Raw genomic sequence first — 72,089 nt, 5'->3', positions numbered from 1 at the left:
ACAAGCAGTTCCAATAGCAGTTCCAACAAGCAACAGGAACCTCCAAACGTCTTCTTATAAGAGAGCTGATGAAATTGCAATGAACAGGAACCCAAAACGTCTTCTACAACATTCGGCTAAGGCTGCCCAAAACGTGTTCTACAACATTCGGCTAAAGCTTGCAGCAGATGAAAAGCTAGAAGACAAAAATGCCCTGAAGTGAGCAGATGAAATTTTAAGGACAAAAATGCCCAATGAACAGGACCCAAAACGTCTTCTTCACTTGAAAGCGGCACCACTGTAGAACATTTCTAATGCATATGCTTCTTATGTATATGTAAGGACAATTCTAATGACCTCCAAATTATTATGTTTACCATAATTCTTGATTTTTTTTCATGATTGTTAGGTCTATGACCTTAAATGATGAAAACATCATTTAATTCAATAATTCAGTTGAATTTATTTTTGATCTTTCCCAAAAGTGTAATTTTAATTTTAATTCAGATTCAGAAGTTTAATTGGAGTTTAATTGGAGTTTTAATTCTCCATTCTTAATTTAACTCCATCTTTTGATTGGAGTTGAATTTTAATTTTAATTCAGAAATCTAATATTTCTATATCTATGAGTTGCGATTATTATGTCTACAATAATTTTTCATTTTTTTTATGATTATTAGGTCTATCATCATATAATTCAATAATTTAGTTGAAGTTTATTTTTAATTTTTTCCAAAAGTTTAATTTAATTTTCATTCAACAGTTTAATTGGAGTTTAATTCTTTAAAAAATTAATATTTTTAATTGAATAATTTGGGAACATCCATTATCATTTAATTTAACTCAAGTTAATTTCAAGAGGAGATATATTTTTTTCTTCCCAATCCACACAACTATACATACAATCAATGTGGGGTCCACGGTCCACAAGCAAGAAAGCAAAAATCTCCAACGTATATAGTTTGTTTGGATTGTAAATTATTTGAAATAGTTTTACTGTAGCACTTTTTTGTGATGTGATGTATGTGAGATAAAAAGGTAATTGAGAAGGTAAAAAGCTGTATTGGAAATTGTAATCGTGATGTAAGCAAATATATTTAGGGAAATAACCCACTATCCAAACAAACCTATTAGGTGAAACGTGAATATGTGAAACGTGAAGGAGCCTGATGGCCCTGAACCACAATGAGAAGCAGAATGTTGCAGTGGAATGTTAAAGTGGGCTCCACAGTCCAAAAGCAGTAAACCAAGAGTGCAACGTACAAAGCACAACCATCACAAAGTGCACTCCAACGTACAACATCCTCAAGCATGGACTTCACGGACAAAAATGCCCCTGAAGTGAGCAGATGAAATTTTATGGACAAAAATGCCCAATGAACAGGACCCAAAACGTCTTCTTATAAGATATAAAGACTAGGTAATGACTTCCCACGCAAGGCGTGGGAACTTTAGACCTGTTAATAAGATTTCATTTGTTATTGTAATATTTTTTAATGGCTGATACGATGCTATAATTCAAAAGAATAAAGTCATTGGAGTATTATACAAGAATTGTTTGGTAATCGCTCAAAAGAAAGAGCCAAGTATACCATTTACATATACAGCAGCATGGCTGATTCAAAATTTATTGCTGAAGCCACTGCAGTGCTACATAAAAGTTGTCTGATATATTCAAACAGGAGAGCCTGAACATCAAATTGAGACAGAACAGATTTATCACCATTTTTCATGTGCACAACAAATTCCAGAAGTTCTTCTGATGCCCATTCAGTCTTGCCTGGTGAAGAAATGTCTTCACCGCCTCCTCTGACAACCGCACCAGCAGATTCCTCTTCATTAGCAACAGATCTTAATCTCACCATAAAATCCACTAAAAGAGACACCAAATAGCCCCACCATATCATGAGCAAAGTTTAATCAAAAGATTCACAATTTTACAGCAAGACAATTTTTAAGACCTAAACCAAACAATCCAATTTTGCTTGGAAAACCAGACATGAAAAGCAAAAGCAAACATTAATCTGTTAAAGATGCAATAGTGCCAAAACAGAATTGATGTTGAAGGGTTAAAGGAATAAAATTAGTGTTGTTCAAATAATTACATTCTAGAGGGAAAAAGAGGTTTATTAGCCAGAACCTTTGGCAACCCAATTCACATTCTCTCCTTGAATGGTAATAGCTGGTATTATGGGCTTTAAAAGAACCAAATAATCATTAGATGCATATGGTGAAAACTCATTGTAGACACCAAATTTTTAGTGTATTTTTTATTTACTATTATTTTTATTTTTCATGTTAGTTTTTATTTTACTTTTAGTCTTTTATTTTTATTTTAAGTCATTTTAACATAGAATTTTTTGAAAAAAAAAGAGAAGGAAAAGAAGAAAAATTATTAGCATTTTGTTTTTATCTTTTATCCCTAGTTTTGTTCATTTTATCTGATTTTATTTAAATTGTTATTTTTCTTTATTTATTTGGTTCATTATCATTAATTAAGTTATTTAAAAAAAAAAAGGGGCCGCACTTGCATGCGGCATGAAATCATTCTCACGGGAGCTTGTTTCTGGTTGGCTTGGCTCCCAACTGATCGGATGGTCCTAGGATGCCCAGCAAACCTCCACTCTCATCCTCACCTTTGAGGTGAGGGTTTGAGAGTGGGTGTTTGGTATAAATAGAAAAAGAAACGCATCTTTTGAAAGGGGGAGAGAAAGAAAAACAGAAATCAGAGGGAGGTTTTTGGATGACGGCTGGGGGTTAAACAAGAAACCAGAGAACTGGGTTGGGGGCTGAGAGTTTTAGGACGGCTAAAGAAAGATCTGGCAGGACGGCGGGGCTGAGATAGAAAAAGAAAGAAGCGAGAGAGCTAAAGAGGAGGAACCTGTTGGCGGCTGGGAAAGAACCAAAGGAGCGAAAAAAAAAACCAGAAAAATAGAGGGGAAGCTCTCGGTTGAGGGCTAAGGAGGAAAAACCAGAAACAAGGAAAAGCATCGGGCAAAGAAAAAGAGAAACTAAGAGCTACGGGTAAGGTGGAAAAAGGCTGGACAATAGTGGAGGAGCTGAGGGACAAACGCCGCCACCCACCACAGATCTCCTCTCTTCCTCACGCTACCTGCCCAAGCCACCTCCAGTCTGTACCTGCCGCTGCTGCTGTCCGCCGTCGCCACATTGCGTGCAAACCCCATCGCAGCCACCGACAACCACCACCCTTCTTCTCCTGCGTAACCAGCAAGTGGCCAACGGCTTGCCCAAGAGCCGGAGCCGCCACCACCACTGGCACCAACCGTCATCGTTTGCAGATTTTCACTAAACAAGAGCTCTGTAAGTCATTTTTCTCTTTTTCCTTCAAGTGCAAACACTAGTAATCCCAACCCCAAGCATGTTTCTGTGGATCGGTTATTGCCATTTTTGTGTGATTGTCCACGATGGTTGAACACATATGCTTTATGTGCTGATTGAGGTTGTTGAGGCCAAAGCATCAGACTTTGTCGAAAGTTTCTGCCAAGACGATTGCGTTCCTGTTTTTTACTTGTTTGGATATTGATTTTTTGTATTGTGTTGTTCCGACTCTGAGCTTGATGATTGGTGAAATCCGTGAGTTAAGTTGTCAGATAATCAGTTTTTTTTTCCTTTCTTTCTGTTGTTTTGTGCATTGTTCGTGAGTTGGAGCTTAAAAGAAAACATCTTTTGCGGCAGAAAATTATTACAGACAGCCTTTCCTTCCTTTTTGGTTGCCGGTGTTTGTCTGTTTGGAGTGTTTGATCTGCTTGCCCTTTGAATGTGATGCCGTGTGCGTGTTGGGAACATAGGAGCAAAGGCCAATCAGTTTTCTTTGTCTCCCTTTCTTGGAAAGTTTGAATAGTCGAAGTTTAGCAAGTTTTCAGGCCATTTGATTGCATTTTGTGTTCAAAGGTTCATTAGATCTCCCCTCTCCCCTTTGTTTTAAGTCCTCGCATTCAATACTTGAGTGAGTTGGGATTTTGTTTCGGCTAAATGAAGATAAGCTTGCAAATGGTTGGCGGGTTAATGAAATATTTTAGCGAACCAGAAAAGTTTCAAAGCATAGGAAAAATTGCAGAAATCCTTTTTCTTCGTAGCTTGCATGGAGTTGGCATGAAAACCCTTCATTCTGGTTTTAACATTCCCTTGTATGCATGATATGCTTGATAGGAACTAGAGGTTGGGTTTGTGGTTTGAGATGGTTGTATGAATCTGCTTTGCTGAAATTGCGAAACCTTGTGCATGAAATATGCAGCAGAACCTTGCCGAGAGCTTCATCAGTTTGCTGAAGTTTTGTTGTAAAATGTTTTCCTACGTTAACTTGCATGGAGTGTGCATGAAAAACTTTCAAAAATTACTTTTTGGCCCCCCCAGTCTCCCCTTGTTCCACTATGACCCAACCAATTGATTAATCTCCTCAATTTGGTCATTGGTAGTTTTAATTTTACAACTTCATTGATTGTTTGCTTCAATTGACTACTATGCTTTGTTTCAATTGCACTTAAGTCATGACTTTAGGGGCTTTATGATCAAGTGAGCTTTGTATTTGTGCATTTCTTTTAATTTTTCTCAATTAAAGTGGTACCTTGACCCTTTTTTTATTTTGAAGCTATTTTTCCTTCATTTGCTTACCATTGCGAGGGAGGTACATTCTATCCTTTATTTTTGACTTTATTTGACCCTACGTGCGTATACGTGTCTTATGTGTACAATTGCATGACTTTAAGTGTTTATTTCATTTTCACTTTATTTATTTCTTTAGTTGCGTAGTTTTTGCTTCAATTTTAGTTCAATTTTATCATTTGGGAGGCACTCGAATGCCAAAATTGTAATAGTTAGGGATTTAATTATTTTATTCCTTCTTATTCCCCCTTTTTAGATTGTAGTAGGCCTTCCCCCCTAAAAATGTAATAGTTAGGGCCTTAATTGCCTTGTGTGTTTTGCATGTCTATGTGTTATGTGTTTAATCGCTTTCTTAGGTTTTGGCATCTAGATATGCATGCTTATGTGTTAAGTGAATTACGTGCTCACATGTCTACTTGCTTTAATTATGTACATTACTTATATATGTATATGATGGATGCAAATGCACGTAACCGTGGCTAGTCCAATGCTAGTCATGGTTGTCCTCTCGAGCTCTTACAAGTCCAATGCTTGTGAGAGAGCGTAGATGTGGGCTAGTCCAACGCTAGACCCGATAGGGCCCCTTCTCGCTAGTACATACTCGCATGCCTTCACTACATCTCTATTCATTCTTTCCTTTTCGTTTTTTCATTTTTTGCATGACCCTTCACTCCCTTTCCTTACACATTTAGGATTACATTTTCATTTAGATTAGCTCATTTGCTTGTATAGGTTAGGGAGTCACCCCTTGGATATGGGATATGGACGAGTTTGGCTTTCTAGCCTTAGCACGCTTGTATTCCCTCTATTAAAAGGGAAAATTGAGTCATGACCATTAGTCCTCCGTACCCTTCTTGCTTGCATTCCTCTAGGGTTCATGCATTTCATTTATCCACTATCACATGCACTTTTACTTCATATTCTATCCTTTTTTCCACATTTTCACTTCACACAACTTTAATTTTGCACGTTTTCACTCTGCCACTTACACTTTATATACTATCACGTGCACACACGCACTTCACACTATCACTTTACTCACCTTACTTTGCACATCCATTTGCACACTTCCACTTACACACTATTGTTTTTTATTACTTTTTCACTTCACACAAACTCAAATTTTCACATTGCATATATTCATTCCACTCATTTTACGTCATTAGCATTATTTGTGACCTCTCCAAAGAGTCATTATTGGGCATCACAATTAATGTGAATGGCACCATTCAAGCTTTGAAGAGAAATTTTGCCCCCCGATGTCCCCCTAGGTCTAGGTTTTGCATTCATATAGTGCATCCAAATGCAATAAATTTTAGGGTTAAAATAAGAAAACCTTTGACTAAATCGCGCAACTAGCCTTGGCTAGGTTGAGAGGGTGCCTTGGACTCCGTCCTTGCCTTCCCTCTCTTCAAATGTGACTCCCGAACCTTTTTCTTTGATTTACGTAGACTTGGAGTCGTTTAAAAAGGATTTTTTCTATTTTTCTTTAAAAATTCATTTTTTAGGTGACTTGATACACCTTAATTCAATACCAAGTGACGACTCCGATTTTTGTTTCAAAAACCCTTTTTAAAACTATATTTTGGGTCAAATCGTCGCATTTTCAAGTCCCATTTAGACCCATGTTTTTTCATTTTCTTTGTAAATCAAGATTCATTTTTCAAATAAAATTTCACCTTTTTAAACCATTTATTTTATTTTTACAAAAAATGGGGCGCGACACTCATAAAGAAGTCAAAGAAAGCATTAGTCCAAGCACGCCCACAAAGATAACAAAAAGACAGAATCTATTAAAATATGAACAAACCAGCAAACTTATCAAGAGAAAAGTTAAAATAACTATTACAACCAATATACAACGAAAACCAATCAGAATGAGTATGACCAAGGCCTAATTGAATATAAATTACTGTACTTGGTACTTACAGCACCAAAATTAAAGGTAATTCTACCTATCAAGAAAGGAAAGAGAGAGAGAGAGAGAGAGTACATTGTTAGTGTCTTTGTCATTGCTTTCAATTAGCTTGAATCCTCATGCATGTCTCACAAAAGCCTTTATTTCCTCGAACACATAGGAAAACAACATCTTTCACACATCCTTTGCACAAGGCAAAAGGACAGGTAAGACGCATGTAATAGGCATTCTTTTGACAAGTGCTACAAATATGCCAACCTGAAATACAACAAAAGGACAAGAATGCGTGTCAAAGGCAATCAAAACCTGTATTAATATAACACAACAACGTCAAATTGAATATGTCTAACCAAAACGCCTATTCCAACATTCTAGTTCAATGAAAATGGCCCTCTGTACCCACATAGGACAAAATCTATGGAAAATGATAGCTCTTAATTACATCCCAGAAACGAAAGAGCAAGCAGAGATCAGTCAACCATATTTTATGAAACCATATTTTATGAAAAACTTCAGCATAGAAGAACGATTAAATAAAAGCATGAAGTGGAGGGCTCAATTTTCCCGGAGTATACGTTAGCAAGTAATCACCCTTTATCAAACTACATGTATAGTAAATAATGTCAATTGTAAGAGCTTGCTGATATATCAACTTCATCAAGAATAATGTTCAAATGTCATGTCTCGTATGATATACAAACCCCAACCCTTTTAACATGACCAGTCAAGTCATTTCTGCAATTTCCTGAGGTTCTCTTTCCTATTCTTGATATTCCAAAAGTGTGCTTCAGTTGGTGCAAAGAAACTATCACGCAAGTGAGGTAAGAAGAGGTATTCAAACCCTGCAACAATTAAAGGTTAGTCTCATTGGACATGTCAATAAGTCACATTATTCAGTTTTCAGAGTATCTTAGGTTGTCCGCATGTTAAATTAGTCTCTCGAGAGTGAGTACAATAAGCGAATAAAGCTTTCAAAACTACTTAAGAACAGATAAATTTCACAAAGTAGGTAGCAAAAATCACATATAAACAACTAAAGAGAACAGCACTGCACTTATGCATCTGAACCCTCCAAAACAAATTTTAAGGTTAAGTGTGAATATTCTTGCATCCCCGCATCTAACCATGCTCGCAGAAGAGACAGATGCACTTACCACAATTCCATTTGCCCTTTGCATGGAAGAATGCCTCATCTCGATTAACACAAGAAGGATGATATGCCTTGGGACAACCCCTGAAAAAATAATGAATCAGTATCATTTACAAAGAAGGCACATAAGTAGATACAATAAGCATGTGGATCATATTCAACACATTAGTTAATAAATTTTTTCAACCCTCACATTCACAAAATTTTCAGGTGCTGCCATTTGCTTCTTTTCATCCATCTCCGCATTGGCTAGAAGACTTTCCTCCTCCACTACCCCACTCTTACTATCTTCCATTTTTTTAAGTCATCCATTGCTGCGCTGCCTACAATACCTGTCTCCTTACTAATACTTATCTCTTTATCCACCTCTTCTTTAGCTGAATTTGGAGGTTCATTGTCATCCAATTGTAAACCATGTGAACCCATAATATTTTCACCTTCAGTTACCTCAACAGCCGAAGTGAATATCTCCATGTCCACCTTAATCTCGGTTTTCACAATCTCATCTACCATTACTTCTTTACCGTCAGGTAACTCCTCTTTCTCCTCTCCTGTCACCACTGCAGAAGATTCCAAGGGTATCACCACCTTTTCTGCATCTTTCTCAACTGTGACTGATTCATTATCGCTGTGTTAGATGCATCCTTCCCTGCATCACCCACAGTTGTGTTCTCCACTTCAAATTGCCCCGTCTCAACCACTTCTTTGACCTCTTCAGCCTCTCCAACAGCAGCCACAGACTTGACACCTAGTATAGAGGCATCCTTCCCTTCATCACCAACAGTTGCCTCCTCCACTTGAATGTCCCCTGTCTGATCACCTTTTTGGCCTCGTCAACTGCAGCCACCGACTGAGCACCTACAACGGAGACATTCTTCTCCTCATCACCTACAGCTGCCTCCTCTACTACTAAGTTCCCTGGCTCAACCACTTCTTTGGGTCAAGCTTAGAAACATACGGAAACAACTCAAAGTCCTAGGGAAATTAGAAGCATGCTTGTAGACAGAAATTTAGAAAATGATAAGAACTGCCAAGAAAAATAAATTGTAAGAATACAGTCCAATCTCAATTATTTTGCTGAGATACATGGGCGAAAAAACTAATCACATGGGGATTTCAGGATGATCTTCTGTGTTGAAGCTTCTTTTTGTTCGACCGAAAGAGCAGCAAACTTCTCTCTCTCTCTTTTTTATTTCTCTCATTTTTTTCTCACGGATTTTGAGATGATCATTATGAGCATATAACTCAGAGAAATTCACGGTGTTTGTATGATAATGGAGTAGATTTTTATTCTAGATATAACTATGTAGCAAAGGGAATAGAAGTCCATTGCATGAAATAACCAAATAACAGTCTACTGGTAGCAAAAATACAAAAGGCGTTTGGAAGAACTTTAAAATAACAAACACGTTAAAGCAGCCAGTAAAACAATACCTCCATTGATCGTCAAGGCACAGAGCACTGAATCAAACTTCGTCGAAGGCTAAATAATAGATCTCATGTCAGTAAACACAGATTTTTTGATCAATAAACAAATGAATGGAACAGAACATTGGAATGATATCAGATGAGAGTAAAGAAAAAATTATCGAAGAAATAATCATATTAGGGTACCTGGTGTGTGAGCTACTTAGTTCGCAACAATTGACAGGAAGATTTACATGCAATCTGGGAGATCGAGCATATAACAGAGCTTGCATGGAGACCATGTATGTCTTACAAGTCAATCAAAAGAATGAGAAATTACAAACGTAACCAAGCTGTAAGATGGCCTGGTCCACAAGAGAAGCATCTTGGAGGACAATTTGGTAAACAAGAAAATTTAATGGCCGACAGCTAATTAAATCTGGCTATCAATTCTGAGCACAAAGTCCCTTGTGTGGTCACATCGCAGTGCGAATGCTGAGGAGATAGATATCAAGGCTTGCAGCGTAAATTCCAAAAAGCAGTTCACTCCAGATGATGCATATCTGTTGAGATAATCAAAATTATCTACGTACTTATCGATACACATATATTTTATATATAATATCTATATATACAAGATCTCTGTTATAAAAATTTTTTTATATGTAATACTCATTATTATATAGTTATATAAAAAATGTGAAGAAAAGACTATATACAGAATTTCAGAAGAATAAACATCTTTACAAAAATAATAAGCAAATTTATATATCTAGATATATATCTTTCCTTATAAAAATATGAAGAAAGGACTATATACAAAAAATTTTTAAAAAAGCACATGATTGATCTCTTTAATAAAAAAGAAACAAATTTATATATACGTAGATATACACACACATATATATAGCTTAAATTACAAATTTATAGCTTAGATTACACTGATTAGCACAAACGAACTCTACATAATTTTTAACTGTATATTCTAATTAAATTATATGACTTAATTATGCTGTTTGTAACCTTGAAATTGTGCAGTTGGCTGGAAATATCTTTTGCAAACGCATGAGGGATGAACACAAAATTCTAATTCCTAATTAAAATTTAATTAAATCAGAACGAAGAATTATACACGTAGCAATATAGCATACATAACGAAACTTATTAGGAGTCGAGGGTATTATACAAATAATGAATTCCGTGAGCAATTTCATAAATGTCGGACCCCACAGCGGCAGCGGCACAAAACACAATCCAAATTAGGTCCATTTCGGGTTCGATTCCGTGGTTGTAGTCCCAGTGGGAGAGCCACGTCCAGGGATCGAGTCCCCGGATTTACCTAGTCGGTAATGTTGGGCAGCCTCTCCCGATCACGCAGTGTGATTAGTTGGGTCGTACGGTAACCAATTCACGGACTCAGATACCCACTGCGTTGACAAAAAAAAAAATAGGTCCATTCCACTGTCCACTTGAAAGTACAAGAACTTTAAAGAGGGGAGAAGCACTCGAAAGTACAAACCCATGGAAGCAGAGTTGCACTTGAAAGCGGCGCCACTGTAGAAACACAAAGTGCTGCTTATGTATATGCAACAAGGACATTTCTAATGACTTCCAAATTATTATGTTTACCATAATTCTTGATTTTTTTTCATGATTGTTAGGTCTATGACCTTAAATGATGAAAACATCATTTAATTCAATAATTTAGTTGAATTTATTTTTGATCTTTCCCAAAAGTGTAATTTTAATTTTAATTCAGATTCAGAAGTTTAATTGGAGTTTTAATTCTCCATTCTTGATTTAACTCCATCTTTTGATTGGAGTTGAATTTTAATTTTAATTCAGAAATCTAATATTTCTAAATCTATGAGTTGCGATTATTATGTCTACAATAATTCTTCATTTTTTTTTTATGATTGTTAGGTCTATCATCATATAATTCAATAATTTAGTTGAAGTTTATTTTTAATTTTTTCCAAAAGTTTAATTTAATTTTCATTCAACAGTTTAATTGGAGTTTAATTCTTTAAAAAAATTAATATTTTTAATTGAATAATTTGGGAACATCCGTTATCTTTTAATTTAACTCAAGTTAATTTCAAGAGGAGATATATTTGTTTCTTCCCAATCCACACAACTATACATACAATCAATGTGTGGTCCACGGTCCACAAGCAAGAAAGCAGAAATCTCCAACGTATATCTTACATATATAAAGTGTCAATAGGCCTGTGAACAATGCCTGTGGACCGGTTATGCCGTGATTTGTGTGAGTTTGAGGCGCGTTTTGGTCTTTTGCTGATGGGTGGCATTGGTTTTTCTAGAATTTTATGATTCTTGGTTGCATGATTTCTTGGTTGCATGATATTGGGGCAGCTTGGCGACACGTTGATGCAGACAAGGCTTGGTCTCTTGCCATGCAGGCTCCGGTTCTGCTTGGTTTTTTGGAAGTTAATAATTTCTGCTGGTTAGTGGGCGGTGGGCGGTCAGTAGTTTTCTTTCTTCTCTTTTAGCTATCTTCTTCTTCTTAGTTTTCTTTGGCAGCTTCAGAAATGACTTGAAAAATTTTCTTTTGCTTTTGAAGTGATTCACTGTTTAGTTGGCTTTGCTGGAACCTTTCTTCTCTTTTAGCTTTCTTCTTCTTTTTAGTTTTCGTTGGTAGCTTCAGAAATGACTTGAAAAGTTTTCTATTGCTTTTCAAGTAATTCGCTGTTTAATTAGCTTTCTTGGAAATTCGCTTCTGTCGGTGTGGTCCTCTTGTATAATTCACTTCAGACGTGCGTTTGGTTTCCCAATCTCTTGTATAATTGTAGTTGCTTTGGCTGCATTGGTGAGTAGGCGGTGGATAGTGTCCGCAGCAGTATCTGGTTTTGCAGGGTGATGTCTTTACTTTCTCACTTAATTGATCTTCTGAGCAAGCTGTGTTTGGTGGGCCGGTTATACTGTGATTTTTGTGAACTTGAGCTGTGTTTTGGCCTTTTGGCATTGGACGGCAATGGTTTGATGGAAATTCACTTTTGTCCGCGTGGGCTTCTTGGATGGGAACATTTTGGCGGTCAGCAATTTCCTCTCATTCTGTTCTTGGTTCTGTGCTGAATCCAGTGCGCACCGCTTCAGAGTTTTGGGAGCTGTTACTTTTTCTTTTCTTCGCCTTCTTTACCAGGTGTGTTTTTTCTGTTCCTCATTCTTCTTCTTAGCTTTTCTCTGGCCAGTGTTTTTTCTTTCCCTTATTTTCCTATTACCAGGTCCTACCTACCTGACGCATAGCGTCAGGGCAGAATACCTAGTAATATGTGATATGTGAAGGAGCCTGAACCACAATGAGAAGCAGAATGTTGCAGTGGAATGTTAAAGTGGGCTCCACAGTCCAAAAGCAATAAACCAAGAGTGCAACGTACAAGGCACAACCATCACAAAGTGCACTCCAACGTATAACATCCTCAAGCATGGAGATGCACTCGAAATCCTAGTAAAAGGGACCAAGTGCTTCACGGACAAAAATGCCCCTGAAGTGAGCAGATGAAATGCAATGAACAGTATCCCTCTTAAACAAGACAATGAGCTGGCTGATAGAAACAAACATCATATCTCATTAATGCTGCTTGTTGATGCTGCACAACAACCAATGTTTCACTAACATTCGGCTAAGGCTTACAATAAGCAAAAACCAGTTCTAATAGCTCCAAGAAAAAACACAAGCAAAAAGTTAGAAGGACAAAAATGCCCCTGTAGAGAGCAGACCAAAAAAATGAACAGTAACCTTCAAACGTCTTCTTATATATTATAAGGATATATATATATATAATATAAGTAGAAAGTGTTAAATTCAAAACTTATCGCTTGCATTCCCTCCTTTGTCACTATTTAATTCATCCCTCCTTCATATATATATATATATATATACTAGGTTTTGGCCAGGGCCCCCGCGCTGGCCATGACGAAGCCAGGGAGTTAGACGTTTAGGGCTTATATTTTTTATGCGCAAATGGCGATCTGCAGAATTGCAAATTGCATAGTTGTAGATATATATGGACTTTTTATTCAATTAAATGTGATGACAGTCGGTTCAAAGGTAGATCCTTTCTACAAAAGCGTTTCTAAATATAGTGATTGTCTATTGACATTTTGTTTTAGCTAGAAATACGATGGTGTAAGCTGATCTTAGATTTGTCCTTTAACAAATATGTCCTAGCTTGTGAGAGACATGAATCAGACTGCAAAATGCCATGAACTACAATTTTCAAATAATTGCTGTAATATGAAAGGGTATTACTACAATTAAAAATCAAACAATATTAGAAAAGCTACAAGTGAACACAAATACTGAAGTGTTATCAGAGTCGAATCTCAAAGCCTATATCATAATCACTTATCACTTGCTGCAGGCATCCTCTTCTTCCACCTTATTTATCCACAAAAACAAAAAAAAAAATCAAATCAGATAAGCTGGGAAAAGGAATTTAAAAAAAAAAAATCCCTTGACAGGCGATAAAAGTAAGAATTCTTGTAAATGTTTTTATAAAAAATAACTTGGATGAATATTTGGTGCAATAATAGTGCGACATTTAAGGATAACATTCCCTAAAGCAATAAATAAAAATTAAGGAGATTTGGTGTTTCCATAATGAAAAAAAAAAGAGAAAAAATTAATTTTCTTAACATGTTTATAAAGCTTTGCAATTGTAACATTAGAAGAATTCAATGTAGATAGCCAAAATAAGAAAGAATGCGTTAGATTTATTAGAAAACAAAGGAAAGTCGATCCAAAAGAAAAGGACACATTTTTGGGATTATAGTAAATCTTGCACTTGCTTATACAATATGCAAGCGTTTAATTGCTGAGCATATAAACCACAGAAAAAGAATTCTAAACATAGGATAAGAACTCAAGTCAATTTGTTTTCAAAGTTTCATTTGCAGTTTGTCTTAGAAGTGTTTGGATATGTTAATACTAATATAACTATGTTTTCAACCATGTTAATACTGTTTGTGCAAAGTACTTAAATAATTAAGAGAAATGTTAGCACAACCCCTCCTTTATGTCATTATACTTCATGAAATGCAGAAAGGTTTATGCTGGATTTGACAAAGTTGTGTTTTGAAAATGTAGATAACTTAGCAATACATATTTTAAGAGAGTCTGAGATTTACAACAAAGGTTGAATAAGTTGAGATTTATAAGTCGTTTTAAGCTTTACAACTTAACAATGATATTCATCACATATATAATTTTCCTAAATTTGACCCATTTTTTACATTTTCTAAAAACTTTATTTTCTTGCTAGTTGAATTTCTCTATACTTCATGTGTAATTCAATTAAAGATGCCATACAAATGAAAAAAAAAATAACCAGTTTCACAAAAAACAGAACTTTGCAGAGAGTAATGAGACCAAGACTTATTTTGAATCCCTTAAAAAAGAAGTAATAAAGCAACAAATTCAGGATACCTTAATAAAACGTTGAAATTGAAAAGGCTCGAGATATCTAGATGCTCCAGCTATCATTATAACCTGAATATTGTATAGAATTTAAGCATTGGAGTGAGCAAAACAGAAATGTCAAGTAAACCACAGCAACAAAAAAAAAAAAGGGTATAGAATTATAATATCACAACACAAGAAACTTCAGAAGAAGCATCCTTCAGCATACTAAGAATCAATAAAACTCTAATCTGCCTACAAAACCTCAAAATCCATCAAAATAGAAACCTAGACAAATGAATACATCGCAACAGTTGACATTTAACAATTGAAGAATGAATCAAAGAAAAAGAAACAGAGGCAATAGTTCATGGAACCTCTACTCTTTCTTTTGCTTTTGTTTTTTTTTTCCCCAGGTAAATGCGAAACTTCTCAAGTGATATTCATAGCAGTGGTTGTTTATGGAGGGGTTTCAAATGGTGGACCGCTCCTTTAGGGAAAGGGAAAGAATTGGGGATAGATCATTAGAGTGGTGCACAGGTAAAAGCATATGACATGTTGCACAAACAATCATTTAAATGCCTACAGATTAAACATTCGTCAAACGAAAAATTAGGCTGTCATCATCTCCAATACATCGTAATAATGTATGTATACCATTAGCATATAATTTTCATTCAATAACATAGGCAAAAAAGCAGGCAAACAATCAAGGCTCACAAAACTTTTGTACAATGTACAACACATACATGCGGCCAACAATAAGTACTAATGAAAAAACCTACCTAATCCACTCAATTCACAGGAAAACACAAACCAACCATAAAGGATTGCCTCAGTCTTTTGAAAATAACATTAACAATCTGAGCGCAGAAAACACACCATCAATCGACACAATGTTTGTGAAAAACCCAAATAACCAAGGGCTATCAACAAAATTACCATTGAAATTGAGGTCATGATTTCATAATTGACTCGAGAACACAATATACAAACCTATAACGTTCACTGTAAAATATAATAGTGATCTAAGGTCATGGAACATTTGCCTTTCTCAACCTCCAAAAGCTCAGACTTTTCATCTAACCACCTAGGCCCATAAGACAAAGTCAATTTTTGGAAACATGTTAAAAAAAGCCATCGTAAGTAACTTATTCATTAAGAGTAGGTGTGTCAGGAATAGAAGAGTTGGGGAAAATCAAAATATAAAAACACAAAAAAGTGGATAATTAAACAGTGGAGACAGATAAAAAACGGGTTACCTCAAAAATTAACCACTCTATATGAACCCTATGCAATCTTTCAACATTGAATAACTAGTTGGTCCTGAAAAGCAAAATCAAAGAGTAAGTTTAATGCAAAGACAACTTAGTGGTACATGAGAACCTAATTTCATAATATTTATTCTAAAACATTCCATACATGGGAAAGATTAAAACAAATAAGCAAACATAGGCCACCTGGCACTAAATTAGAAAGCTATCTGCCAAAAGACGGCAAAGGTAAGAGCTTTAATGCAAGGCAATGTAGATGAAATACATGCAAATCGTCCACCAAACTATTTAAACCTAAAAAATGAACAATATGTAATAGAATCTATGACCCGCAAAACATGGGAACCAAAAAAAAAAATTTCAGGAGCAAGATCAATTACAGTAAAACTGATGCTAAAGTGGAAGAGAACTGCACAGAAGACAACATACACGAAAACAGAGAAAAATCACCACCATACCATAATCCTGAATAGGAAATCGATGGTCTGTCAAAACAAAGAATTTTGAAATCAAAGCCAAAACCAACAATTGAGAAAAAATTAAGAGGTTTACGCAAGTAAATCAATGGTCTGTAACTTCCCAGATTGAAATCTGGAAATGATTTGAAAAATTGCTGTAAGGCAATAGAGTTTCCAACAGTTGCTTCAACGGCGACTGGTCGTGCTCTTTGGACCACAAGCTGGAATCTTGAACTTGAATCATATGCCATTCAGCTATTTTTTCCCCCCAGAGATAGCTTTGAAAAATAATTTTGCAAAACGTTGATGAATTCGTAAGATTATCAAGAAATAATTTGCAAATTTCAATAATAGAAAGCCTACAAGTGAACATAAATACTAAAGTCACAACCTATTACCCTCAATCTTAGCAAGTATAGAACTCCTCAATTGTTACATCCCTAAAAGATAATGAGCAAAAAAAATACAATTTATTGTATCATGAAATTTAATCGAGTAAAATAATAAGAGTTCAAAGAGGAAATTTTATACAAATAACCATACAACGAAATTACTAATTTGTAAGGTGGTTTAAAAATCATAGGGAATGAAAAGAAGGCTTACCTCTCTGTCGAGAACATAGATCTCATGAAACTTGTCATGGCCAGACAAAACCTGAAACAGGAGTAAACTATAATCTACATAGAAATACTAACGATAAAAAAGAAAGCAAAAGACCATCATGTACAAAAAAAATTTCCAAGATTGCACTCGAAGGGAACATATATCTAAATTTTCAACTACACATCATAAAAATAAATCCAGAAAGCCAATATATACAGAAAGATATTTATTTTAAAAAAAAGATGGCGAGGAAAGAATTCAAGGTAAAATTTAGGAACTGATTATTAAAGGGAAAAAACTTTGATGCTCCACCTTTCTGATGAAAGCAAACAACATAGATTGATACTTCTAACGGGAAAAAGCGCGGAAAAAAAATATAGAGGCGAAAGCTAAGAAACAGAAAATCTGGCTCCAACCTTAAGGATCTTGAGACCGGAGGAGACTCTTGATACTCTGATTTCTTCTGCACCACTGATGGTATGAATTATAATGCTCTCACACTTTCAAAGTGAAATCATAGCATCGCATCCTCTCTTTAAAAAAAAAAATCTTAAATGCTTAGACCGCTGGCTTTCCGTTCTCGTGCTTTTGTTTGCCATTTTCTATATCGAGTTGGTTGGATGTATTATTACGATAAAGAAAATGAAAGGAACAATATAAGAGCCACAAACATAGCCAAAATAACAGGAAAGAAAAAAATATATATATAGAGAACAAAGTCGAGAGAGAAAAAATGCAAGTCCAACCTTAACCCTCTTGAGGCCGGAGGAGACCCGTAATACTCTAATTTCTTCTACACCGGGGAAAAAAATTTACACAATCTCACTTTCATCAGGATGCTGAATGTTGGAAGACATTTCCAAATTTTTGGACCTGCAACATCACAAATATATACATATTATTTATATGTTAAAATTCGACAGGTAAACCCTCCAAAAAATCCAAAAGGCTAGAGAAGTCTTGATGATGAGAAAGAAAAAGAGTCTTACAAGGAAAAAAAGGTCCAGACCATTGTGTTCTTGTTGTTGCTCTCGGTCAGAATCCAAAAAAAAAAAAAAAAAAAAGCTGAAGAGGATGATTGATGGGAAGATGAGCTGAAGAGTGAGACAACGATGAAGAAAGAAGAGGAAAAATGGGGACGAGGGGCCTGGACGGTTGTCAGAGACAACCGTCCCAGGCAGTTCACGGCTTGGATGAAGCCTCAAAAATTTGTGCGGTTCAGATCACGTCTTGTAACTCGATTTTCACGCCATGTGGGACCCACAAAAATGTTGTTTTATTTTACTCGCTGTTGTTCAATTGTTACACCTTGTACAGATGATGTTACACCATGTACAAATGGTGTTACACCTTCCGGAGCGGTTGTCAGAACAACCGCTCCAGCCCCGCGTCCGAAAAATGGGCATTTCTGACTCCCCGGCTCCACCCCATCGGGTAATCCCGAATAAGGTTAAGGAAAAGAACAATAAAAGGGCACAAACATGGTCAAAATTACAAGAAAGGGCTAACCAAACATTAATAAACGGACACACAAGTCTCCAAATTTACGGGCAAAACCTGACCACCAAGGGCATTATAGAGAAAGAAAATGCAAAGTCAATATCAGAAAATTCAGGAGCCACAAATTTCACCTTTATGCCACATTGCAAAGACCAAAATACCCCATGAAGTCATCCGAATTACCATCGAAACCGGCCCATGGCTGCACTGTAGCAAATCCCCCTTCCCCCTTTTATATATTTTAGATTTAGATTAGATTAGATATATATATATTATTTATATTATATTTATATTTATTATTGTGAAATGTTGATTATATATATATTTTAAATTATATATAAAATATAAATTTTTATTAGGTGAGCTCAATTAAGTTTAATTGAATTTGATTAGGCTAGACTTGATTAAATTCGAGTTCGAGTAAAATGAATTAAAGTCAATTCGACTTCTAAAAGCTCAACGAATGAAAAGCTCAACGAATAAAATGTAATAGTTAGCACGCAAATACCACAAATTCTGTGGCACGATTCAAATCCAACCTCCAACTTATAATTTGAAACAATAACAAGTGAAAAAAACTAAACCAACAGCCAAAAAAAACAAATAAAAAAACTCCAGCTAGCTCCACACGCAGGTGAAAACTGCACCTCCGTGGGCTGGCTGGCTGGAGACTTGAATCATGGCCGCTGTCTCTACAGCCACAGACGCCATTGAAACTCCTCGACATCGTTGAAGGAAGCGGTGGACTACAAAGGCCGTCCGGTCAAGCGTTCCAAATCCGGTCGATGGAGCTAACTAAATCAGGGTTGTAACAAAACTAATTACCTTTTTAGTTAATTGTTTACAACTTCTAATTTGGAATTTAAGACGCCACCTGTGACTATACCATATTAAAATCTAAATCAATTTCAAATATCATTTTAAATGTATATAGATAATCAGGGATCAAGTATTTCCTGCATCTATCTATTCTTATCCTAGGAAAAGGCAAGAGATATTCATTCGTCTAGTTGAACTGGTAACAAAGACTTTCGAGCGTCCCTTAGCCTTCACGTAAGTACGTATATCATTTTCAGGAAAGAGGCAAAGAAATTCCTCTGGCCAGTCTGGAAGTGAATGATTTTTCAATTACGTGGTTGGAATTAACTACTTCCCAAAAACCAGGTCATGAAAAATGATTACCTAGAAGCTAGATTAGTGTTGGCGTTTAAGTTGCAATCATGACCTTTTTGAATCAACTAACACCACTAACTGAATATTAAGAAGACTTTGCATATGAGATTAGTTGTGGAACAAAATTTCTCGGGATTTACAGTGGGCAGAAGTGCATGAATATTAACTTCTTAACTCCTAGAATATATAGGGTTTGACTAGGTGATATGGAAAAATACAATGGCCTGGGATAGTACTCTTTATCACAAAACCTTTGAGTTTGGATCAAGTTAATGCTCTAATTCATTATTGCATATCCAACTAAGTATATTTAGTCAGAGGATCTAATCTAAAAAAGGATAATTAAGATTGAATTTCTGGCTGCTTCTCATAGCTAACTCTCTTGCACGAAGGAGTAATTTCGAAGTATTAGTTGTACTTTGAACATTCAAACAAAGCATATGAGGGAGGGATTATAAGTAGCAGTTTTTGGGTTCAAACCTCCTACTTACAATATAAATAAATAGAAAGTCATATCATTAGAATCTGTTGGAAGTACTCGATATCAGTTGGAGGAAGTTCAAAAGAAAAAAATCATTATATCTAGAATTACATGGATTTCACGAATAGCTTCATGACCTTTTCAAACTTTTTATCATCAAAGTAAAATTTCAATCAGGAAACTAATACTGATACCTTTCCAATTGGTATAAACCTTGCTTGTTTTATTTTTATTTCTGTAGGAACAGGAAGGGAAAAAACAATATTGAATACTTAGAACATTAGCCATAAGAAGAGATAGGCTTATAAATTTGGAGCAACATGCTTTCCGACAATACAAATCGAGTGGTAACAAATCTAAAATTTCATGCAAAAACCTTATTACATAGTACACTATCTGCCCAAACCAATTTCAATAAGAGAAGCAAAAGTGCCCATTGAAAGTTCGACCATTTTCCAGTAAAGGACTTTTTTTTTTTTTTTTGGCTGACGGAGTGGGTGTTCGGGTCAATCCTTACGGGGCCCGACTAATCCCATTCCGACCCGGGAGGAGAGGCCCCTTCCCCCGAACACGGTAACCCTGAGACTCGATCCCTGGTGGGGGAGCTGGACAACGACTTCCAAGGGGCTGTCGTGACCAAACGAGCTGCCCAGGAGGGGCATTTTCCAGTAAAGGACTAGTCATGGAGAAATGATCGGATTGGCTGGGGCATAATATTGAGAGAGGGGTGGGGGGGGGAGATTCAAGAAAAAGAAAAAGAAAAAAATTAAAAAAATGCGTTCAGCTAGATACATGCATGTACCTAATTGTTGAGGAAGGATTCATCTTGCTGACTTAATTAAGTATGAGAAGTCACTAATTAACCAACCTGCAGACCTAGTTGTGAGGCACTCTAATTTTCTTCAAGTAATTAATAGAGATAAACTTGGTGACTTGTCAAATGAAATATGCCTATATATAGCTTCAAATCTTTGCCCAAATCCCTCAAACCATCAGCCAAAGAGTATAGTGTAAGAAATACTAGATCTCATCCATAATTACCATGGGAGCTCCATTCCTCATAACCATTGCCGCAATGGCACTACTTTCATCCCTTGCTGTCGCTTCTGATCCTAGCCCATCGCAGGATTTTTGTGTTGCAATCAATGATCCCAATGCTGCTGGTAATTCTTTACAACTATCAGTCATGTAGCTGATCGATGAATTTTTGCAAATGTAAAGGGTCAATGGTAGTAATTAAATGACTTGGAATATTCCAATAGTTGAATCTAGAGGGAGGGTTAATTTTTCTATTTTAATTACTATGAAATATAATAAATTTAAATTTAAAATGTTTTTAACTACTAATTAAGAAATTAAATAGATAATCAAACCAAACAGCGTAGTGGTAAGAAAATAATTGGCAAAACTCAGGGTTCAGATTTTTTATCCAGAGTTAGAATTACAATCCAGTTAATTTCGGGACATACCAAGTGTAGTCACCAAAATTTTATTAACTTCTTTATTCCATTTTTATTTTTATTTTATTGCTATTTCTTTTTTCCTAAGAAAATCATTTTTACTTTATTTGATTATTTGCTTGGCTTTATAGGAAAAAAGCACAAAACAAAACAAAATGAAAAATATCATTTTTTTAAAATATTTTTCTGCCCCACGCATGCGTGCTGTATCACCTTCTTCATTCGTACCAAAAACAGGTACAAAGGAGAGCTGGAATTTGGAGGCATCAAATTTGCATTTTTTCCCTTTGCTTTTTCCCCAAGTCTGGCCAATACAAAGGCCACCTCACCCTGCAAGATTTATCAAGAAAATTCTGGAAGAAAAGCTATCAAATGGCCCAAAATAACCAGCAAAAAACCAACTCTCATCCTCACCATTGAGGTGAGGTGGAAAAGGATCGAATAAGCTTGGTGAAGAGTGTTCGTGCTTTATGGCTCGTGAGTCCAGACATGCAAGTGGGCTCGTGATCAAATTGAGTAGAAGGCATGTTTCTTGGCTCGCATTCATCAAGACATTTTTCGAGTTGCTCCTTTGTAGGCAAGCACTCGATTTGAGGATAAATCGTCTTCAAGAGAGAGGGAATGATATGAAAATAGGATCCAATGATTCAAGTCCAGGAAAATTCGTTGTACAAGTCTTCACATTCCAATAATGGGTATCGAGCTCAAGAATCATTGAAGATCCGAACCTGTGTCATGTTTATTTCTTGTAATCATTTATTTAATTGAGTTTCCAGCAATGTTAGTTGTTAATTAGAGTTAATTTAAGAGTTAAGTAAGTTGTTTGAATTAGGGAATAAAGGCTAAAGTCATATTGACCATAGTTAAGCCAATTTGAGTTAGTTAGTTTTCTATTCTAGTCTAGTTATAGTTTTAGGAAAGTAGTTAATTGTTTTCAAGTTGGTTTAGGTCTTTGAGTCTTGTAAAAGGCTATAAATAAGCCTCAAGTTTCAACATTTTTTATAGTCAAGTCAAATGATGAATAAAATTTAAGAGTTTTCTCTTTCTTGTTCCTTGAGAACGTTCCTTGATACAAAGTGAGTCGTGTCTCCTTTGTTCAAGTTTTGGCTTATCAATTCAAGACCACGTTGAATTGTGACGCCATTCTACCAACATATCTTGGTTCGCTATCTTGTTGAGTTGTGGGTCGCAATTAGATTCAAAGTTCGCAATTTCGTGAGTTATAGGGGTCAAGGTTGTTCCATCTTTGTATCCATAACCTGGTCGAAATAGATTCTTCCGTTGTCTGTGCAATTCGTTTCTTCGAGAAGGGAAGCTTGGAGAATCGAGCGCATCATGAGGGTTTTGTGGTTCTCATTTCATTTAAATAGTAAAAGACATAGCTTTAGGGCAAGAAGGAGGTAAGAAAAGTCGACTGCACAAAAATCTAAGGTGGGAGAAAAGAGAAAGAAAGAGAGAAAGAGAAAGAAAACAAAGGGTTTTGTAGAAATTTTTTGGAAATAACAGGGTGGCCGACCCGTGGTCTTAGAGCTCGATTTTCTCTTTTGATACAACTCCGTTGGGAGAGATCTTGATTTCTAGGTAATCTGGGATCTTAGTAGCAGAAGTTTCATTTAGAAAAATTTCGAAAAAAAAAACACTGCAACCCCTTCGAATTGAGGCTTGAACTTGCTGCAGTCACAATTCTTCACTACAAGAAAATTGGTCATCAGTGACAACTTTTCTCTGTGACGAAAAAAAGTTGTCACAAAAGTGGATCTTTTATTGACGACTTTCTCACTCGTCACAAACCTCTAATGGGAGCCAACTCATTTGTGACGACTAAGAAAAGTCGTCACTAGTAAATTCCCGCCAAGATTTAGCAAGAGCGCGGGAGTGTTTAGAACACACAATAGTGACGACATTAAGAACATCATCACTATTGCTTGGCCTATTTACGGATGACTTTTTGTTGTCGTCACTGATCACTAAAAAAAAAGTTATTAGTGACAACATTTTGTAGTGATGACAATAATTCGTCACAAAAGGAGCTTCTTTAGTCGCGACACCTAAAGTTGTCACAATTGCATCAAAGCAACTAAATGTTTAGTGACGACCCGTTATTTTCGTCACAAACTACACTGCAAGAAATATGGTCATTAGTGACAACATTTTTTAGTGACGACAAAAGTCGTCACAAAACGTGGTTGTTTAGTGACGACAAGGAAAGTTGTCATAATTGCTCAAAGCAACTAAGTCTTCAGTGACGACCTTGAAAAAGTTGTCACTAAAATGATCTATATAGTGACAACTTCTAATATCGTCACTGTCACTCTACTGATTTGGATTTAGTGACAAGAATTAATCGTCACTGTTTAAAGTACTTATTTCTAAGTCACTTTCATTAATTCTATTGTGCCACCCTAACTTTTGAGATTTAGCCCCAAATGTTGTAAAAAATTCCCTTAATTCCATTATGATACCTTAACTTTTACAATTTAGCCCCATATGTAGTGCACCGATTTCTTTAATTCTATTATTACTCCCTAACTTTTGTAATTTAGCCCCATATGTAATTCACCAATTTCATTAATTCTACTATGGCATTCTAACTTTTGCAATTTAACCCCCATATGTAATACACCAATTTTATTATTTCTATTATGGCACCCTAGCTTTTACAATTTAGCCCCTATTTTTTTATTAGGAAATTGCGAATGGTATCTTGATAAACTATGCATAAATATTTTATAATTTTCTCAAACTTAAGTAATAATTTGTTATAAACTCTAAAAATATATCTTTCATTACAATAGTTATAAGACAGGCAGGTCTTTTTATCAATGGAAAAAGAAATTTATGCCAAATTTATCCTTTGTACTACATGCCAAGTAGTATTAGCAAAGGAATAACAAAGTACTACAAAGTAATTAACAAAATAGCCTTCAGAGAGTGTAGTTTATGGGCAAATGAGCATTATCTATTCAAAGTACCAACTTTTTATGGGCATTTTACTCTCAAACATATAATTTATGATAAATTTATAAATGTTTGTAAGTAAAATTCAAAAAGTGTTACACTGATTTCTTACAAAATGAAAACTGGCAGGTTATCTTTTCAACATAAATTAAATTTTTTTAAAAAAAGAAATGGCCCATAAAGTACCAACTCTTTGTGGGTTTCCTCCATTACATGAACAAATATTCTGCTCTTTATGGGCATTTCACTCTGAATCATTTAATTTATGTTAAATACATAAATGTTTGTAAGTAAAATTCAAAAAGTGTTGCACTAATATTTTTATGAAAGGGAAACTGGTAGGTTTTGTATTTAACATAAATTAAATATGTGAAAGCAAAAAAAAAAAGAAATTACCCATAAATCTATGTCTTGCAAATCTATACTAGTAAAATAGTTTCAAACAAAATTAAACATTAAAATAAACTGTAATTTATACACATTAAAATATCTGTAATTTATACACATTTTGCAACTACTACTTTGTGTTTTCTCTGTAATGAATTTTTTAACTATTGAGAACTTAAGTTTTGTCTTGCAAATCTATACTAGTACAATAGTTTTAAACAAAATTAAACATTAAAATAAATGTTTGAAAAAGAACAAAAGTACATTTATCACTTGCAGTAATGTAACAAAATTTTCTCAACCATTATCAATATTTTCACAAAAGTACTAAAAACTAGCAATTGACAATATTAAAAACTAGCAATTTAATTAGTGACGACTTTTCCTGTCATTATAATCTTGAATAAATTAGTGATAACATTATGTCATCACTAAATTTTCTTTGATTTTGACTTAACAATAATGTCTTATTAATAGCATTTGATTATTTTTAATGAAAGTCTGTTATAACCATAGAATTTGACTTTCGTTATTTTCAATTAATGATGTACTTTAGTGCTGCAATTATAAAAAAATGTAGGGCTAAAATATTTGCAAATTATAAAAGTATATTTTCACTTATATGTAATTAACAAATTTTGCCACCTATATTGATGAAAATTTGTGTTTTTGTACTAAAAAATAAAGAATAATAGTATAGCAATAAAATCTATGCTTCAAACCAAATTAAAAATAAAAAAAAGCATGATGATTGGTCTTAAATGTTGGGAAAATGATTATTTTTATTGAAACTATGTTATAACCATATAATTTGAGTTTAATTATTTTCAATTACATGATGTTCTTTAGTGCTGCAATTATAAGAAATTAGTATAAATATTAGCAAATTATAAAAGTACATTTTCAATTATATGAAATTAACAAATTTTGCCACCTATGTTGATGAAAATTTTTATTTTTTGCTAAAAAATAAAGAATAATACTATAGCATTAAAATCTATGGTTCAAACCATATTACAAATCCAGAAAAAAACATGATTTTTGGTATCAAATGGAGGGAAAATGAGTGAAGTCAAAATTTTGATCAAATCATAGTGAAAGTGCCGCGCAACAAAAACAATATCCAAAGCAAAGCAAAGACCAAAGCAGCGGAACACATTCTGAAAACAAAAGCAACGGAACACTTGGTCTGAGTTAAAGCAACGGAACACTTGAGCAACACAAACTTTCACCGAGCTGAAACAAACAAGCTTCTGCACTGAGCACAAAACAGAGCTTCCGCACGGCACCTGATACCTTCACCCACACAACAAATCCGTTCTCTGGCTTCTCACTAGCATCACCATGGCTGTCCAGCATTAAAGGGCAAGGTTTTCATTGGAAAGGTTCATTTTTCTCTCTCCTATACATTTTCCCCAATTTTTCCAAATCCCTAATATTCTACAATATTTTTTGCAAATTTCTGCCCAAAATCTTTTAGCAGCTCTTGATTATTAGATGCTATCATAGCTATGTTGTGCTCGGAACTCCCCCCACTCGACTCGATTCATCTAACCTGTGGCTGATTTGTTTCAAGTTCATTTCTGCAAACGTGATTGGTCATTGAGTTGGATGTCCGTTATTTCGAAGAGGAGTCCGCTTGATTGGTGCATCGATCAGGTTTGAGAAGCTGTCTATTCGAGTCTTAAACGTCTGTCAAATTGTTAGCCATGCTACTACATTTTCTTCTCTCCTTTTTTTTTCCAATCTTTTGCCCCCTCTATTTATGTCGAGGAAGAAAAGGGGGACATCGGCAGGGGAACGAAGGAAAAGACTAAAGTTTCATTTGGGGGCTGGTGATTGAGGAAGTGAAACCAGAAACAGAGAAAGGTCTTGGCCTAGAGGGGACACAAAGAAAATACAGAGCAACAGCCGCTCATCGGCCATCACAGCGCGCAATCTCCATAGCTGCCGTCACTCTGCTCTCATCCAATTTCCGCCGCCTCCAAGTTCCGCCACGGCACCTCCATTTCGTGCGCCGCCTAGCTGCCTGACGCATCTCCCCTTCCCGCACGGCCTTTCTCTCTCACTGTCGCTCCTCGATTTCATGTTGCCACCCACCACTGGCGCCCAGCTCCAGCGCGGCTACCATGGCAGCTACAGCCGCCTGATCATTCGTACCTTCCTTCGACCATCACCATCGCCTGCAGACTTCGCCAAGCAAACGCTGTAAGCCGTCTGCCTTCTTTGAATTTTAGTTTTCCATTTTTAGTATGAACATTGAAAAGTCTCAAAGCATGTTTGCCGTGCGTTTGTTCAGTGCCAACTTCATGTTGATTGCTAACGATTTTAGATTGTATGCTATTGTATATTGTTTGGACTGAAATCTCTTGTGTTTTGACAAATTTTGGGGGGCTAATTACAGTCCCAATTGAGCAAAAATTGCTGGATCCTTCTATGCCCATGTACTGTTTGTTAAAATGCCCGAGTGAAGGTCTAAATAGAAGATTGATGCCTAATCTGCTTGGGGAAGACGATCGTTTGCTTAAATTTGCAATTCCGGTCATTCCATTTTCCTGAATTTCATAATTCGACCCTAAAACATCCATAATTCATTCAGTTAAGTACCTATTTGGTTGCATTTGAACCCCTCTAAGAATATCACTTTCAACTGAATACCAATGCTTCATGTCTTTTATGCATATATCAATAATAGCAAACCTGTGATTGTAGAGCAAAATGAAGGAGTTACAGCTAGAAGCTCATTGTGGTAATAGCAAACCTGTGATTTGTTTTTGGTAACTTGTGGTCATTATGGACTATTTTTTGGTAATAGCTGGTAATAACATTTTTTGGGGCTGATGTTATCCATCATTGTGGACTATTTTTTGTTATGGTTGTGTAGTTTATGGTTATGGTTATGGGGCTGATGGTTGTGTAATAACATTTTTTGGGGCTGATGTTATGTATCATTGTTATCTGAACTTATTCTTTGGGAAATATCTAGGTATCATGTATATAGTGCTGTTAGTTTATCAATAGAGAGGTAAAAATCTGATTGTTCATCTGCAATAGTATATTATTTCCAAGTACAAGCGACAGACCATGCATGAATAGCAATCTTCTTTTTGCCTATGTAGTGACTTGAAAGAAATGAATATAATGCAAAGGGGGTGTTTGTGAACTTTGATTGGTTTCACCTATTTAGATGGTCTTCACTTTCACATTGTGAGGCAAATAGCTCATTCTCTTTGCACAGTTTAATCCTACAGAGGCATCGTTTCCTTCATGATTTATGAAGCATAAACTCCTAAAATCAAAGAGGGCTAGTACCTCCTGTATTCACACCTCGTCCAATAAGTTGTTTTCTGTGTTTTAATATATAAAGAACCAAAAGCATAAAGATTAAACAATAATTACTGTGGGAGTCCAATTTAATTGTTCAATAAGTTGAGCTATTTAAAAAAGAAGAAAGAAAATAAAAAAACTGGTTAGAGAGCTCTTTAGTTGAGCTTATACAGTGTTGTATTTGTATAGATTGGACTGTGATTTCTAACTTCTTGCTGGTGTTGTAATATGTGGGCCCAAATTATATGAGGTTCTTAATGAATTGTAATTTTTGTCTTAATAATCTAAGTCTCATTACTTGTTCTTTATTATTGTACTCCTCCCCTTACCTACTTCTTTTACTCTTTTATGACAGATAAATGCTATTCATACTAGCTTTTGGAAGATATCTATGGTTATGATTGAAGAATGTTGAAGACAAAATTGCCTTTTGCTCATGGAGTGGTTCATTTAGATGTTCTTCAATTTCTTAAACTGTGATTGCTTTTGTAAATGTACCTTATGTACAAGTGATATTTTGGACAAATGTTATTTTTGTAGGCATTAGTTGGGTAATGTACACTTGAATTTGGCATTTGAGAATGCTATATTATTACCGTGTAATCTAATGCAAATACTTTTGGTTATCAATCGTTCATGTTTATTTGTATGGTTTGTTTAAAATCAATGATTTAGCAATGATTACAGGCCAAATTATGACTATTAAGCTATTGAGAAATTATCTAATGACAAAAAAAAGTTGTCACAAAATAGAAAATAAAAACTCCTTGTCACAACAGAGACTGTCACTAAATCTAAGTTACATTTGTGACGACAATTGTTGTCAGTAAAATAGTTATATACAATGGCTTTCGGTGCTTTTTAGTGACGACCTTAAGTAGAGCATTTTTGACAAAAGGTCAATTCGTCAATAAAACACTTCCGGATTGTTGTCACTAATGACAACTATTTAGTGACGACCTGTCGTCACTAAATAGTTGTCATTAGTGACAACAATCCGGAAGTGTTTTATTGACGAATTGACCTTTTGTCAAAAATGCTCTACTTAAAGTCGTCACTAATGTCACTAATGAGAACTATTTAGTGACGACCACTGTTTATTTTTACCGACGGGGATTTAGTGACGACTTTGTGACGATCAAAAAGTCGTCAATAAAAGGTATTTGTGACGATATTTGTATGTTCTGTGATGATTTTGTGTTGTCACTGATGAACAATTTTCTTGTAGTGCTTGAACATTCTTCGACGAAAGTTGCTGTCCATTGTTTCAGCTCTTGAATCCGTTCTCCTTGAGGTTTACCACGCTTGTTCAACTCCACAAAGCATCAGAGGTACCCTAGTTCATTCCTTTTCTTTCGTACATGCTTAGATCCGTACCAAATTGGTTGAAAAGTTACTACACATCGTTTGGTTTCTTTTCTCTGCTATTTTCTCTTTCTTGTTGCAGCCCATTTGTTTAATCTTCCGTTGAATCTTGTATTTCGGTGATGGGATCTTGTGTTAATGTTTGAGGTTGCACAGCCTTATGTATTTACGTCCGAAATTTGGAAATTATTTTGGTACGGTTTTTGGGCTTGATAAGCTTCCAAAATTGCAGAAAGCTTCAAGAAGCATGCATGGAAGAATTAAAAAATTGCAATTTTACCCCCTGACTTTTGCATAAATACACTAAGACCCAAAAGTTTGTGAAAAATGAATCATGTCTTCCCTTTTCAAGCTTTGATCTTCTTTTGTATATTTTATGTATGCTTTGAGTGATTTATTTCTGGATTTAGGATATAATTAAAGTTTAAATAATTTTGTTGGATAAAAATTACCTAGTTAAATGTTTTCTTCTTTTTTCTTTTGGGGATTTAGGAAAACAATTTAAGAAATGGGCTACGGTTATTTGTTGGGCTTTGGTAAATAGATTTGTTTTTATTTTCTTTGGGTTATGACATGAACTTTGAAACCAAAGCCCAACGTTTTTGGTTGGCCTTGTTTTAGTAAAATAAATGAACTAGCCCATCCATTTCTTCTGATTTTCCTTTGGGCCAAGGAAGTTACGGCCTAGAAAAAGAAACAAGATCTCCCAAAGGCCTTTGAGAAATCAGAAAATAAAATTTGCAATTAAGCCCCTAATCTTTTAAGTAATTATACCATAGCCCTAAAAATTTTTTATTTCTTTCAATTAGGTCTCTAATTTAATTGTATTTTGGTTCCTAAACTTTATCTTTTATTCAATTTTGACCCCTAAGTTTTCAATAATTATAATTTAGTCCTAAATTTTTTTTTAATATTTTGCAATTGGATCCCTGATGGTTTTGATCTCTTAAGTATGATTATTTAACTCCTTTCATTATTAATCATGCTTCATTTAAATGCGTTTAATTAGTAAATTTTAGAGATTTTATATTTTTTATAATAATAAAGTGAATTTGCTATAAGTTTGCATTTTCTTTTAAATTGTTAATTAAATTTGGCCTTGATCATTTTATTGATTTTAGAGTATAAATAGGGCAAGTTCTACCTCATTTAACCACTATTTCAAGGAAGGTACCTTCTATTATTATTTTATGTTCTTTTATGTGCTCCTAAGTGATTTTATGTATGATTGCATGTTTTAAGTGTTTTTTTTATTTATTCATTTAAAGTTTTAGTTTGTTTTATATAATTTTTTATGATTATTTGGGAGGCATTTAAATGTTAAATTATAATAGATAGGTGTCCAAGAAATGTATTTATTTAGGCAACGTAATAAATATGTTTTATTTTTGTTAAAAAGGTAATTAGTTAGATAAATGTAATAGATAAATTTATTATTTCTAAAAATTTCCCTTCTAAATTGTAGTTAAGGTCCCCAATATAATAGATAGTTTTATTTGCTTGCATGCTTGTGTGCTTGTGTGCTTATGTGTTTATTCGCTTTCTTTAGGATTTTGCATTTAGATATTATGCCTATATGTTATGTGCTATATGTGATTTATGTGTTTATTTGTTTTAATTATACTTTACATGTTTTATTTATTTATCATAAATGCATAACGTCACTACACTAGTCTAATGCTAGTGAGGACTTGTAGAAATAAACCAGTGCAATACTAGATCATTTAGACCGTTTTCGCATTAGGTTCATGCCTTGTGCGACACTTATTGCATTTCATACATTTTTTCTATTTTTAGATTATTTTTATTTGCATGATATTTTTTCTACTATTATTCCCTTACCTTCTATATATTTGGACCATATCATTTAGAATTGCATTTCATTTTAGAAAATTAGAAATAAGTTAGTCCATTTACTTGACTAGATTAGAAGAGTCACCCTTCAAATATGAAAAATGAACGAATATGGTTTCTTAACTTTGACACGCTCTTATTTCCTCTAAAAGAAAGAAAATTGAGTCACGAATTTTAGCATCCGGTACTCGTTATGTTGCATTCCCCTCTTCTAGGTCATATATATTTATCTATATATTATAATTTCTTTTTTTTAGTCTCATATTTTACATTTTTCGTGACTTCTTTAAAAAATCATTCTTGGGCATCATAATTAATATGATTTGCACTAATTATACTTTGAAGAGACATTCCAACCCTCTCGATACACCCTATATTCGGGTTTGCATCCATATAAAAACACCCAAATGTGATAAATTTATGTGTTAGATTAGGAAAATTTTTTACCAAATCTCACAACTAATTTTGGTTAAGTTGAAAGGGTGTCTTAGATCAAACTTTGTTTTCCCTTTCTTCAAATGTGACTTCTGAACTCTTTTATCTTATTTTCAAAGATCTGGCATCATCTAAAAGGGTTTTTTTATTAAAATATATTTTGGGTGATTTGATACACCTAAACTCAATACCAAGTAGCGACTCCTATTTTTCTTAAAAAACCTTTTTAGGCTAACGTGCGTGTGAATTTTTCTTCTTCATTTTCGTACCAGAAACTAGTACATGTGACCTGGAAATTTTGGGTGCGTTTTCCCTCATTCTTTTTCCCTAGGCATATTAGTTCAAGAAGCTACATCATCTCTACAAGAATGATCAAGAAATCTTTGGAAACAAGATCATCAAATAGCTCAAAATAAATTAACAAAACCCACCTCATCCTTACCATTGAGAGGGTTTTGGACAACTTAATGTCAGGTTTTTGGAGAACGAGGAGAAAAGGTCGGCAAAAGGAAAACAACAAAAAGAGAAGAAAAGAGAGAAAAGCGAGGAGAGAGAAAGAAAAGGAGCAGAAAATTTTGGCTGGAAAATTCTAGAAGAGGGTTGATGGTTTAGTCTTCTTCCCGACCGAGATTCGACTTTGAATATAGTCAATTTTTTCGTTTCTGCACCATCTACGTTTAAAGGGGAGAAACTTTCGTCTAGGAAACTTCCCAAAAAAATGCCTCTAGATCTCTCTAATTTCAACTCAAAATCACCAGCTCGCCAGTACTTAAACATCCTGCAACACAAGTTTGGTTGCTTGGTTCCAGCGTTTCGATGCACTTTTCTTGAATTTCTCCACATCTATTTGACTCCATAAAGCAACAAAGGTACTTTCAAATATAGCTACATGCAGAATCCCCATCATCACATGGTCCCGCAACAGAACATTGAGAAATTGTGAAAACATGAGTTCCTATCCGGAGCCATCAGAAAGATCCACAATGATTCTCTCTCGTCAGACGCTACAAATCTGGGGGCCCAATTGAATGAGATACTGAACAGATTCAATGAGTTAAGTGCAGAAATGGTGACGCAAAAGTGTATGATCGATTAACTAGTCTCAAACAATGCTGGCGGTGTCCAAAATGACCATGTACCTATTGACGATAATCAACACGAATTAGAAAATCAACCACCTCACATGTCACACATCCAAATAATCTTTGTCCCACCTTTTACAAGTCCACCTGGGGGTGCTTTTACTTACCCCATCCCTAGTTTACCACACACATATTTGAACAGTATCTTAGTCAATCCCACTAGTAATCAAATTTTCCAAAAGTATCCACAAATCAATCTGAACATCCTATCTAACCCTTAAGGGCCCCATCACCCTACCACAAAGCCATTGATATTGGATACCGCCTTTTCAAGGGAAAGTAAAAATAGACGAACCCTCTGCTCCGATTGACAAAAATCTGCTGAAAGGGTTAGACCGATTTGATGAATTTATGAAAAAAAAAAATCAAGGATTGAACAAGCATAGAGGTTTGGACTATGATGAGTTGTATCTCTTTCCGGATATGCAATTGCCTTTGGGTTTCAAAGCTCTAAAATTTAATAAGTACGATGGATCTTAAAATTCTAAAACGCATCTTAAAATGTTTGCTAATAAACTTGGCAAACCTGTGGATGACGAAAACTTGCCGGTGCGATTGTTCCCTGAAAGTTTGGAGGGCAACACTCTGGATTGGTATTCTAATTTGAAGCCTGAAGAGATGAAAACTTGGTTGAATCCGTCTATAGTTTTTGTGAGGCAATACGAATACAACTGCGAACTTGCACCGACAAGAACAATGCTTGAAGAAACCAAAAGAAAATCATATGACATATGCTAAACATTAGAGGAAATTGGCTGTGACAGCCCCACCTCACCCTAAGAAGAACCAAGGGTTCGGCGGACCGCCTGTCCAACTCTCGCCAGGACTACAGATCGGGAACAGACATAAACCCTTCCAAATGACCAAATGAGCCAAAGTAAAAGATACAATCAATCTTTGGTACAGCGTTCCCACAAAAATCAAAACGAAATAGAAGAGCCGCTGCTACGACACAATCCATCCCAGTACCAGTACACTTTGTTTAACATGAGAGAATGTACATGTCCAAATATATGTCACATAAACATGAGGAAACACTTCAAAATATACATAGTAGTAAGTTTACAAACCAAAAGGAAACATTGTATTAAGATACATTTAGGGTTTCTAACTTCCACGGAGATATACAAAAGGGGGTTTATACAAGCTCAATTCATTCTTCAAAATGATCATTGGTCCAAAAGATGGTTTCCTGTAAGGAAAACAAGGATAACGGGACGGGGTGAGCTTACGCTCAATGAGGTACCAAACATATAGAGGTAAAATCATGGCCTTTCACGTTTAACCAGTTAGATACATATACCAAATATAAAGGAAAGCAGTTAGACATAGTGATTCAAAGGGAAAGGATACAGGTGGCTCTCAGGAGCTAGATTTCCATTTGCAGTACTTGATCCGAACCCGTTGACTCTCCGTCAACGTACATAGAACCAACATATCCGTAGACTCCACTTTACACCAATTTCCGTCCATCAAACATACCCCTATCGGACCCGAACTCCATTCAAGAACAGTAATATTAATACTCGAGTATACCGGAATCAAGAGTCTCAATACCCAAAGATTCCCAAAACAGACTACCGTGGTTCGTTATCTAATAGACCAGACCCTTGCCGGCCCGACTTGAGTAACTAGCCACAGGTGTTAAACTCAGTGGTCACAGAAAGGTCGTTGGATACCAGCCTCCAAACGACGTCCGAATAGACTCACATATAGTTAACAGATTATACAGAGTAAATAGGCATATGGACAGACAAGAGAACGAGTGTGATAAAGTACACTCTCGTCTCAAACAGAATAAACATATAGTGCAGTCATTTAAATCACAGATTGCAGGGGCAGAAACCAAGTTAAACAGCAAATGAGGGGAGTGGTACACTCACCGGTTTAAGTACAGATACTTCAAAAGTTTTCACTTCAAACTGGCGTTAATCGCCAAGAAACCCTAAAATCATCAAAGTAAAATAATTGAAGGTTTCCCATCCAAAATCGAGTAAACGGAATGCACAAGTGAGGCTCGATTACATGTCGTACGCTTTTCCAGGTTAAATACTAGTGCAAAAGAATAAAATATGAATTTTGAGTAAAAAGATAACAGTTGGTCCTAGGGTAACAAACAACCCCCAAAACCCTTCATTCGTGCTAAGATCAACTCAATTGAAGGAATCGCGTAGCCCTAAAAGTTTGGGCAACATGCCCTCTGTATTTACCTATTTTCCCAGCCACTTATGGCCTCATTATTTTCCTCAATCAATCCCAAAGTCATACGCAATATAAATTCATCACAACAGCCGTTCAATAGGTTCAAAGTCATTCAAGTACAAGATTTAGCTAGGAAAATGATCGGAAATGAGCTTTAAGCTAAGGAACCAAAAAGACAGATTCACCGCTACTTAGCGTATCGGACATAACCGAAGCTATGCTTATTGGATTGAAGTGCAAGTTATACCGTTTCGAATCTAAGACAGAGGGCTATATCTTTGATGAAAACTACTTAGTCCAGTTCTCATCCTAACTAGGTCAAAATTATCAAAAAACCCCAGATTTTCCAGTTCGAAGCTCACTGTGAAATTCAACTAGCAGTCCTGATTCATTCAATCATATCTCAGCACACACAACTCCGATTCAGGTAATTCCAAAGCCATTTGAAATCTAAGATACAAGGATACAATTCTTAAGAAGATATTGACAACCAAATCAGTAGTATTCCTGGTCAAACTAACCAATTACAGAAGCTGATTATCAGTTTCGGACAGAAACAGGGCAACAGGGGTATTTAGGTCTTTTCATAGGTTACATTGCTCCAATTGGGCTGAAATTTTGCAGACAACTATAAAACATCATTCTATACAACTTTCATGTTTTATACTAAGGCCAATTCGGCCTCTAACTAGGGGTAACAGTACCAGACAGAATAGGGGAAATTGAAACCCTAATTTGGAATTTTCCGCACAACATGGAAATTTTCCGCAATTAACTACAATTTACACACTATAGCTTCATTCTAGACTATCCTAAGCCATCATCCATGGCCACACAATATTCAACATATAAAAATAGAAAAATCAAGAATAAATATAAAAATTCACCAATCTCTACCAAAAGTCAAGAAATCTTCCACAAAATCACATCTTTAACCAACACAAGTCATTAATTTACCATTATCAAGACCAAAGATGGAATTCCTTAGCTACTCACCTTACAACCTCAAGAAAGGAAGCTACTTAGCACCACTTTCTTCCAACCTACTTCAATACTACTAAGAGAAGGATTTTTTTGGAGCAAATTAAAGTTTTAACGGTTAGATTATATGATTGAGCAAGATTGGATGAAGAAAGTTGGAGGGTTTTCTTTTCTTTTCTCCTTGAAAGAATCGGCCAAGAGAGGGGAAAATAAGATGGTTTTTGGTCAATTTTTGAGTTTTAGTAAAGTTAGTGAATAGTTGTCAAAATCCAAGAACCAACCACTTCGCGACACCTAGCACCTTTTTAATTCAAAGCTATCCTTTTGTCTCTCTATCCTTAATCCAACTAAGCAACCTCTAATTATCTCCCAACACCTAGTAAATTAATTCATGTATACAAAACTTAATCTAATAGGCCGAATTTTATCGAACTTACCGCACTAGTGGGTTCCACATCCGGTATACACTATTAAAATCTTATAAACTAACTTATACTAGAAAAAATGATTTACAAACCATATTTACTCATAAAAATTATTTTTAAAATTTTTCGAATAAATAACATGTGGAAAAATGTGCAATTAAAAGAAAATAAAACCTAGCAATTAAGAAAATTCCGAGTTCTCACATTGGCCGCTAAGGTGGAGCCCCCAATGACTGAAGAGGAAATTGTTCACAGCTTTATTAAGGCACATGATCCCCTGTATTTTGAGAAAATTTTTCGTATGACTGGTAGTTCATTCGCAACTATCGTCAACAAACTCGAAGAATTCAATGAGTTTGTTAAGACAAAAAATTGTTAATGTGTCGGCTCTGAAAGTACAGTTGGAGGCCCTGCAGAATCAAAAGAATCCTAGAAAGAAACCTCAGTTCAAGAAAAAAGAAAGAGAAACTACTTTTGTGTAGGATCAAGGCCCCTCTTTTAGACCAAGATTTCAAAATCGCTCTACATACTCACCTCCTTACTATTTAAACCCCCGACTTGTTTACCACACCACTATCAACCCCCCTCGTCCCCGACCAAACTATACAAGTACACCCGCATCACCTTTTCAGACTTCTCAACCAAACTTACAAGTTCAACCCCGACCCCTTTATAATCCAAGACCTATTCTACCAAGTAACCAAACATATAACCATACCCAAACCAATGAAACCCAAAATCAAAATCAGTATCGAATTTTTACCAATTTGGACCAACCTATCGACCAATTATATGAGCAATTCAAGGTTGCTGGCAAGATTGGCATTGTGCCTCCTAAGACCTATCCTAGAGGTGTTCTCATTGATTATGATCCCCAAATCATTTGCACCTATTATTCTGGGAGTCCTGGTCACTCTACTGCCAATTGCTGGGCATTGAAACACAAAATTCAAAACATGATTAATGCTGAGATATAGTTTTAAGAAGGAGATGCTAAGCAAGGGTTGAATGTCAGTAAGAATCCTCTTTCCGAACATAAGAACATTGTGGGGGCTATCACCACTGATGAGGAGTTTGAAGAGCCTGCCCAATGTATTGTGAATGAGACTGAGGTAGTTGGGATAACTGAGAAGCCATTTATATTGGAAAAAGAACTCTCTGAAATTAGCAGGGATCTTTTCATCTTGGACTTGTCACCCTTTGATTGTGAATATAGAGTAGTCGCTCGTTCACAACTTATAAGAAATATCATGGGATTATAGTGAACTTGCCCTATTGATTGCAAATATAGAGATGCCAAAGGAGGAGGTAACTACCGTTACCAAATTTGAAAAGATTGTGGGCGATTCTGAAGCTTTTGTCCAACCAAAGGCGAGGGAGAACACTGTATCGTTGAAGTCATCTGTGACTGAAAAGGAGGTACTGAATTTTCTCAAGTTATTAAAGATGAGTGAGTACAAGGTTATGGAACAGTTGGACAAAATGCTTGTCTAAGTCTCTATTCTGGACTTATTTTTAACTTTTGAGTTACATAGGTAAGCACTGCTTAGAGTTTTGAGCGAGGTTCGAGTACTAAAGAATATTTCAATTGATAAGTTTACTTACATTGTAGAGAATATTTTGGCCTTTCTGATAAGGATTTGACTCCGGAGGGGATCAAACACAATAAGGCGTTATATATCTCAATTATAGGTGGCAAATCAATCCATTTAATTAAATTTATCCATACCCGCCCATGAATAGATGGGTATGAGTATCTAAAGTTTTTGCATATGGGTATAAATGGGTTATAAATGGGTATTATTGGATAACCCATCAAACCCAATTAACCCATTTAAAATTGTTTTCCCCCACCCATTTTTTTTCAAATTTTTTTATTTTAGTATGATGTTAACTACTTTTGTTTCATTATTATTATTATTTGTTAGTTTTATTTTATCATTTTATTTTCTCTTAATTTGTTAATTTACTCATTTTTTAGTATTACCAATTTATGATAAGTTTTAACCTATTTTCCTACCTTTCCAAAATAAAATTTTAAATGTACACATGAAAAAAATATTAGGGGTTCAAAATTTTTGGATTAAATTTTTATGTTAATTTTTATAGTACTTAATTCAAAATTTTATATTCTTATTATTCAATTATTAAATAGTATGTAATTTTGTGACATAGAGTACAGATAGGAAAAAAATTGATAATTAGGCTTATTGAAATTAAAAGTAAATATTTAAAAGTAATGATGGGTGCAAAGAGTGGTATAAATTGATAACTTAGTTTGTAAAAATGAATTCAAATGAGTTTAGAAAAAGTTAAAATAAATGAGTTATAAATGGGTAATTGGGTTACCCAATTCATTTTTTGACTTATCCATTTATACCCATCTAATTAAATGGGTATAAATGGGTTGACTCACTTATACCCATTACCCATTTTATCCAACCCAAACCCGCCAAGTCGCCCATTTTGACACCTCTAATCTCAGTATAGTGCAATGAAAAGTTATTGCCCAGAGTTTTGATAGATAATGGATCTGCTTTGAACATCTACTCGTGGAATACTCTTATAAGTTTGGACTTTATGATGCTAGACTTTGCCCGTCAGCAACTGCAGTAAGAGGATTTGATGGTGCAAAGAGAAAGTCGATGGGTAAAGTGCATCTGGTGTTAGAGATAGGACCTGCTTAATTTCAAATTACCTGCTAAGTCATGAATTTTCCAAGTGTCTACAATGTCCTGCTTGGGCGACCCTGGATCTGCCCCTCTAATTATGTGCCATTTTCTTTGCATCAGATGCTAAAATTTATTGTAAATAATCAGTTAATTACCGTATTCACCGAAGATGATTGCATCATTATTGTCAACTCTGATTTGAGTAGATAAAGTAGTAGAAAAGGTCTTAATTCTCCTCACCATGTGACCGATATTGTATCAGTCGGATGGTTGTACAAAGAAAAGACAGATGCACTTGAAACTAGCGTCATGATGGCCAAGGAGATAATCCAAGGAGGGTATGAAATAGATAAAGGTCTTGGACGAAATTTGCAAGGTATCTTGGAGCCAATATAGCTTTTGAAAAAGAAAGACACATTTGAATTAGGATTTCAGCCAACCGCTAAGGACAAAAGAGAGATGCAACCACACAAAAAAGTGAAAAAGGAAGGAAAGCAGATTGTCATGAGTATCCTGCCATTGCACTATACATTTCCTCATCCATCAAGGATAATTCTCTCTAAATTAGATGAGGAGAACCTGATTCAAGAAGTTGAGGTAGGTCTGTCTCAACTATTCGTTGGAGCCATTTGCGAGGATGAACCGCTAGAAGATATGAAGTTGCCAACAATCCCTGAAGGAGTTATGTAAAATTGGACCATTGACTATCTTCTCTTTCGAAAGGAATTTCGATGGCCGAAAATAAAATCGTTTGACCGTTCGGATATCACCATTCTAAAATTTAATGATTGTAAACTCGATATCTCTCACGAATTTGAAATTATGAAGTCCAAAATTCAAAACGAGAGTGATAGCGAGGAGCAACTTGAGTCTATTTCAAAGATTCTGAACAACATGAAGAGAAATCCAAATCGAATTTAGAAGAGACAAAAAATCATTAACATTGACACTAAGACGGAGGCTAAATAAATCAAAATCAGTGTGCACTTAAATAAGGAGTAAAAAAAAGAAATGATTGAATTCTTAACCATGTTCTAAGATATATTTGCATGGTCGTATGATGATATGTCCAAAATTTCTACAGATATAGTGGTTCACAGACTGTCCACTAATCCAAATTTTCTACTAGTAAAGAAAAATTGCGCAAATTTAATCCAGATATAAGTCTCAAAATCAAGGTGTAGATCGAGAAGCAGTTCAATGCCAAAATCATCATCGTGTCTCATTATCCCATTTGATTTTCAAATTCCGTACCTATTTCGAAGAATAGTAGAGAAATGCGGGTGTGTGTCGATTATAGGGATCTCAACAAAACCAGTCCGAAGAACGATTTTTCGCTACCAAATTCACATTCTTCTGGACACAAAATCGAATCTTTTGATGACTGTTTTGCCAAGTATCATCAGATTTTGATAGCAGAAGAGGGTAGAGTGGAAATTGCTTTCATCACTTCGTGGGGAATGTTCTGCTATCGGGTAATGCCTTTCAAGTTGAAATATGCCGGAACAATCTATCAACGGATCATGACCACCTTATTCCATGATATGATTCACAAGGATATGAAGGTTTATATGGACAATATTATCATTAAATTCAAGAAATCTGAAGATCATTTGGTCGATTTAAAAAAATTATTTGAAACTTTGAAAAAGTACAATTTGATGTTGAACCCTGTAAAATGCACTTTTGGAGCTCCCGCTAGTAAGTTGTTCGGCGTTATTATCAGTAAAAAGGGAATAGAGATCGATCCTACAAAGATCAAAATAATTCGAAAGATGCCCATACCAAAAACTCAGAAAAATGTGAAAAGTTTCTTAGGAAAAATTAATTTTATCGGTAGGTTTATTACTCAGTTGACGTATACATGTGAATCTTTGTTCAAATTATTAAATAAGAATGCGTTGATGAACTGGAATGAAGAATGTCAGCAGGTTTTTGGTAACATTAAAGATTACTTATTACATCCTCCGAGTTTAGCGCCACCCAAGTCGGGTTGACCTCTGAATATGTATATGTTCATGCTGGATGAGGCTGTAGGATGTGTTTTGGGACAATATGATGATTCGGGGAAGAAAAAACAAACTATCTATTATCTCAGTAAGAAGTTCACTGTATATGAGACCAATTATTCCTTTTTTGAGAGGAGTTGTGCTTTATTTTGGGCAGTTTAGAAGTTGAGATACTACTTACTCAGTCATACTACTTATTTCATTTTTCGTTTCAACCCTTTGAAATATTCATTGGGAAAGTCGATGCTGACAGGGCATGTGACAAAGTGGCAAATGATCATTTCTAAGTTCGATATCATTTTCATTACACAAAAAGCAATTAAGGGTAAGCCATACCTGATCATTTGATCGAGAATCCGAGGAAAGATGATTACCAGCCATTACATATCTATTTTCTTGATGTGGAGATTTTATTTGTTGACGCATCGAAAGACATGAATGAACAATATGATGGATGAACAATATGATGGATGGAGACTGTTCTTTGATGGTACTTCAAACTCTTTTGAGGTTGGAATCGGAGTCGTTCTAGTATCACCCGAGGCAAAGTACGATCCTGCTGCGGCTAAGTTACAATTTTATTGCACCAACAACATGGTTGAGTACAAAGCTTGCATTTGTGGATTGAAAATGACATTAGAAATGGAGCTAAAAGACTTGATAGTGTTCAGTGATTCTGATTTACTTGTGCATCAAACACATAAGTAGTGGGTAAGTCGAGACTCAAAGATCATGTCGATCATTATAGTCTACTTAGTTTGGCTAATAAGTTCAGAAATTTGAAATTCAGGCATATTTCTTGCACTCTCAATGTTTTCGCTAATATTTCAACCACCTTACCTTCCATGATTCGACATCCGAATGAGTTAGTAATTGAACCCATACAGATTCAATTTCAAAAAAAATTGGCACATTGTTTGGTTGTGAAAAAAGTTTCTGATGATCGTCCCCGATATAGCAATATCAAAAAATTTATAAAGACGGGATCTTACCCTCCGGGTGCCGACTCAACTGCTAAAAGTTTCTTGTGCAGAATGTCATCAAACTTCTTCTTAAGTAGGGAGGTATTATATAAGAAAACATCAGATTTGGGTCTTCTGAGGTGCATTGATAGAAAGAAAACTGATTATTTGATGAAAGAGGTGCACAACGGTGTAGGCAGGCCACACATGAATGGACATTTATTGGCTAAAAGTGTCATGAAAACAAGATATTTCTGGCTTACTATGGAGCATGACTGTGTAGATTTGGTTAAAAAATGCATAAAGTGTGAAATGCATGTCGATGTTATACGTGCCCTTCCTACAGAACTACATAATATAACTACCCTTAGCCATGCTCAATGTGAGGAATGGACGTAATTGGAGGTATTGATTCTCCTACCTCGAATGGGCATCGATTCATCCTGGTGGTGATTGATTATTTTACCAAGTGGGTCGAAACAATAGCTTACAAGCATGTAACCAAAAAAGTAGTTGTTGGATACGCTAATCACTAACAATGCAAGAAATGTCAATAATGACATGGTAGATGAATTTTGTGAACAATTCAAAATCAAACATGGAAATTCAGCTATCTACAAGTTTCAGATGAATGGAGTTGTGGAGGCCGTAAATAAAAATTTGAAGAAGATTATTCGCAAGATGATAGAAAAACAATGAGATTGGCATGAAAAGTTACCTTATGCATTAATGGCTTATCAAACTGCAATTAGAACTTCTATTGGGGCAATGCCTTACTCTCTCATGTATGGAATGAAAACAGTATTACCCGCAAAGGTTGAGATCCCATCCTTACGCATTTTAATGAAAACTCAGTTGGAGGAAACTGAATAAGTTAAACAGCGACATGAGCAGCTATCTCTAATTGATGAAAAACGGTTACATGCTATTTGTCATGCACAATGTTATCAAAGGTGAATGGCTCATGCTTACTACAAGAAAGTTAAATCTCGCCTATTTGAAAAAGGAGATAGGGTCTTGAACCAAATTTTTCCTATTCAAGACGAAGGCGAAAAATTTGCCCCAAATTAACAAGAACCTTTTATTGTTAAGAAAGTATTACCTGGAGGAGCGCTCATTCTTACGAAAATGGACGGACAAGGTTTTTCTCAGCTAATCAATTTAGATATGTGCAAGAAGTTCTTCATTTGATTATGTAAGTTTTTTTTTTGAAATACTACATAGGGTGGACTAAAAAGTGGGCATTCTCCTTTTCCCTCTAAATATTTTACCCTTGGTTTTCTCCTTTGAGCCTCTGGAATGATCTATTCTTTCGTTTGATAGTCCCTTAAGGATCGCAAACCCTATATTGGGGCAAATTTATTTTTTGTTTGGTAAAAAACAAAAGAATACATAAAAACAAAGGAAAGAGAGGAGAAAACCCAGTCAAAATTCAAACTGGAGCAATTTTTAATTTTAATAACCCTATACTGGAGCAAATTTTATAAGATGAAGTCCTAAAATTTTTTAAACCCCTTAAAAGATCTGCTTTCGAGTCTTAACACTTCTTAACACCCCACTTGACCTCATTACAAAAGTTAAAAAGTTTTCGACTTCTACTTCTTACAATATTCCTAATAGAAAATTACTTAATCAAATGACAGATGATATAAATACATCTTCAATAATTTTTGCAAAGGAATGATTGTCTCATTGATACCATCAATTTTGAAACATATTTTTGAATTGACAAAGGCTGTCATTAAAGGTTCTTCATTAGATGAAAACCTAAAAGGACGTCTTTTAAAAAAAAAATAAAAGAGAAAGCAAAAGAAGAAAAGAAAGAAAATAAAAAAAAAACTAAATGAAAAAGAAAATGATGGAAAAAGAGAAATAAAGAAAAAAATAAATGGGCGGGGACGACCTTAATGAAAATCTAAAGGGGCGCTAAGGTGAGATTTTGAAGTACAAAGAGAGTAGTGAATGGAACAAAAGGTCGATTGTTGAATAACTGGTGACTATATTCATTTCGGTTTCTCTTCATATTAAAGCTCTTTTGGCAACACTGAATTTTAGAAAAGGGATATCAGAAAAAGTCAAATGTGGTATTTCTCTCATCATAGACTGGCCGCTCAAATTTATATCTGAATCTCTAAGTCATTTTTCATAGATTTAATAAAAATCATTGAAAATTATTTCTTTTCTCTATTTTTTGTGTCGTTGCATAAAATAATCTTGTTTAAAACCTTTTATACTTTTCGGTGAATTTTGCTAGAAGACAATCCCTGTAATTTATCGTAATGGGTGTATAGACATATATGTTTCATGATATAGGCATGATTGGTTAAGTACAGACACTAGCAGGATTCTTAGATGTCATTAGGGGTGGGTGGCTAGGAGAGATAGTCGGATCTCCTTTGAGTGTGTTGGCAGCCAAACTACGTACAACCAAACAGTTACTGAAGGGGTGGTCCAAGGAATCCTTTGGTGACATATTCGAGGCTGTTAAAGAAGCGGAAAGGGCAATGGCAGAGGCAGAGATGGTTCAAGAGCAGGACTCGTCAAACCAGACGTTCCGTGGCTTGAATGAAGCCCGCGAGCGGCTGAGAAATACATTGGCTATTGAGGAAGGCTCTCGGAGACAGAAGGCAAGGGCCAAGTGGTTGAAGGACGGCGATTGCAACTCAAGATATTTTCATGCGATGGTGGCTGAGAGGAGAAGTAGGGCGATCATTCATAGGATCCGTGATTTGAATGGTGACTGGGTGGAGTCCGAGGATCTCATCAGTACGGAGGCAATTTCCTTCTTCCAAAGGCTTTTCACGGCGGAGTCGCCCTCTCTTTCTTACGGGTTCCTAGACGCTATCCCAAATCTCGTAACGGACCAGGATAACTCCCGGCTGATGGAATCCCCCACCATGGTAGAGGTAAAGGAGGTGATCTTCTCAATGGATGGGGAGAGTGCGGCGGGTCCCGACGGATTTACGGGGAGGTTCTTTATATTTGCTTGGGATGTGATTGCAGAGGACGTCTACAGGGCTGTCTTGAGTTTCTTCTGTGAGTCAGAGTTGCCTCAAAATATTACTGCCATGACTATTGTCTTGATCCCTAAAGTTCCTTGCCCGCAGGACTTCACGCAATATCGCTCAATCAGCCTGTGCAATTTCATCAATAAGGTGATTTTTCGCATCCTATCGAATCGTCTAGCTCATCTTCTATCCAGAATCATCTCCTCCCAGCAGAGTGGCTTTGTTAAAGGGCATCAGATTTCGGACAACTTTCTGCTAGCACAAGATATTGTGACGGATATTGGGAAGCCTTCCCGCGGCAGTAATGTGGTAATCAAGTTGGACATGATGAAGGCCTATGATAGGGTGTCTTGGTGCTTTCTCTAGCAGGTTTTGAGGCACTTCGATTTTTCTGAGGCCTGGATTGATGCTATCTGGCGGCTGATCTCGAATGTTTGGTTCTCAGTTTTGGTCAATGGCATGCCGCATGATTTTTTTGGGTCCACGCATGGATTGCGGCAGGGTGATCCAATCTCTCCGGCCTTATTTGTGAATGGAGCCGAAGCTCTATCGAGGGCTTTGAACACCTTAGTTGAGCAACGCCAGTTTCATCCTTTCAAGGTTCCGCCCGGATGCCCGATTGTCACCCACCTATCTTTTGCGGACGATGTGGTCATCTTCACTAGTGGCTTGAAGTTCTCTTTGCGCATATCAATGCGGGTCCTGGAGGAGTATTGTACAGTCTCGGGGCAGAAGATCAATGAACAGAAGAGTTGCTTTTTAGTGCACCCTCATCTCAACCCACGCCGCAGCAGACTTATCAGGTAGGTAACAGGCTTTCAGAAGAGGGAATTCCCGATCAGATACCTAGACTGCCCATTGTTCATTGGTAGACGGAAAAATGAGCACTTCATGAAGGTTTGCAAGGGCGTTGTTAATAGGATTTTATCTTGGAAGCATCGTATTCTATCGCCGGGGGGAAGAGTTGTGCTGCTGAAGCACGTTTTGTCCTCTATGCCCATTCACTTACTGGCAACGGCGGCGCCACCCAAGGGGGTATTGCGGGAGCTGGAACGGGTCATGGCTACCTTCCTGTGGGGCTCATCAGAGTTTGGCCCACGATTCCATTGGATAAAATGGGAGGACCTGTGTCGGCCTCATAGTGAAGGGGGCTAGGCCTCCGGCGAGTGACTGAGGTTTTCCAGGCCTTTTTCATGAAGTTGTGGTGGAAGTTTAGACAAGGCCGCTCGCTTTGGGCTTTCTTTATGGCGTCCAAATATTGTAGGGGCCGGCACCCTTGCCTTGCGGAGGAGAGACTGGGAAGTTCTTATACTAGGAGACGATGTTGTGAGGTCCAAGGGGTCATGGAGGAGAACATAGGCTGGATTGTGCGAGCAGGGTTGATGGACATCTGGCACGATAACTGGACAGGGTCTGGTCTGCTGTGTCATCGGGTGGAGATTTTTCAGGATTAACAGGTGGTGGATTTTGTTTCTGGAGGGGACTGGGACATCCGCGCACTCTCGCAGGCGCTGCAGTCGGAGTTTGTGAGCTCGTGATGGCTAGCAGGCCTCCGACGTGCCAGGGGGAGGACATGATGGTGTGGATGAAAACTCCCAATAGGGAGTTCTCGTTGGCCTCGATTTTGTCACTTGTCCGACCCCGCTCTCATGGATCACTTGGCTCCGCTTGTATCTAGCAAAGGTCCTTGCCAATCACAATTTCATTTTTCATGCTCCGCTCGCTGTCAGGTAGGTTTCCTCTCCTGGAGCAGTTGCGCCGCTTCAGTGTCCAAGGCCCTTTTAGGTGTTGTTGTTGCTCCAATCCGGAGGAGGAACGCTTGAATCACCTCTTCTGCATAGGGGAAACTGCCCGGCAGGTGTGGAGGGCTTTTGTGCTTCAAGAGGGGATGTCGTAGCGTATCTACACGGCCCGGCACATGGCAGTCTAGTGGTGGTTATGCCCTGCGCTGCAGCGGTACTTGGCCTTTGTTTATCAGATCCTCCCTTCTATCATTTGTTGGGAATTATGGCGGGCGAGAACTAGGCGGTGATGCACGGGGAGAGGTCAGTTGGGGGAGTGGTGGTGGCCCAAACCTTGTCGCAGCTAAGGGAATTACTGCAGGTTCAATTCCCATCGCTAGCATGGCCACACGGATCTTGGGAGAGCTTGCATTCGGCCTTGCAAGCTCGGCAAAAGTCGCTGACTATCCTGCCTGTCAAATGGGTGTCCCCGGGAGCGGGTTATAAGCTGAATACGGATAGTTGTTTGCTTGGGAAGCCAGGGCTGAGTGGAAGAGGAGGAGTGGTGCGGGATTCTCGGGGGGGTTTTCTTCTTGGATTTTCATGCTTTCTTGGTGTCACTACGAGTCTCCATGTTGAATTGAAGGCTTTAGTATATGAGGTTAATCAATGCATTGTTTGGGGGTATTTGGATCTGCACCCGGAGGTGGACTCGCTATCCCTGGTTCGAATCATATCTGGGGATCATGCATGCCCCTGGCGGTTGCAGGTGGAGTTGGACGAGCTTATGCGACATCGGTGTCTGTTTTGATCCGTTAAGCATTGTTATAGAGAGGCAAACAAACTGTCGGACAGGTTGGCTAAGTTGGGTGCGACGGAGGGCACTGACTCCGTGTTTGATTCCTTTGCAGCGCTTCCCCCTCTGGTCCGCGGGGATATACGAATGGATAGATTAGGGCTCCCTAGCTTCCGTAGAAGGGTTCGTTAGCTGTGCTTCTTTGTCTCTTCCTGTTGTATGTGACTTTCCTATGAATCAATGAAGAAAAATCTATTTCCAAAAAAAAAAAAATTTTGCACAATATTTTCAAATCGAACAGTTTTTTCGACATTTAAAAACCTCATGTTTATATGGTTCTCAAAACTCGAGGGATCACATGGTGGTGGCGTTATATTTCATCACAATTATTTTTGTTTTCTTTTGCAAGATTGGATTACGCATGCCTTTTTAGAGGGAAAGAAAGAACGGCACTTATTTAGTTGAGTCTGATCTACACTGGAGCAAAATTTTGATAAAGGTTATATTTGATTCTGTAAGTGAGTTCAATATTTGTTTAGAAAAATAACGAAAATTACTTCACACCTTTTCTTTTTAATTGGAATGCATTTTCATTTCTCCGTTTATTTTGTTGGATTTGAATTTTATCCCACCAATCATTTATTTGTTGGGTTTGAATTTTATTCTACCAACCATTTATTTTGGAGTAAAAAACCTGGGGAGCCCTTAAACTATCACCGTTGTCAAGTTTTGGCCCCCGATCTAATTTTTGTCTTTGATGAGCCCCTAAACAATTAAAAATGCATAGTTTAAGTGCTTCCAGTCATTTTATACCGAAGTCAAGCCAGAATTAAAGGGCAATTTCGTCCAACTATAATTGAAACATCAGGACCAAAATTAGCATTAGATCCATTAGACAAGAATTCTAACAAAAAAAAGCATCAGATCTTCACCTTGAACCCTTTTAGATCCATTAGACAAATTTCTAATAAAAAAGCATTAGACCATCTTCACCTTGAACCCTTGACCAATAATCTCCTTGTACCTAAAGATAGAATCCAACCTCTGCAAGCAAAAGCTCTACTAGCAGTGTGAGAAACAACACAGTGACTAGCAACCCAGCCAATCAAGCATCTTGGCGGTGGTGGTAGCGGAAATGGCATGGGTGGTATTGGAAGCATTTCTACCATTGGAAATCATAGTTGGCATGCTTTTCGTGATGGGGAATGCTCAGGACTTTATCCACAAAGCCACCCATGGCTGGTCGAAGCACATCGATAATGACGTTTGGGATGTGGCCATGGAAAGACGGGATAAGAAGCTCATGGAGATGCTATCCTCTTCTTCTACTCCTAATTAACAATCTAACTCAGGAAGCACTATGGCCTATCGGTGAATTTTTGGATCTCTTCATATTTTTGCAAGCATTGAAGTTGTAAGCAGACAAGTTGAATTGTTGTCTTACTTTTGCAGCTCACTTTAAGCTTTTGAACTAAAAAAAAAAGGAATAAGCTATTGATGTTGATTGTCTGGATCTGGTGGATGATAAAATAACTATAGATGTTTGAGTAATAATAATAATAAAAAATCCAGCTCCTGCTACTTCAACTATTACTTAAACCTGTAGATGAAATAATTAGCCGGAGAAAAAGAGAGAGAGAGAGATACTTTTCTTGATACTTCAAATATTGTTGGACAATAATACCATTTGCTTCCAGCTTGACTCACATATAAAATGACCGGAAGCACTTAAACTATGCATTTTTTATTGTTTAGGGGTTTATCGGAGACAAAAATTAGACCGAGGGCCAAAACTTGACAACGGTGACAGTTTAGGGCTTCCCAGGTTTTTTACTCTTTATTTTATTGAATTTGGATTTTATCCCAACAACTGTTTATTTTGTTGAGTTTGGATTTTATCCCACCAACCGTTTATTTTGTTGGGTTTGAATTTTATCATATCAATTATTTATTTTGTTGGATTTGAATTTTATTCTACCAACCATTTTTTTATTGGGTTTGAATTTTATCTCACCAACCATTTATTTTGTTGAATTTGGATTTTATTTCACCAACAATTTATTTATTGGGTTTGATTTATCCCATCAATCATTTATTTTGTTGGATTTGGATTTTATCTCACCAACCGTTTATTTTGTTGGGATTGGGTATTATCCCACAAACCGTTAATTTTGTTGGATTTGATTTTTATCCCACAAATTATTTATTTTTTGAGTTTAAATTTTATTCCACCAATCGCTTATTTTGCTAGATTTGGATTTTATTCCACCAACAGTTTATTTATTGGATTTAAATTTTATCCCACAAACCGTTTATTTTGTTGGATTTAGATTTTATCCAACCAATAGTTTATTTTATTGGATTTGAATTTTATCCCATCAATTATTTATTTATTGGGTTTGAATTTATCCTACCAATCATTTATTTTGTTGAGTTTGAATTTTATCCCACTAATTATTTATTTATTAGATTCAGATTTTATCACACCAACTGTTTATTTTGTTGGGATTGAATTTTATCCCACCAACCGTTTATTTGTTGGGTTTGAATTTTATCCCACCAATCGTTTATTTATTGGATTTGGATTTTATCTCACCAACTGTTTATTTTGTTGGACTTGAGTTTTATCCCACTAACCGTTTATTTTGTTAGATTTGGATTTTATCCAACCAACTATTTATTTGTGGGATTTGAATTTTATCCTACAAACCGTTTATTTGTTAGGTTTGGATTTTATCCTACAAATCGTTTATTTGTTGGGTTTGGGTTTGGGTTTGAATTTTATCTCACCAACCACTTATTTTGTTGGATTTGAATTTTATCCCACCAACCGTTTATTTGTTGGGTTTAAATTTTATCCCATCAACCATTTATTTTGTTAGATTTGAGTTTTATCCCACCAACCATTTATTTGTGGGTTTGAATTTATCCCACCAACTGTTTATTTTGTTGAATTTGGATTTTATCCCACAAACCGTTTATTTTGTTGGGTTTGAATTTTATCCCACAAATTATTTATTTATTGGGGTTGGATTTTATCCTATTAACTGTTTATTTGTTAGGTTTGAGTTTTATTCTACCAACCGTTTATTTTGTTGGAATTGAATTTTATCCCACCAACCGTTTATTTTTTTGGATTTGGGTTTTATTTCATCAACCATTTATTTGTTGGTTTTGAGTTTTATTCCACCAACCTTTTATTTTTTTGAGTTTGGATTTTATCCCACCAATCGTTTATTTTGTTGGGTTCAAGTTTTATCCCACCAACCTTTCATTTGATGGGCTTGAATTCTCCAATCCGTTAGATTTTACTAATTGTCTAAGGAAGGATTGTATCCCACCGATTAATCTAGTTTCAAAAATAATTTTTCGCTAGTTATTTGCGACTAAGTTAGATCCCGCTGATCGATTTAAATACTTACTAGTTTCAATGTTGTTTAAAACTCACTTTGTTTGTTTTGATTCAGTTGCAATTGAAGCAGACAGATAAATAATTTGGTGCCTATATTTTTGTCTTGAAATTCTTCAAAATTCAGACAAAGAGAGGTAAGTTGTAGATATCAAATTTTTTTTTATCTACTTTATTCTATTTTTATTTTATTTTATTTTTATATTTTATTGCTATTTCTTTTTTTTTTCTAAGAAAATCATTTTTACTTTATTTGATTATTTGTTTGGCTTTGTAGGAAAAAAGCAGAAAATAAAACAAAATGAAAAATGTCATTTTAAAAAAAAAAAATTTTTTTCTGCCCCACGGCACTCGCGCATCACCTTCTTCATTCGTACCAGAAACAGGTACAAAGGAGAGCTAGAATTTGGAGGCATCAAATTTGCATTTTTTTTCCTTTGCTTTTTCCCCAAGTCTGGCTAGTACAAAAGGCCACCTCACCTTGCAAGATTTATCAAAAAAATTTGAAGAAAAGCCATCAAATGGCTCAAAATAGCCAACAAAAAATCAGCTCTCATCCTCACTATTGAGGTGAGGGTTTTGTGGTTCTCATTTCAATTAAATAGTAAAAGACGCGGCTTTAGGGCAAGGAGGAGGTAAGAAAAGTCAGCTGCACAAAAATCTGTGGTGGGAGAAAAGAGAAAGAGAAAGAAAAAAAAAGGGTTTTGCAGAAATTTTTCGAAAAAAAAAAAGGTTGGCCGACCCGTGGTCTTAGAGCTTGATTTTCTCTTTTGATACATCTCCGTTGGGGGAGATCTTGATTTCTGGGCAATGTAGGATCTTAGTAGAAGAAGTTTCATTTAGAAAAATTTCAAAAAAAAAAAATGCAACCTCTTCGAATTGAGGCTTGAACTTGCTGCAGTCACAATTCTTGAACATTCTTCGATGAAAGTTGCTTTCCATTGTTTCAGCTCTTGGATCCGTTCTCCTTAAAGTTTACTGCGCTTATTTGACTCCACAGAGCATTAGAGGTATCCTAGTTCATTCCTTTTCTTTCGTACATGCTTAGACCCGTACCAATTGGTTGAAAAGTTGCTGCACATCGTTTGGTTTCTTTTCTCTGCTATTTTCTCTCTTGTTGCAGTCCATTTGTTTAATCTTCCGTTGAATCCTAGGTTTCGGTGTTGAGATCTTGTGTTAATGTTTGAGGTTGCATAGCCTTATGTATTTAGGTCCAAAATTTGGAAATTATTTTGGTACGGTTTTGGGCTTGATAAGCTTCTAGAATTGCAGCAAGCTTCGAGGAGCTTGCATGGAAGAATTAGGAAATTTCAATTTGGCCCCCCCAACTTTTAAATAATTACACTAAGGCCCAAAAGTTTGTAAAAAATGAATCAAGTCTTCCCTTTTCAAGCCTTGATCTTCTTTTTTATATTTTATGTATGCTTTGAGTGATTTATTTTTGAATTTAGGATATAATTAAGGATTAAATAATTTTGTGGGGTATAAATTACCTAGTTAAATATGTTCTTTTTTTTCTTTTGGGGATTTAGGAAAATAATTTAAGAAATGGGCTAAGGTTATTTGTTGGCTTTGGGTAAATGGATTTGCTTTTAGTTTTCTTTGAGTTATGACATGGACTTTGGAACTAAATCCCAACGTTTTTAGTTGACCCTATTTTAGAAAAATAAATGGACTAGCCCATCCTTTTCTTCCGGTTTTTCTTTGGGCCAAGGAAGTTACGGCCTAGAAAAAGAAACAAGATGGCCCAAAGGCCTTCTGGCCTTGAGAAATCAGAAAATGAAATTTGTAATTAAGTCCTTGATCTTTTAAATAACTTCATCATGGCCTTAAAAATTTTGAATTCTTTCAATTAGGTCCTTAATTTAATTACATTTTGGTCCCTAAACTTTATCTTTTATTTAATTTTGACCCCTATTTTCAATAATTATAATGTAACCCTAAAAAATTTTCAATATTTTACAATTGGATCCCTGATGGTTTTGATCTCTTAAGTATGATTGTTTAACTCATTTCATTGTTAATCATGCTTCATTTAAATGCATTTAATTAGTAAATTTTAGGGATTTTATGTTTATTTATATTTCTTTATAATAATAAAGTGAATTTGCTATAAGTTTGCATTTTCTTTTAAATTATTAATTAAATTGGTGCCTCGATCATTTTGTTGATTTTAGAGTATAAATAGGGCAAGTTCTACCTCATTTAACCACTACTTCAAGAGAGGTACCTTTTATTATTATTTTAAATTCTTTTATGCGCTCCTGTGTGATTTTATGTGTGATTGTACGTTTTAAGTGCTTTTTTTTATTTATTCATTTTATTCATTGAAAGTTTTAGTTTGTTTTATTTAATTTTTTATGATTATTTAGGAGGCACTTAAATGTCAAATCGTAATAGATAGGTGCCCAAGAAATGTATTTAGTTAGGCCATGTAATAGATAGATTTATTTTTTTGCCAAAAATGTAATTAATTAGATAAATGTAATGAATAGGTTTATTATTTCCAAAAATTTCCCTTTTAGATTGTAATTATGGCCCTCAATATAATAGATAGTTTGTATTTGCTTGCATGTTTGTGTGCTTGTGTGCTTATGTGTTTATTCGCTTTCTTTAGGATTTTGCATCTACATATCATGCCTATGTATTATGTGCTATAAATGCTTTATGTGTTTATTTACTTTAATTATGTTTTACATGTTTTATTTATTTATAATAAATGCATGACGTCACCACACTAGTTCAATGTTAGTTGTGGCCCTCCTTCCCAATTTCTCACTAGTCCAACGCTAGTGAAAACTTATAAAATAAACTAGTTCACTGCTAGACCCTTTAAACCGTTTTCGCGTTAGGTTCATATCTTGGGTAACATTTATTGCATTTCATGCATTTTTCCTATTTCTAGATTATTTTCATTTGCATGATATTTTTCCTACTATTATTCCCTTACCCTCTATATGTTTGAACCATATCATTTAGAATTGTTTTTTATTTTGGGAAATTAGAAATAGGTTAGTCTATTTCCTTGACTAGAATAAGAGAGTCACCTTTCAAATATGGGAAATGAACGAGTATGGTTTCTTAGCCTTAGCATGCTTTTATTCCCTCTATAAAAAGGAAAATTGAGTCACGAATTTTAGCATCTAGTACCCATTATGTTGCATTCCCTTCTTTAAGGTCATGTATATTTATCTATATATTGTAATTTCTTTTTTTTAGTCTCATATTTCTCATTTTCCGTGACATCTTCAAAGAATCATTCTTGGACATTACAATTAATGTGATTTACACCAATTAAACTTTGCAAAAACATTCCGTCCCTCTCGATACCCCCTAAATCTATGTTTGCATCCATATATAAACACCTAAATGTGATAAGTTTATAAGTTAAATTAGGAAAAATCTCAACTAAATCTCGCAACTAATCTTGGTTAGGTTGAAAGGGTACCTTAGATCAAATTTTTGTCTTCCTTTTTTTCAAATGTGATTCTCGAACTCTTTTCTCTTATTTTCAAAGATTTGGAGCGTTTAAAAGGTTATTTTTTTTATTTCTTTTCATTTTCAAACATTATGGGTGACTTAGTAAATCTAAACTTAATACCAAGTGGGGACTCCTATTTTCCTTAAAAACCCTTTTTAGACTAAAATTTTGGGATCAAACCGTCACACTTTATATGTCCCATTTTAGGTCCTTTTTCTTTATTTTTTAAATAAAATAAAAAATTCATTTTTAAACATCCCTTTCTCTTTTATTTTTCTCAAAAATAGGGCGCGACACCAAGAGCGTATCACCCAAAAGTATTTTATATTATCTCTCGATATATATAAATTGTGCCTAATTCAATCTCATGTATTTTTCAAAATCATATATATTTAATTAAACCCTTTAAAATCTTAGATAATTTAATTATATCATACAAACCTTAACCTATTCTCATGATTAGATTAAATATATCTATTTATCTAGTGCACGGTTATATATCCCTTTTCAATTCAATAAAAATTCTAAGTGCATATCTATGATGGCTGGACACAAACATGTAATTAAATCAAAATAGATAAACCAAGGTAAAGGTATAGAATTTAAGTTGAGTAAATAATCAAAATTCCTTCACAAAATCCTAACCTTAGATATAGATTAGTTCATAACAATAGTAAGAGTAAACAAGAATTCAATATTGAAAATACAAAACTTAGAATAAGGAGCGTGTAGAACTTTCCAGTTGATGAAACTCTCATGTACGTTAATCTCCCGCTTTGATTCTTGAATCTCAAAAAAAAAAAAATCCTAGAACTAATATTTAAACTAGTGTTTTCTCACCTAAAAACGTCTTATGTACTCCTATTTATAGTTTTCTAAAGTTTCGGTCGAATCTCAAAAGGAATAAGTTTCTTAAAGTTGAAGAATATGAATCTTCTGTAGTTTCTCGAGGAAGTCTGGCGCCAAGACTAGCCACAAGTCCGGTGCCGTGTGTGGGGCCGAACATGGTGCGTAGTTGTTTCCATTGCCTTTTTCCATACAAAATCTCTAAGTTTGGTCTTAAGTCTCGCCTCCACTTTTGGTTCAAGTTCCACGTGCAATTTCCAAGCCAAGTCACATCAAATCAACACGTTTTTCTCCTCGACCTCACTTTTTCCTACAAAAACCACATCTATCCAAGTTAGACGAGTCCCCGTCTAATTAAAACAAGAAAAGGCACAATTAACCAACAATTGGTACATGTAACATTACTCAAATGCACTCCCAATCAATAGCAAAATATTTTTCTTTTTCTAAGCACAATTTTCGTGTCCTATCATGTTTGCCTTGACATATAAGTTCTCTTTTTTTTTTTAACGCAGTATTTGTGAATGGAAAGATTGGTAAGTACCCAAAGGTTGTGAGCGCCGACGATTTCTTCTTTCAAGGACTGAACAAACCTGGAAATGCAGCAAATCGACAAGGTTGTAATGTTACTGTTGCCAATGTCAACAATCTAGCTGCGCTCAACACTTTGGGAGTTTCCCTAGCTCGTCTCGATTTCTTTCCTTATGGCCTAAACCCACCCCATACTCATCCTCGTGCAACCGAGGTCCTATTCGTGTTAGAGGCCACTCTTCATGTTGGTTTTGTCACTTCAAATCCTCCAAATAACATGAAAAATCAACTCTTTACGAAAATTTTGAATCCAGGAGAAAGTTCTCAGTACTCCCCTTTCTCTACCCTCAACCTTCTCTCTACACTTCTTCCTTCATAAGAGGGAGATCTTGGCCTTAAACTAAAGTCATCTTTCCTTTTCCTTTGTTCTCCTTTCATATTTCTTTATTCTTACTTTTATTTAATAAAGTCTCTCTTAAGGTATCTTGGTGAGAGTTTTCTTCTCTCGCAAACTATCCTGGTGAGAGTTTTGTTTAGTTTTTATTTTTTTTGTTATTTATTTTCTCAGATTTAAGAATTTCTTCAGATCTATATGTTAGATCTAAAATTTTTTAGGTCTTCTCGTCAGATCTCAACATCAGCTTTGAACTTGAACCAGTTGGATAGCATATCTAAGAGAATAGACATGCATAGATATCTTTTAAACGGTTCGTTCAATTGGTCAGATTTGATGATTTGTGATTCACAGTGTAATTTTTTATATTCTGTAACCCTGTTAAATCTTATGATTTTCATATCAAATATATCTATGATATGTTCAATATATTTTCTGCCATTAGTGTAGATTACTTTATCAAATAAATCGTGTTGGACGATTTCTAGTTAGATGATTAATAATATTGACTTATGTTTTGTCAAAGAAAAAAAAAGAAGGTCTGATTCACTTCCAATTTAATGTTGGGAAGATGACTGCTGTTGCATTTGATGGTTTTAGCAGCCAAAATCCACGAGTCAATACTATTGCAAATGCAGTCTTTGGATCAAATCCTCTCATTTCTCCGGATGTTCTCACTAAGAAGTTGCTGCTTGACAATAAAGTCATTGACTCACTTGAGGCACAGTTTTCTTGAGACAACTCGAAAGGATCCATGGATTTGTTCTAAATTTCTACTAGCATTGCTATTGTACTATGTATGCATAGGGCATTGCAAAGATTAGTGGGATAATTTCAGAAACCTCCCTTGAGGTTTCTAGGGAGCTGCTCTCAAGTTTCAAAAATTACATCTACTTTCCTTGCTTTTAAGGCTTATGTAACAGTATAGGTCCAATAGTTTGTATTTTTTCACAAATATCCTGAAATACTCTTCTTCTAGAGAACAAGGCAAAACAAAACAAATTTTTAACTCACTAAAGTAAATGGAGTCCAGCGATTCCAACTCACCTCAAAATCCATTACTCACTAATCTTGCCTAATGTGGCCTGCTGCCACCACTACCAATACTAAACCAAGAAATGCCCCCATGTCCCCGAAAACATAATTCATCATTGCTCAAGCACACTTAGAAATAGAGACAAAATTCTACCTTCATAGTAAAATCATAATTAATAGGTGGAAATAAAAGAGAGAACCAATGAATTTTTTAAGGGTTAATTACATTTACCTCCCCTATGGTTAGGCCAAACTACCAATCAATCTCTGTAGTCTCAAAAAATAATAGATACGCCCTTCAAATTTATTACTATTTAACAAAAGCCACCCTATCATCTAAAATGGTTAGGAATTCTACTAGTGCCAACAAAAAATTAAAGTGAAAGTCCAAAAAATGTCTTTCAAGGCCCATGTGCCATTATCTTTTTGTTCTTTTATTCCAAAAATAGCCTTATTCATCTTAATAAAGATTAAATAATGAAAACACTCCAAAATAAGGCCATCTAAATGTGGTCTGTTCCTATTGTGCTTCGACATACATGGCTACGGAAAATGATCAATTGTGTTTTTCCAAGTGATTGAGCACTTAATTTATCATTTGAATCTTTTTTCAAGTTTAAATCAATCAAATTTTGCAAAATTTTAGTATTATCATGCATGTCTCTATACCTAGAGATTAGTCATTACAATAGTAGGCCAAATGTAAGAAACTTACTCCAGAACAACCAAACAAAGCATCAACATTGAGAACTAATCTTCCAAATTCTCCAAAAATTACTTCAGAATGCATATTTTTGGAAGTAAACATTACGAGAAAACAAGCAAATACTCTTCACCAGAATGCATATTTTTATTACATCATTCGCAATACTAGATTAATAGTTGTTGATAGGACTTATGAAACATTGCATAAAACTCAGGTAGCTATCCAATTATTACTGATACCACAAAAGACTTGCTAAAAGCATTAAGTCAACCAAGTTTGCAACCAAAATAAAGTACTAGTAACATAGGACTCATAACATATTAAGATATAAAAGATTTTCCAACAGCTGGGGCAACAGATGAGGTAGAAGGGTTGGTATTAGAATGTGCAAATGTCTATTCTCCATTAGAATTTGCTGCTGGTCGTGTTTCTGCCATAGCTGAAGCCTCTGTAGTAGCTAGTAAATTATGAGCAACATTCATTGCTGAGGTTTTGGTAGCTTTTGCCTTCAACACCTTTCTCGCAAGATCATTACCCATTAGCATGGATGCACGTGAACTTCCAAACATCTCTTATAATGCTCTAGTATTGGTACCACTTATGTTCTCTATTGACCCCTGAAGCACGAAAGCTTTTAAATAAATTAGTGAAAATTCCATTTATTGTTCACATAATTCTTTAGAGAGTAAGTAATATACCCTGAGAAGTTTGGACAGATTCCTGTGTTCCACCAAAAGGCATGTTATCCACAATTGACACATGTGTTCCTCCATGAAATACTCCACGTGCAGTAGCTATTTTTGCCTCAGATTGTTGTCCAGACATTTCAAAACCAACTTCATTTTTATCCAGATTCAGCTTCAAGGAAAATGAAATGCTAAAGTGAGTAAATCTGTGAAGTCAAGTAAACATTAAAAAGTGAATGTTTAACATGTAAATTACTGTACTTTACCTTTCTTTGGTTACAATTTCCTTTTCTATCTCTCTTTGGACCACCTTCGCAAGTTCTTTTGTTATGGCCAAATTGCTTGTAGTGGCCACACCTTAAAGTAGATGGTCTTTTATCTTTCCCCACAGCTGGTGATGCACCTTGCTCTCTTTTTCTTGCCTTCTTTGGCCTACTAGATCTCATCCTAGGCATTGGTGGTAGGACATTTGAGGGATTTGCATCAAAATCTGGCCAGAACTTAACATGAGGTATAGGATCAATGACTTCATTATATGCCTTGATGTATTGATTATTGGACAAGCTTGGATCACAGTACTTTTCTAAATCATCCCTTTGTTAACAAGGACAACCACAAGAAGCTTGCAAGGTATTCCAGTCAGTGGCCAAGCTTTGCAGTCACATGTTCTTTCCTTGATGTTGACATTGTAGGAAACTTCAACCTCCTTCACTTGGAACCCATACGCACTAGCATATAGTAAAGTACACTTCCTGCCTTGAACACTAAACTCATTCAACTTTTTTTTTATATAACATTAGGGACTATAGAGTTTTTCCAAGTACATGCTTTCTCAAATCTTTTTTGCAGCCTACTCATCAACTTAGCTCTAAGACCATCAAGTAAATTTAGGATAGTTGCCCTCCCTAAGATCTTCTACCCAATGATTGAAGGACTCAGCTATGTTATTAGTGATATGGTCATTCTTCAAATTAGTTAGGAAAGCATGCCTTGCCCATAAATGGTATGGAATCTTTTCAAGCCATCATGTGTAGCAGGTTTCAATTCTTTGATTCTAGCCATTGACTTATTAAAAAGTCATTCACCATAGGACCTGGCTGCTTGCCAAAATAGTTGCCTTAACATAATTCTAGGAAACTGACCTTTGAAATTGCTGTAGATATGCTTGCAACATTTCCTATTTACTGCCCATGGTACAAGTATAGTGTAATAAGTGTATTGTATTTTAGAGTAAAATAGTAATAAGACCTTAGATTTTAACAAACCTTTTGTCTGTCAATCATAAAAGTCCAAGGTCTATCTTTTGGAAATCCATCAAGCATATTTGATAACAACCTGAAGAAGAACAGACTCCAAACCAACTGCAAATAGCAATACTCCCCCATATGGTTCCTTTAAATAGCACCCATCAAATCTAATGTGTAGACACCAAATTTTTTTAAATCATTTTTTATCCTAATTTTATTTTTTGTTCTTGTCAATTCTTTATTTGTTAATTTCATGATTTTAGTTTTAGACTTTTAGTATTTTTAGGTTATTATTATCTATTATTTTATTTTAATTTTATTTTGTATTCGTTTTCGCCCTTTTAGCTGTTTATTTTTTATTGTAAGACTTTTAGCATAAATTTGTCAAAAGAGAAAATTATTCATAAAAATATGTTTTATTTCTTTTTATTGTTATTAATCGAAAAAAAAGGGCAAGCTCACACTGGTGTGAGCCACACCGGATCCAAGCCCTTTTCTTCACATTATATTTCAAGCCGTAGGCCATAGCAAGGACAGGAATGGGCAGCGACATTTTATTCCAACCTCATCCATCTAAAGGCTCAAAAGATCCCCAAGAAATCCAGCTTTCCGCAACACCATTGATGTGAGGGTTTAAGGACGGGAGTTTACATATAAAAAGAAAGGTGCAGTCAGCCGAGAGAAGGGGGAACGAGAGGGAGTGTTCTGCGACGGCAAAAAAAAAGAAAAACAAAGGAGGAAAAGCGGTCTGCGGGAAAAAGGTAGAGGGAGACCGAGGGCTAGGAAAAAGGGAGAGTAAGGGACGGCTAAGAAAAACACAGAAGGCTACGGAGGGTTTTCTTGGAAGAGAGATGTCGCGCCCCATTTTTTACAAGAAAAATAAATTAATAAATGGTTTAAAAAGCGAATTTTTATTTGAAAAATGAATTTTGATTTACAAAGAAAATGAAGAAAAATATGGTCTATAAGGGACTTAAAAATGCGACGATTTGACCCAAAATATAGTTTAAAAAGGGTTTTTGAAATAAAAATCGGAGTCGCCACTTGGTATAGAGTTAAGGTGTACCAAGTCACCTAAAAATGAATTTTTCAAGAAAAAGGTAGAAAGAAACCCCTTTTAAACGACTCCTAGTCTACGTAAACCAACGAAAAAGGTTCGGGAGTCACATTTGACGAAGGGGAAGGCAAGGAAAGAAAAATCCAAGGCACCCCTTCGACCTAGCCAAGGCTAGTTGCGTGATTTAGTCAAAGATTTTCTTATTTTACCCTTAGAATTTATCACATTTGGATGTACTATATGAATGTAAACCCTAGACCTAGGGGGGTATCGAGGGGTCAAAATATCTCTTCAAATCTTGAATGGTGCCAATCACATTAATTGTGATGCCCAATAATGACTCTTTGGAGAGGTCACGAATTATACAAAAGTATGAGACTCTAAGAAGAGAAAAAGGATAAAATAATTATAGAAATATACATGTCTTAGAGGAATGCATCACGTCGGGTACGGGAGACTAATGTTCGTGACTCAATTTTTCCTTTTAATAGAGGGAATACGAGCGTGCTAAGGCTAGAAAAGCCAAACTCGTCCATATCCCATATCCAAGGGGCTTTCCCTAATCTAATCAAGCAAGTGCACTACCCTAATCCTATTTCTAAAATGAAATGCATGTCTAATGTCATGTATCATACAAAAGGAGTATATATATAGGGAAATTAGGGATAAGGGATATACGTATAAGGGAAATATCATACAAAATGTTAAAAGGCCCTAGAAAGTGAAAAATATGCATGAGGTGGAGTGATTTGATCACACAAGCATGGTCTAATGCTCGAAAGGCTCTTAAGGGTCTAGCGTTGGACTAGCCCACATCTACGCTCTCTCACAAGCATTGGACTTGTAAGAGCTCGAGGGGACAACCATGACTAGCATTGGACTAGACACGGTTACGTGCATTGACATCCATCATACACATATACAAGTAATGTGCATAATTAAAGCAAGTAGACATGTGAGCACGTAATTCACATAACACATAACACATAAGCATGCATATCTAGATGCAAAACCCTAAGAAAGCAATTAAACACATAGCACATACGCATGCAAATCACACAAGGAAAAAACAAAGAAAACCTAACTATTACATTAGGAGGGGGAAGCCTAATACAATCTAAAAGGGGAAATAAGAAGGAATAAAAACAATTAAGTCCCTAACTATTACAATTTTGGCATTCGAGTGCCTCCCAAATAATCAAAATGAACTAAAATAAATATACGAAATTAAGACAAGTAAAGCGAATAAATAAATAAATAAAATGAAAACACTCACAAAAAGACATGCAATTAACACATAAATCACATAAGTACACATATGGTCGAATAAAGTAAAAATAAGGGATAGAGTGTACCTCCCTTGAGTTGGTGCCCCTGATGAAGTGAAATCGCTTATTTATCCTCCAACATAAAAGAAAAGGTCAAGGTACCAATTTATTTGAGAAAATTAAAGAAAATATGCAAACACAAACTCGTTTGGTCAAAAAGACCTATGAATTAAGTGCAATTTAAACAAAGCATGGTGATTAATTGAAGCAAACAAAGCAATGGAGTTGCAAAATTAAAGCTGCCAAGGACCCAATTGTAAAATATTCGAAAGTTTTTAGGGTCTACTCATGATTTTCAGAACTTTTGGGGCCAAAATTGAAAAAAAAAGATAAAGTTCAGGGCCTAATTTGAGATTGTGGCAGGGACCCAATTGAAAGCAGTTATAAAAGTCTTGGGGTCAAATTATGAAGTCCACACATTCTGAGGTTAAACCAAATGGCTAAAATTATAAATTGGGACAAGTAGTCATCTTCCCCAAATTGATTCAACATCCGTTGCCATTTTTGTTTGTTTTTCGCGATCAGAACAAACCACAGAAGTTCATTTTCTACTCTAGCCATTCCCAATCAAAACGAAAATCACACAAGCCCCTTCTCATACCATTTGAATTTGAATGCATACAACAGCAAGCACATCAGGGCCACTCGAAACATAAGAAAAGAAAACAATGGCAAGCATATCAGAGTCACCCGAAACTCTGCTTTCTATCATGAATTCTTACTCGTTTTCCTTCGCGCAAAGACACAGATAAATCATCTTTCCAATACAGCGCCTAGTTGAGCATTTCGTCAAGCAGGTTAGGGGTATTAGAAATCTCACTAATTTTGTGATGCATTGAAACTATGATCCGCCCCAAAATTTACAGCAAACCCAATTAAATGTCTTACAAATGCTGGAATTACCGCTTCACACAAATGCGTAATCATCAGGGAAGGAAAAATTTTATACTTACAGTGCTTTTCTGGTGAGCTTCGATGGAGGTGGTGGTAGCTTCCGTTCTTCCCCGACATGTTCCAGCTGCCAGAGCAGGTGGGCAGACCCACCGGCTTGTTCGGGTTGTCCGATGAGGTCACCACCTGCCCCTTGCTAGACGGAAGGTCGGTGTCATCCGTGGCGGCGGCGGAATGGTCAGGATGCTGAGGCTGCTGCTGGAGGTGGAGGGATCTCTTGCGCTTGAGAGTTTTGCCTCTGAAACCTTCGACTAAGCATCTGGGAGTGAGGGTGGCGATGGCAAAATTTCCGGAACTGGCAACAAGCTTCTTTCTTCATGTCGCTCCCCTCTGATGATTTTTGTTTTCTTCTCCCCAGCCTCTGGACGAAACTCCTTGTTCAACCCCATCGTCTGTCGCCCCTTTTCCTCTTGTAAGCTGTCCGAAATCTTTCTCATAGTCTTTTGCTCTGGTTTTCCTTCCTCGCCCTTTTGTTTACTGTCTCTGGCTCTCTCTTTCTTGTTTTGCCCTCCGAAAACCTCCCCAAGTTTCCCAGGTTTCCCTTTACTTCGCCGAAGCTCCCTCTTGCCCTCTTTCCTCAATCACTCTTTCCCTCGGTTTTTACTCTGTTCTCGTCCAATCCCCGAAGTTCAACTTCCAAACTCCAGATTTTCCTTTTTCTTGCTCCTCCATCCTTCTATTTTCCTCTCATGGCCGAAGCTCCCTCTCTTGCTCCCTTCACCCGAAACACTTCCCCTCAATTTTTCCTTGCTCTTCTCTATTTTTTGTTCTCTGCGTTGCTCTTTTCCCTTTTTTTTCCGCCAGTCTCCTCTGTTCTTTCTTCCTTTCTTCCCCCTGTTTTTTCCTTCCGCCGTTCTCCCCTGATTTTTCATCCCTCTCCCCCTTTTGTTTGCGGCTGTTTGCATTTTTTAAAGGCACCCCAAAAAAACTAAACCTATTATGAAAGGTCAAGATTTCAAACCCCAAAGTAGGCTTATGTGTCTTATTCTTGTCCTTTTGATTGACTTTTTCTTTTTTCCTTTTTCCTTTTTTTTCTCTCTTTTTTTTTTTGAAAATTTAGTGCAAAAAACACTTAATTCAATTAAAGTAAGATAAGAGACACGAATCGAAACAAATAAAATTAAATAAAGATAAAAACCTAAAATCGAAACAAATAAAATAAAATAAAATAAATGATTAAAGTTTGAAATCAAAATTTGGTGTATACCGTTTGCCCCTCTTTGTCTGAGTTTTGGAAAAATTTGAGACAAAGAAATAGACACCAAATACTTACCTGTGTTATTCGGCTGCAGCTCCTCGAATGACTGTCATTATTGAAACGAGAACTGACCTCTTTAATGAGAACTTTAAAATGGGACTGACCCAGACGAGAAATTTAAACGAGACTGGCCCGAACCAGATATTCAAAATGAGATTGACCAAAACAGAAAATTTAAAACGGGACTGACCCGAACAAGAAATTTAAAATGGGACTGACCCAAACAAGAAATTTAGACATGGGACTGACCCGAACAAAATTTAAAATCATGGGACTGATCCGAACAAATTTAAAATCATGGGACAGACCCGGACAAAAGTTAAAATCATGGGACTGACCCGAACAAAATTTAAAATCATGGGACTGACCCGGACAAAATTAAAATCATGGGACTGACCCGAATAAAATTAAAATCATGGGACTGGCCCGAACAAAATTTAAATCATGGGACTGATCCGAACAAAATTTAAATCATAGGACTGGCCTGGCCCGAACAAAATTTAAATCATGGGACTGGTCCGAACAAAATTTAAAATCATGAGACTGACCCGAACAAAATTTAAATCAGAATGCACACTAGTGGGACTGATCCATGTTTAGTGGCAATAAAGCTAAAATGCACGTTAGTGGGACTGACCCATGTTTAGCGGCAATGTAAATGAAGTGCTCACTGGTGGGACTGACCCATGTTCAGTGGCAGTGAAATGAAAGGCTCACTAGTGGGACTGACCCACGGCTAGTGGCGATGCAAAATGAAATGCACACAGTCCCACGGCTAGTGGCGATGTAAATGAAATGCACACTAGTGGGACTGACCCACGGCTAGTGACGATGCAAAATGAAATGCACACTAGTGGGACTGACCGACGGCTAGTGGCGATATAAATGAAATGCACACTAGTGGGACTGACCCACAGCTAGTGGCGATGCAAAATGAAATGCTCACTAGCGGGACTGACCCACGGCTAGTGACGATGAAAATGAAATGCACACTAGCGGGACTGACCCACGGCTAGTGGCGATGCAAAATGAAATGCACACTAGTAGAACTGACCCACGGCTAGTGGCGATGAAAATGAAATGCACACTAGTGGGACTGACCCACTGCTAGTGGCAGAATAGAAGAAATGCTGGTATGTATGAAGAAACCGTATAAGACTTGCTCGAAAAAAATATCCAAAAATTTGCCCCGGTGTGATGAATTAGTCAGTGGGATTAAACCCGACCCTGCCTTAGTTGGTGGTACAAAATCCAAACCCGACGTGATGCTCGTGAAGTTGACGGCACAAAATCCAGGCCCAACGTGATCTTTGTGAAGTTGGTGGCACAAAATCCAGGCCCAACACGGTCTTTGTGATGTTGGCGGCACAAAATCAAGACCCAACGTGATCTTCGTGATGTTGGCGGCACAAAATCCAGGCCCAATGTGATATTTGTGAAGTTGGTGGCACAAAATCCAAGCCCAACGTGATATCTGTGATGTTGGCGGCACAAAATCCAGGCCCAACGTGAACTTTGCGATGTTGGCGGCACCAAATCCAGGCCCAACGTGATGAAGTGATGTTGGCGGCACAAAATTCAGGCCCAATGTGATTTTTATTATGTTGGCGGCACAAAATCCAGACCCAACGTGAACTTTGCGATGTTGGCGGCACCAAGTCCAGGCCCAACGTGATGAAGTGATGTTGGCAGCACAAAATCCAGGCCCAATGTGATTTTTGTGATGTTGGCGGTACAAAATCCAGGCCCAACGTGAACTTTGCGATGTTGGCGGCACCAAATCCAGGCCCAACGTGAACTTTGAGATGTTGGCGGCACCAAGTCCAGACCCAACGTGATGAAATGATGTTGGCGGCACAAAATCTAGGCCCAAGTTGATTTTGGTGATGTTGGTGGCACGAAAACCAAGCCCAACGTGAACTTTGCGATGTTGGCGGCACCAACTCCAGGCGCAACATGATGAAGTGATGTTGGCGGCACAAAATCCAGACCCAACGTGATTTTTGTGAATGGTTAGGGGGATAAAACCCAGTCCTACCATCCAATTGGTCAAGAAATCTGGAAATTAAGTGTGATTGTCAAGAAAGAGAGGATAGAAGGGTGTGCGGCGGGCGCTGAGATCAAATTGAAATTTGTCAAGGAACAAGAAATTAAATTCAAATTTGATTTTTTGAGGATCTTTTCAAAAAATAATTTGCCCCAATTTCCACCAATTATTGTGCAACCGATCAATTGATTTGCATTACGGCATGGTTGCTCCTCCTTGAGACCTTGATTCGTAAGATTCTGACTTACGCTTCTTCGTCGATTTCAGCATGGATACCTGCACAGGGACTTGCCAAAATACAACATGCACTTTATTTTAAATATTGAAACTACTACTCATGGAAGGAGCAGTGTGATTGATTTGAAATTCTTGCTTGACTCTTTGACGAAATCCTCAAATGGACTATAAAAAATTTGCCCTAGTGTGGGCTTATTTTGCGAAATCTTACAAATGAAAATTTGCCCCAGTGTGGGCTTATTTTGCGAAGTCTTACAAATGAAAATTTGCCCCAGTGAGGGCTCCTTTGATTGCAGAAATTTGTTCAGATGATTCCCCATTTATTTGAACAAAGAGAAATTGCACTTTCTAAAATTTAGAAAAAAATCATATATACAATGTGAAGAAATTTAAACGTCGAGTTTGAATTCATGTAGAAATTTCATGATGAATCCTTCAGAGTAACACCAAATTCAAGAAGATTTCCTCCTCACTTTTAGCATCGGTGCTTAGAGTAACGGGTCACCACTTTTTGCTGGCTCATCTTTCAGGACCAATCAAGTGATCTTATTTCTGATTTTGAGGTGGCTAAGGAAAATGAGAAGTTAAGATTTGTCTGGTTCTTGTGCCCCAAAATTGTATGTAATCCATTCAACATCACATCTTAGTGAAAGTAAAGAGTTTGTCACCCTTATTTCTTAAGAAAACGTAGTCAACATATAAGCTTTATAGGCTTGCAACAATATGGATAGAAATGATAGCTAAACATACGAAAACTGGTTATACCCTTATGATCACAAATGATTTGATGGATTTCTTACGAGCATAATCCTCACTTTGGGTCGTCATGAATGATAAGTCAGCGATGGACTTTATGAGCTTGTAATGTGGCTTGAAAACGATAGTTAAAGAATAAGTCTTTCAAGGACATTGCGCCGAATATCGCATTTTTTCAAAATTGCCCCTATTTTGAACTCAAAGATCTCAGAATTTGTTTGCATTTTTCTCATCATTCACCAGGGACTTCAGCGTCGAATTTTTCTGTATTTTCTTGCATTTACTTTTCTTGCTTTGCTTTTGCTTCTTTTCCCTTTTTCTCGACCTGGTGGGTTTTTACATGGTGAGTAGCGTCAACCCCATACCCAAGCAATTCAGAAATACAGCTAAAATTTTCGACATCAGAAATTTTCTTGATAGGGCCATTGCAAAGAACAGAAGTCAGGACTTTCGGCTTTTGTAATGGGGCCGGGTGGGGTGCTTAGAAAAGTTAAGGCTTGAAAGCGGATTTCAAAAGTGGTTTGTAGAATCCGAGATCGCATTGTTGCGCCAACCCTATTTTAGGGTTAAACTAAAATTTGTCCCAGTTTATACTCAATTGAGGCTTTTTCTCTTTCATTTTCTTTCTTCTTTTGATTTTTTGGCCTTCTGCCATTCTTTTGAACTTTCGCAAAATTTGCCCCAGTTTATTTTTGAACTGAGGTTTTCTTTTCTTCTTTTGTCTTTTGATTTTGTTGCATTATCACTTTTCACTTCTTGAAACTTTTCCGGTTTCAACTTAAACTTGCCCCAGTGTGAGGTTTGCGATTCTCAGGGGTTGCCAAATGAAGTATTTTATTCTGAAGGTTCAAAAGGGATAACTAGGGATAGAATGTTTGATTGGAAAAAGAAGAGGGCCTAACTTTTGTTCCGTTCCTTACAATAACTCTGAAAGGAAACTTTCATTAATGCGAAATTTCTTGCAAGTACCTGAATTAATTAAGTGAGGAATACCCTCGTTCATCCATATCTGTGAAACACAGGTGATCCGCCGAACATTCTTTCCTTTTCCTTTCTTTTCAAAATTGAAACCCAGGTAGAATCAATTGTCCCCAATTTGCGCCCCCCCTTTTTTTTCTTTTTTTTTTTTGCAAAATTCCCCAATCTCCTTCCCCAATGTGGGGTGCGATCATAAGTGCATTCGAAAAGAACCACCTATTTTGGCTCAAATGAGGATGCAAAGGGGTAATCAGTGTTTAGGTTGCAGAAACGATGGCCAAAGTATCATTCTTACACCTCATGACAACCAAAGTAACGAAATGGTCATTGATAATCCATTCCCCTTTTGATATCTAAGAATTTCCAAGGTAGGGTAGTGATCATCAAGGCACTTATTGAAATTATTCTTTTAAAGGCTCAAATGGGAGAGCAAATGATAAAGTTTGTATAGATAGAGAAACGAATGCTCGAAGTATCATTCCAAATTTTCAAAACAAACAAGAATGATGCACATTTTCGCTTTCACTTAGATGTGAATTGAATATAATTAGACACAGTGGACATTTCTCAAGCATAGATCGCTCCAATTTGCAATCAATCAATGTGACTGATTTTATTTTGCGGTTAAGTGAAGGAGAAAAGGTATCTCATGGGGCCTTCTGAGTGACCTCTTTTTAATTTTGAGCACTCTTATTGTGTAGCTCAGATCACCAATCTAGTGTGAATATTCAGGCAGGAGGTTGAAAAATCTCAATTTGAGTTATTTCTTAAAATTCATCATGAAATCTCTTAATGAGCTCAATAAAGAATGAAATGTAAACGAGTATATACAAAACAAATAACTGTCTAAATAAAAGCTTCATTATTGCCAATGTTTGAGAAAATTTTAAAAGCAATACACATGAGAAAGATTCTAAAGAACTCCTTTACACATGTATACACACTTTTCTCTCTTACTAGCCCCCTTTTCCTTTTGAACAATGAAATCTCTTAAATGTTTTACACGAGCGCTTTCAGATTAATTTTCAAATTCACATTGTAGGGCCTGCCCAAGAATCAAGTAATACTTGTAATTTTCAAATTTTATCAGATCAAAATTGTTATCAGATATAGAAAAATATCTTCACCTTATTGAAATACTTTTATGAATGCAGGGGGGAGGGGGAAAAATAAAAGAAAAATACCCAGAGTTAGTAAGCAAAATTGTAAAATCGGTATGCATGTCCTATGAGGGAGCCATTTTATGCCAGGAGTAGGCCTAGCATGAAAATGCAATCCTCTAGGGTAGGCACTATACAATACATGATGGATCCGATCAACTTATTGAATGAAAAATAATTTGAAAAATTTGGCCAATTGAAGTGAGAAGAGACATTTGCCCTAAAAATGAGGGCAAAGTCCGAATGGATTGCTTGTTTCGATCAACACATAAAATGATGTGTAAAATAATTTACCCTTGAAAGGATTGCAATTTCTCGACTAATTTATTCAGTGAACCTTAGGCTTAAACTCTGAAGGGAACAAGCGGGTCAAATGAGTAGGATAAAATCGATGATTTATTCAAAATCGACTAGATTACCTTTAAAAGGTAAACTGGTCAAATGAATTGAATGAAATTTGATTATTTATGCAAAATTGAATGGATAGCCCTAATCAAATGAATTGAATGAAATCAATTGATCAAACAGATCGAGTGAAATGATAATTTGTTCAAAATTGACCGAATTGCCCTAAAACTAAGCAAATTTGTCGAATGGATCGGACGAAATTGATGATTTATTAAAAATCAATAAGATTGCCCTAAGAATAGGTAAACTAATCAAATGAATTGAATGAAATTAGTGAAAAATCAACTAGATTGCCCTAAAATTGAACAAATTGATACATGAACTAGATGAAATTGATGAATAAAATGGTCCAATGGATTGAATGGAATTGATAGCTTATTTGAAAATCAATCTACCCACTGGTAGTTTCAAAAATTTATTGTGATGCATTAGTCTATGAGCTTTCTAAAATCAAATTTTGGTCTCAATTTGTTTATTGTCTCAGTAATGAAGAATTATTTGCGAATTTCTTCAAGTTAATGTCCTTTAAGCAAGGAATTTTTACCAACTATGTTAAAAATGGCCAAAGAATGATTGTTAGATGCTCATATTCTAATGTACCAAAGATCGCCCCAGGGTCATGAAAAGGATCGGATCCTACCTTACCTTGTGCACTACCCCTTTGGATGGTACAAAAATATAAACGTGCAAGTCTCCTTGGATTAAGTATCCGAGACACGAGGCGATTTTATTCCTAACACGGGATTCCCTATGTGGTATCCCCTTTCTAGGGTTTGTGCATGATGCCAGTTTATTAAAGCAATAAAACATGCAATTTGAAATGAGACATGACCTAAGGAACCCTTTATTTGGCAGGGTAGGCCTAAAAATGGCATGGCATTATTAATTTACGAATGAAATATACCAAAATTTCTTAAACGTGCAATAGCCTATTTACAAGGGTAGGTCCTAAAAGAAGGTCATGCCAGACCTTTTATCTCTTAAAGTTTGTGAATGCAAAAGGCAAAAAACAAAAAAAGTTAGCTCAACACATAACACATTGTGGCAATCAAATAATAAATATAGAAAGCAAAAATAAGGAAAAGAGGGTTGGAATCCCTCCCCTCGTACTTAGTGTCCCTAATTCAGGATAAGGTCTACTTTACCCTAGGCAATTCTATTATGGATGCATGAGGCTTGGTTTATTAATGCATCTAGACTCGATAAGGCTTCAGCTCCCAAGCCTTCAGACCTAAAGGCGAAGGGTCATCACTCCCAGGGCCTTTGATCGGTGGCTCGAGTGATCCCTTAGATAGTGCTATGGGCGCAGAGCACACCATCCGCCTACCCAAGTCAATTGATTCTAATCCTACGAGGAGGTGTGGGAAACGCCCACGAAAAAGGAAAAATAGGGTAAATAAGATTATGCATGCACGTATGAGGTGCTTTCTTATTGAGGGGAGGGATTGTACCATTAGATGCGGTCGAAGGTTCCAGGGTGACTACCCCCCATCCCAAAATGCAATCGCGAAACAAGTAACAAAATAAATGAACCATCCATTCATCACATACATAGTGTGCAAAGAGCGATTAGGCGCGCGATATATGCAAAAATCCCTAAAAAGAGAAAAAAGGCAAAAGGAAAAGAAGAATGCAACCCTAAACATCCAAACGTAATAGATAAGAAAGTTAAAAGAAGAAAAGAATCAAATAAATCAAATGCTCGGACTCTCTAAGTCCCCAGTGGAGTCGCCAGCTGTCGCGCCCCATTTTTTACAAGAAAAATAAATTAATAAATGGTTTAAAAAGCGAATTTTTATTTGAAAAATGAATTTTGATTTACAAAGAAAATGAAGAAAAATATGGGTCTAAATGAGACTTAAAAATGCGACGATTTGACCCA

General features: G+C 36.1%; 2 protein-coding genes and 1 long non-coding RNA gene across 4 annotated transcripts; 2 read left to right on the top strand and 1 right to left on the bottom strand.

The window, feature by feature from the left end:
• Positions 1-13,246: 13,246 nt before the first annotated feature.
• On the bottom strand, positions 13,247-17,899 carry LOC113750052. Of its 2 annotated transcripts, XR_003464620.1 has the most exons (7): positions 17,824-17,899; positions 17,581-17,707; positions 17,251-17,436; positions 16,835-16,885; positions 15,762-15,825; positions 14,527-14,589; positions 13,247-13,479 (listed from the first exon to the last, which is right to left on the bottom strand). It is a non-coding gene; the product is annotated as an uncharacterized LOC113750052 (long non-coding RNA). The 2 variants fall into 2 exon arrangements; XR_003464621.1 differs by lacking the exon at positions 15,762-15,825.
• Positions 17,900-21,063: 3,164 nt separating this feature from the next.
• Positions 21,064-57,089, top strand: LOC113750425 (germin-like protein subfamily 1 member 14). The gene is made up of 4 exons (XM_027294400.1): positions 21,064-21,151; positions 55,944-56,279; positions 56,497-56,510; positions 56,880-57,089. The coding sequence occupies exons 1-4, from the start codon at positions 21,064-21,066 to the stop codon at positions 57,087-57,089; spliced, it is 648 nt and encodes a 215-aa protein (XP_027150201.1).
• Positions 48,490-49,135, top strand: LOC113749866 (NADH dehydrogenase [ubiquinone] 1 alpha subcomplex subunit 1-like). The gene has a single exon (XM_027293734.1). The coding sequence runs from the start codon at positions 48,828-48,830 to the stop codon at positions 49,029-49,031; it is 204 nt and encodes a 67-aa protein (XP_027149535.1). The 5' UTR covers positions 48,490-48,827; the 3' UTR covers positions 49,032-49,135.
• Positions 57,090-72,089: the final 15,000 nt, after the last annotated feature.

The sequence above is a fragment of the Coffea eugenioides genome, chromosome 10 (genome assembly GCF_003713205.1).
Source record: "Coffea eugenioides isolate CCC68of chromosome 10, Ceug_1.0, whole genome shotgun sequence".
Taxonomy (NCBI): domain Eukaryota; kingdom Viridiplantae; phylum Streptophyta; class Magnoliopsida; order Gentianales; family Rubiaceae; genus Coffea; species Coffea eugenioides.
The sequence above is the reverse complement of the archived record's forward strand: the minus strand, read 5'-3'. Positions and strand labels throughout refer to the sequence as shown.

Bases quoted from the DNA above. Each gene is read 5' to 3' on its own strand.
- LOC113750425 (XM_027294400.1), top strand. From the start codon at position 21,064: ATGGCACTACTTTCATCCCTTGCTGTCGCTTCTGATCCTAGCCCATCG. The intron at 21,152-55,943 runs GTAATTCTTTAC...TTTTTAACGCAG, and splicing joins CAATGATCCCAATGCTGCTG to TATTTGTGAATGGAAAGATT.
- LOC113749866 (XM_027293734.1), top strand. From the start codon at position 48,828: ATGGCATGGGTGGTATTGGAAGCATTTCTACCATTGGAAATCATAGTT.